Source organism: Oryza sativa, chromosome 11, assembly GCF_034140825.1.
Source record: "Oryza sativa Japonica Group chromosome 11, ASM3414082v1".
NCBI classification, from domain to species: Eukaryota; Viridiplantae; Streptophyta; class Magnoliopsida; order Poales; family Poaceae; genus Oryza; species Oryza sativa.
This window is the reverse complement of record NC_089045.1, coordinates 9,362,915-9,435,003: the sequence shown is the minus strand read 5'-3', so window position 1 is coordinate 9,435,003 and position 72,089 is coordinate 9,362,915. Positions and strand designations below refer to the sequence as shown.

Genomic DNA, 72,089 nt, shown 5'->3' with positions numbered 1-72,089 from the left:
CTCAAAAATATTATTTCCTACAAGGTATATGCAAACCATAAAGGCCATAAGTTTTAAAACTGGTAGATTGTCGAGGTATTTTGTTAAAGTTATAGTGCGGTTTATCTATCTTAAATTTTTAACACAGGGTTACATAGTATCGACTAGATTGTCGGGTAAGATACACCGGCATTTATAAGAGGTTCCCTAAAATGTTTATATTCTTCACATATGAAAACGTAAATGAGGGTATTAATAAAACTACTTAAGTCCAGTGTTTTAGTGCAAGCTACTTACGATAGAATCTAATATACAATTTTAAGATCTATTTGGCAAAGTTCTAACTTCTAAATCTAACTCTTTATATGAGTGGAGAGTACAGTCTATAGTACAACAATGGAACAACCCAAACCCCGCCACACCCTTCTATTTCAATTTTTGTATCAGATCACTCAAGTCTATCCCCCTTCATTGTGAAGGTAAAACCGTTTGATTGGGCTCCGCCTCTAGCTCCAAAAGAGATTGAGTAAGTTGAAGCCTTTCCAAACATGTCACACTTTACTTTTTATGCATGTAACAAGCTTGACCATTCACTAGGAGTAGGTGGGTCCTAGAAAAATAGTGCCCAACACGTCTCAAACAAGGTTCTTCAATAGTACAACTCTGACTTAGCTGGTGACTTAGCTCATACACAGAGTTATCTAACTATTAGTTATAGCATAAAGAAGGTTAAAAATGCTATTATCCTATCTTGATATAAGTTTTCCTCTCTATTGAAATGGTATGACATAGGAATCAAACCGTAACGTGGAGGGTGTGTGTGGGGATAATAAAAAGAGATAATCCATGAAATGCCATTGACAAGCGTCTGAGTCCCAGAAATGCCATCGACAAGTGTGAGTTCCAAGAAATGCCATCGTACAAACGATTTTGTCCCAAAAATACCATCGCCATTAGGGTTCCATCCATTCCGTGCCGTTAAATACAGTGTTCATCCTATAGAACTTAATGGCGTGGAATGGTCGGAACCCTAACGACGGTGGCATTTTTTGGACAAAATCGTTTATACGATGGCATTTCTTGGAACTTACTCTTGTCGGTGGTATTTCTGGGACTTAGACGCTTGTCAATGGTATTTCATGGATTATCTCTAATAAAAACGATATTCTACTACATATTTGTAGGATGAATGACCCTGTTATGCTACTCCCTCCGTCTCATAATATAAGGGATTTTGAGTTTTTACTTGCAACGTTTGACCACTCGTCCTATTCAAATTTTTTTGAAATTATTATTTATTTTATTTATGATTTACTTTATTATCTACGGTACTTTAAGCAAAACTTTTCGTTTTTATCTTTGGAAAAAAATTAAATAAGATGAGTGGTCAAACGTTGTAAGAAAAACTTAAAATCCCTTATATTATGGGATGGAGGAAGTACATTTTTTTAGATAATAGAATAAATCCCGACATTTGCTTCAAAGAAGCTACAACCACTTATTACAATATTCTCTCAGAGAGCAAACAATTAGGCAACATCGTAAAAACTGAATAATACCAAAAACCAACAAATAAGGAGAAAATAATTATTAAAGTCTATCTGAAATCTCAATCCAAAGTTAGCAAAAATCTGCATGATCATAACTTCTAAGCTTCAACATGTAGAAGCAACATCTTTGACTTTCGTTCCAATTCTTTCTTCCTAAATTATTCTTGGTTAGAATCGCTCCTTTGAAAAACTCCATATAAAAATCTTAATCTTAATTGACATCTTCAGTTTTCATATAAACTTGTTCCTCTCATTATGGCCATTATAAATCAAAGAATTTATCTATGTTGTTTTTTCTTTATAGTAGTAATCCTTTCAAATGAAAATGAAAACAATTGCCTCTTCGATCCATACTTCTGTGTATTTTTTTCTAATTAAGTTGATATCAACTTGTTCCTTAATATCTTTCCCTTCGTACCTTTTCAAAATGGAGCAGAACAAGCTTAGTTCACTATAGATGAAAATGGGCCAAGCTAGATTTGGTTTGTTTCGGTGTGCAGGCCTAGGGTGGGAGCATGCAATGGATAATCAGATATCACCTCTCAAGTCTCACCTCCCCTATTGGATAACATATTTAATTATTTTTCTTTCTCATGATATACGTCTGATGCATACGCACACACCACTGGACACCTTTTAACACGTGCGCAAAGAAATGAAAGTCAGTGATAAATATCAGGTTTCATTGAAATCTTATTGTGCACACTTTGATTATAATTATTAGAATTTAAAACTTTAGTATTAGTAAGAGATTGCCTCTACGACTTCACGGCTTGGAAATAGATGGAAACTAGTTTTATATATCATTTCCGTTTTCATATTAGTTTCGGAATCGAAAACCCTAGATACGAAAATATAATTCAATATTATTGAATAGGTATACAGAGCAAATATGGTAATGAATATTAATCGGAACATAAAAACAATCTATCTGAGCTTCTCAAATCAACAAAAAGATGTAGCTCATTATTTTTCTAAAACAACAAATCAACATTTATAATTAATACAACTAGTTGTACACCTTATTTTTCATGAAAACTACAATAAGAAAAACTATATTAATATGTTAACGGTAAGTAGTGTGGCATGGCATAATACAACAAAAAAGTAGACAATAGGAAAAAAAATGATACACGTAAAGAAATGAAAATCGGTGATAAATCTTTTTTAATTGTAAATCTCAGGTTTCACTGAAATCTTATTGTGAGAGCACACTTTAATTGTAAGCATTAGAATTTAAACCTTGACAGAGAAATTGACTACTCGACGGGTTCACTTCCACAGCCACATCCACACCCAGTCACCCACACGTGTCTTCCTAACTTGTTTAGTTCTTTCTCGTTGAATAATTCTCAAGGAAAAATCCCTTTTCCTGAAATAAAAAAGGAAAACCCCCTTGGTCCTTGAACCAATTATATTTCACTAATAAAAATAATAATCTCACATCTAAATTTCAATTTGGATTTGCAGTTCTCTTTTGACAGTGACACGGCACTAAGCAACTTGTTATTTTAAATGTAATGGCAGAAAAATTGTTGCGTTGAACTTAATTAACAAGGGGGATAAGATTTGGTAGTTTAACCAAAAGAATTGGACTGTACATAAAAAAGAACTTAGCAAGTCAAGTAGCAATCGAACTAGCGAAGAGCTTCATAAAGTTGAAGGTGTGTTGTGCAAAATGACTCAGGCAGGAAGCTGTCCTCATGTCAGGCCCTCTATCAGGTTGATATCATCAGGCTGTGTTCGAGAGACTGATATTGGACTGAAAAGTTCCTCCCTTTCAAAAATTATATAAAAGTTAATTCAAAAATCATATTAATTTATTTTTAAATTTAAAATAATTAATACTCAATTAATACACGATAATAGCTCACTTCGCTTTACGTATTTTTTCTAATTTTCTCCTTTTCAATTTATGTCGAACACAGACATATATAGTCCACATTTTCCCCGAAACATAAATAAAAAAGTTATAGTACATTAGTTATTGTTGTATATTCTATCAAGTATTAAATATGTACGTATATCACACGCATACTCGTGAGATCCTTTCAATTGGAGTCTATGACGAGCCATCTTCTCTGGTTTGGGGGTCAGAATATGAATATATAGTTGGTCACATACTCACATCCCTTACTATATACCTTTTGTTACTTCCTCTCCTAGTCAGTTTGTAATGCTTATCAACAAGCAGAGTTATCAACGCCCATATATTACAAGAAAATAGGCGCGCCAGCGTGTTTCTCTTTATAGGTTTTACCCAATTTTATTTATTTTATATAAGATTCATTGACATGGCCTTTTAAAAAATTGTGAGTACTACTCCCTCCCAGAACAAAATCATTTTTTGCACACCCATTTGTCCAAAAATAAGTTCATTCTTAAAGTAATAATTGCATCCGAGTTTTTAAAAATAGGGATACATGCATTTGGAGTAGATTTAGGGCCTGTTTGGGGAGCTTCTAGATGATGTATCTTCTCCCAGAATCTCCAGCTCCCCTAAATAGTCCAGATTGCCACCCAGAATATTCTGAGAATTTGTAGTTGTAGAATCCAGAAAATGAACTAGAACCCAAAAGCTGGAAAACCCAATTTCTCCAGATTCTCAGAAGTTGGCTACCAACCAGCAGATTCTCAGAATCTTAAGTTCCCCCAAACAGAGCCAAAGAGAGAAATTATTGCATTGGAATTCGATAAAGTGAGGATATTCTGGTCTTTTTGTTTTATATTGACGTGTGAGATGAGTGAAAAATAAACTTTTTTGGAACTAATGTAGTACTTAGTCCTCCACTCAGCATACAAATATTGTAGTTTTTTAGATGATTTTTTTAATTTTCTATAAGATTCTTTAAAATTTTATATTTGATAGGATAGCTTGAAATTTGTAGTTGTGTTTTTCATGAGGACGAGCAATGTAGGTCGGATGGTGAGTTCCAAGATGTCTGATTTTAAGAATGGTTGACGAAGGTATTATTAACAAACAATGAGCCTTTATAAAATCACTCGACTTTCTACAATTAAAATAACGTTTGATTTTTTTTAAAATCCGATGTCGAATATGTTTTTCTACAGTTCCAAAAACATGTTAAACACATTCTTGACAATAAAATTAAATGTGCTCAATCTGATTGCGGAGGAGACTATAAGAGGTTAAATAAATTCTTCCTACAATTAGTAATCATAGAGTTTCATGTCCTCATCCACAACAACAAAACAATTCCATAGAGAGAAAACATAGACACATCATAGAAACAAGCCATGCCTCATTACACAGTTCCATATAATTTTATGGGATAAAGGCGAAGTAAACGTAGCTCAACCAGCACACGCAATTTCAAATCTTAGACTTGATACATGTGCTTATATTTGCTGCTAATTTTTCTTTAAGTGATAGGCTTTCGGAGGTTCTTATAGAGGTAGGGCGTACATGTGTACCTTCATAGGGGTGAGTTTTCGCACGTTGTGACTTGTGAGCGCCTCCGTTTGTATTGTATTTCTAAAGAAAGTTCTTATATAAAGCTTTTCTCACTTCCACATACACCTCTTGAAATATAGTTTGGCACTAAACCAAATTATTCATGACAACAACACGAAACTTTCTTTTAGATCAAAAGAGTGTATTTTCTTGGGGTATTGCTCACACTATAAAGGATACAAGATGATTTGATGTATCCTCTTCTCGCATTTATTTTTTTACTTGGCCTTTGATAAACGGTTTTGCTATATATTTATTGATAATTTTTCTTCCAAAAATTTGTGAAAAGTAAATACAATATAATTATAATTTAATTACATTATAACTTGTATGTAAATTTTATGTAATTATATTTCATTATATTGTAACTTGTATGTAACTTAACTATTCCAGTATAACTTGTAAGTAACTTTCAAAATCCCACCGCAATATGTTATCTCCGTGAAGCGCAGGTCAAGAGACCAATCCCCTCACCCATGCATGCGCTGTGATTTTTTCCTTTCATGCTTACATGAATCATAAAGTAAATATAATGGTTTAAAATTCTCCCTCTCCCTCTGGCTCCCCTCATATTAATGCCAAAATTTGGTAAGATTCTTTAGTGGATTCGGTTAAGGAAAGAGCACAATCAGTCGATGGAAACTTATCCAAAAGAGATCGAGTTCAAGAAGGAATCATGAAAACCATGGCATGGTGACTTAATTCTATGTATTAATTAGTCAGGTTTAGTCATTTCCTTTTATGTTTAGGAGGTGTTTATTTAGTGTCCGATCAACTTGTATCTTTCCTTTTATCTTTAGGAAATACGTGTCATGTCCAATAAGGAGAATGTCTACCCATGGGTATAAATATGTACACTCGGAGTCACTGAAATTTATCTCTCGATCAATACAACTTCGGCCCATCGTCACCCTTTTTATTTTTGTCTTTCTCGACGAGTTCTTATTTCAAGTTGGACTGCATCGGCTTCGATCTCCAATGAGGGGTAAGGCTTGTTATGGAGGTTTGCATTGTTAGGATTAGTGCTTCTATCGCTTCGACACTCTAGTCTTGTCCATGTAAGATGTCGAGTTATCATATACATTATATAATCTAGATTGACAGTGTTTTCTACTTGCATCGACCGATATCTATCTAGGGTTTTGTCGATATTGGCTAGATTACTTTGTTGGCTTTGATCATATAATGTATCCACCACCCTGAAAATCAGTCAAAGGCTTAATTGTTGAGACTTTATACTTCTTTCCATACTTAGTGCTACATCAATTGGGTTTGACTTACTAAGTTGTGTTTAGAATCATAAAAGCTAACCTGCCTTTGATTGCCAATAAGAGGTTCATCGGGGTTTCAGCCGATGAGTTATCTGGACATTGCATCGGCTAATAAGGATTACATATAAGTTGGTTTTAGCCGATCGTAACAAAGTTTCACTGATTATCTAATCATTTGGATTTAACGACATTAGATCTTCAACCGATGTATACTTTAACCTTTGGATAAGTAGTTATTCTATCGTATCATTGTTAATTGACTGGTTTCTACTGGATTATATTATTGTTTTATTATATTATCATCATCCAATTATCTTTATATTGTTATTTACATCAAGTGTCAAAATCTACATTGAATATATAGCCGGTTACTCAAAACCCTATCGACATCGGCTGGTATCGACATTGGCTGGAATCGCTCCATCAGCTCGTCAGCCAATCAGCTCTGCAATCTTCAATTTATATATCTTATCAGTTGCAGGATCAAACTGTCTGACACGCCCGCATCTCATCAATATTTTGTACCCGCACTGGAGCTAAGCGGATCTCCCATACCGTTGTGTTTGTCATCACGGTTCGCGCTAATACAGATCTGGCACTATTGGCCGAGCGCGGATTTTTCGTCAACACCTCCCCCCCTTCCTCTTCCTTCCAGATCTGGCGGAGGGGAGGGGGAAGGGAGCCGGCAGCGCGTGGAGGAGGCGGCGTGGCCCTCCCTCCCCCAGATCCGGCTCCCCTCCCCTCCCCTTCCTTCCCTCCTAGATCTAGTGGATGAGAGGGGCGTCGAAGGTGGCGTGGCCAGAGGGGGGAGGGCAGCGGCGGCGGTGCGGCTCCCTTCCCCTCCCTCTCCCTCTCCCTCCCAGATCCGGCAGAGGGGAGGGGCATCGGCGGCAGCGCAGGCGGAGGGGAGGGCGGCGGCGCAGCTCCCCCCATCTCCCTCCCAAAACCCTAGCCCTAGATCAGGCCGGAGGGAGAGGGCGGCAGCGGGTAGGGGTGGTGGCGGCGGATTTTCTTTGTTCGCTGAAAGTATTTTTGTAGGTGGGTGGATCTAGCAGCCTGCAAAGATGCAGAGGCCACCTGTGAAAAATGGACGTATTTTCGTAGGTCTTGAAGTACAGGCGGGGTGAATGTCCGCCTACAAAAATTTATTTTGATCGCCTGCAAAAATTTTTTTTTAGCAGTGTATGTAAGTTACACTAGGATTGTACTTATATTTATTTCTGATAATAATTTTTTTTCTAGCAGTGTATGTAAGTTACACTAGAATTGTACTTATATTTACAGTCCCTGAAATGTGTTTTCCGTTCGCACGAAATTTCCATGTTCTAAGCCAGTGCACCCTGGTTGGCTAGCTCGTTTGGCTGAGCTGGGCAAGCCAGGCCGTCGGGCTGAAAGGGCCAGCGAAGAGGAGGGAATGGGCCGGCTAGCTTGATGGGCTGAAGGATAGATAACCTGGTATTGGGCCGAATTAATTAGTGTAAAAGGAAAGGAGAGAGCTGGGCTCTGTGGGAGGAATAAATTCACTTAAACCACGAGACCGGATGTCTCGACCCCCAAACTCCTTAAACCGGTGCAATTTGACTCCCCGGGCGGTTTTGGGAGACGGTTTTGCTGACATGGCGCCACGTGGCACCTACGTGGCAATATTGACCGAGTCTTCGTTCCACGTGGTGTTGACGTGGCACCTACGGGGCGGTAGAAACAAAAAATATGCGTGGGCCCATTAGTCATTAAAAAAAAAGAAATGTGGGCCCACTGACATGTGGGGCCCACATGTCATCCCTTCTTCCTCCTTCCTCTCTCCCTTCTCTCTCTTTCTCTCCCCTTCTTCCCCTTCAGCAGGCGGCAGGCGGCGAGAACGAGCGGTGGCGGCGCGCAAGTGAGGGCCGGAGTGACGACGACAGGACGGGAGAGGGCAGGAGCGGCGAGCCGTGCAGCCGCCGCCGCCGCCGTACTCCTCCTTCCTCCCTCTCTCCCTTCTCTCTATTTCTCTGCCCTTCTTCCCCCTTCGGCCGATGGCGCGCGGGGACAGCGAGAGCGAGCGGCGGCGGGCGGCGTTCGACAGCGTGGGACGGGGGCCAGCGGCGGCGGGAGGGCAGGCGTGGCAGGGATCGAACACGGCGGCTGCTGTCGCAGTCGCAGTTCCTAGCCGGACGCCGTTGCAGCTCCTAGCCGAACGCCGCCCACCCTTGGAGCGGTAGAACCGGGACAACGACCAACGCCGCCCATTGCTGAACGGCAGAGGAGGCGGCCTCCGCGTCACCGCGCTCCCGCCAGCCACTCCGAGCCCCACGACAAGCGCGCCTCCGTTCGCTGGAGGCAGCGTGGTCGCATCGTGCGATGCATCGCTGCAAGCCGCATCGTCGTCAGGCGAGGCGAGGAGGAGGAGGACGGATCAAAGAGCGCGCTAGGCCTCCCTCTAGCGCATGCGGCGGCGGCGGTGACAGCAGCAGGTGGACGGTGGATGGGTGCCGCGAGCGCCGGCGGCGCGACGGCGGGGAGAGGTGTCAGGGTGGTGGCGGCTGCGACGCCTCGGAAGGAGGAGTACAGCGGCGGCGGCACGGCTCGCCGCTCCTGCCCTCGCCCGTCCTGTCGTCGTCACCCCAGCCCTCACTTGCGCGCCGCCGCCGCTCGTTCTCGCCGCTTGCCGCCCGCTGAAGGGGAAGAAGGGGGAGAGAAAGAGAGAGAAGGGAGAGAGGGAGGAGGAAAAAGGGCTGACATGTGGGCCCCACATGTCAGTGGGCCCACATTTATTTTTGTGTGAATGACTAATGGGCCCCACACATATTTTTTATTTCTACCGCCACATAGGTGCCACGTCAATGCCACGTGGCACGAAGACTCGGTCAATATTGCCACGTAGGTGCCACGTGGCGCCATGTCAGCAAAACTGCCTCCTAAAACCGCCCGGGGAGTTAAATTGCACCGGTTTTAGGAGTTTGGGGGGTCGAGATATCCGGTTTTGTGGTTTAGGGTCGTGGATATGGATTAGATTTCGATCACAGTTGAGGGTCACGAAGTGAACTTATTCCTCTGTGGGAGGAGAGAAGAGAAGGAGGTGGGCCGTCTATGGATGAAAAGAAATGGGCGGCCCAGTTTTGCATAATAGAGTTTGAGAATTTTTCAGGATTTGGTTTAAGGAATGCTTTGATGATTGGAATAAATATTTGAGCTCAAATTTGAAGGTTGAGTACATAATATGTCTGGGAATTCGAGGTAAGGACATCTCTATTTGAAATTTTGATATTTGGGACGGATTTTGTATTTTAGTTAAACTTCGGAAGCCGTTAAAATGGGTGATTTCAAGGAGGGCCATTTAATTCAAATTTGAAATTTGAATTATCCAGAATATGGGGATACAGTGAAGTAATGTTCGATTTTCCTTAGGTGAAATAGGAAAACTTCGAACCATCTCCTAGGAGGAGTGATTTAGGGTGGAGAGATTGGATTTTTTTCCAGGGCCACAAAAGATTTGTTAATTGAGATATCTTGGCAGTAGACCTTATATACATACAAAGAACCAAACTTTATATCTTAATTTGTTTTATCAAAATAGTTTTTAACGTTTAAGCAAAATTTGGGGCGTTGAATTTGAAGACAGTCCCAATAGTAAAGATATATGATAATGATATATTTGTACAGTTAGCTACCATTATTCTACCAAGCACAAGTTCATTGTCAGTTACCTCAAGGTAGACGCCGTGAGTAGCACGGGCTTTGTTAGCTGATTGAACTTCCCAGTTACAGACTTATTGGCAGAGACAACAATAATGGTAACACAAAATTTGGTCGATCTCGGAGAGTTTTTGTTTGAAAAAACAATTACATTTCACCACGCATGACACATGCATCTTCCGAGCGAGAGAGGAAGCTGTCAATGATATTTGCTTGACCAATCAGCACAGTAGAAGATTATTACTGCGTGTTACATAGATAGGAGGAAGCTTACTCCTTAATTTAGCCATAAATTAATCAGATTCATGCAGCGTTTCTAGCTAACTAGTCTCACTTTGTCAGCTCTCACTACGTACATTAATTACTCTCTCCATACTCGTAAAAGAAGTCGTTTAGGACAGCGACACGGTCTCCAAAACACAACTTTGACTTCTTGTTTCTATAAAAATATTTATTGAAAAGTGATATATGTATACCTTTATGAAAGTATTTTTCAAGACAAATTTATACATATAATTTTTACATTTTTAAACTCAACAACTTGAGAGTTATTCATGATTTATATTTCCAAGGTTTGACTTAAATATTGTTCTAAACAACTTCTTTTATGAGTATGGAGGGAGTACAAAGTCAATTCGGGACAAGAAGATGGATACTGCCATACGTGCGTACTCTGTCTCTGTTCACTGTAATGGGACGAAAATGGTCGGGAACGGTCGAAATTGGTAGCATCCGTTCGAAAACAATTGTTGATCGGTTTAGAATAAACCATGCATATTTGTCAAGTTAGCTATTCAACGTCCGACAACGGCAACAGTACGATACTGAAAAATATAGAAAAAAAAAACAGATTTTATGGCTAGCCGGAAACGGTCGGGAATTCCAATGATCATTTTCATCCTAATCTGTGCATATTGATATGGAACTGAAGACTGATTGGTTTAACGTCCTCATAAGTTCAGGCAATTTTGTCATGTGCAACAAACTAATTTGACCGTCATTTGTTGAGGCCAAAATTTCGTCTTAATAGCTTCTGGTCGTTACCAATTCTATCCATGCATGTGCACATGCTACCGCAGCAAGAACTAAGGTCAATTTTTTTTCGCCTGGCCAAGGTAAAGGTTAATTAGTTTGACCAAAGTAAGTGATTGCGTCATTTTGACTTACGTTTGCTTAATAAATTAGGTGAAACCCCCGCGCGTTGCTGTGGGAGTTTACTATAATAATAAAAAATAAAAATAATGTGTAAGATAGCTTAAACAATATAGGGTTACATAAATATAAGTTTACATAAATTGATGTGATTTAAATTTAAATAGTATGTACAATGATAATTTAAATGTAAAAAGTAAGATGATGTGGCTTTATTAGAGAACAAAAGAAAGAATATAATTTAGACCATATTTCTAACGGCTAAAAAAATTGAGACGATATGGTTTAATAAGAGAAGAAAAGAAGAGAGATAATTTGAACCATAGATTAATCATCTAAGAACTAAAAGCAATTGATGTGATATGACTTAATGAGAGAAGAAAATAACATGAACTAAGTGAGGATGAACTATATATGTATATATGATATTATAAAAAAATGATGGAGAGATATATTGAAATATTATATGAATTATGTGAGATGATTTAACATGCTTACATTTTAAATCTCTAAAAATTAATAAATTATTAAATTGTAGATAATATAGCAATGCTTGCATGATGTTTAAATATAATAATTGTTAGTGGATGATGATGTGACATCTTTGTATATTAAGTTTTAGAAATTAGTGGCCTATAACTCTATAACTCTATAGTAAGAGAGGATTGTATAAATAACGTAGTCGATTATCCGCACGCAGTTTGGATATACCCACCCTGTTTTTTAATGTATGACGTAGTTGACTTTTAGACATATGTTTGCCCGCTTATCCAATTCAAAATCTTTTGCAAACATAAGAAACAAAAATAAGTTATGGTTAAAGAACATTTAATTACAAATCAAGTAAAACAAAATAAATAATAATTACACAATATTTTTCCAATGACACGACTGATCAAATGTGCATAAAATAATCAACGGTATCATATACTTTAAAAGAGAGGCAGTATATGATCATTTCATATTTTCTATTCCGAATGCGTGATATATATTCAGCAATATGACCTATTGATCAAATCCGTGTACCTAAACTACAGAATGAATTTAATTTAATTTATGGAGTCTCGTATTTCTTGATTTTGCGGTAAGTAGTTAAGGATGTGAAATGTCATGCATAGAGAATAACTACTTGATATGTGTCACCACAAGATTTACACAAACCACAATGCATTTGGTCATGTAATTATTTTTGTAGAGTAGTAATTCAGAAATCAAAGATCATGATTGGTACATTTTATTTTAGCTACTATCAACAGCTAATTAAGCACCCCGCAAAAAAAAACAGCTAATTAAGCAATAATTTTCTGCATGGTTTTTACATTGAGCTACCCTAGGATAGGACGAAAAAGTATGCTTGTTACTGAGTCAAAGATATGTCATGTCATTGGGTTGAAACTGTATCCGAGAAGAAGCCAATCTCATGGTTAACTGCACAATAGCAGAAAATAATTAAGACAGTATATATTACACCTATTTGTGAAAATACTTCCATAATTACAAAATCGGACATTTTACACTCTATACTACAAAAATCAGTGAAAATACCCCTAAAAGACAATACAACCTTTCAATGGTGGTTTTCTTATTTTGAAACTAAAATGTTATATTTTTTACTTTTATGTTGCCTAGTTAGAAAGAGATGTAAAAAGTAGTTTTTTTTTCCTTTTAAATTAAGGTATAAGGTATAGCCATATGCAAAGGCAGCCCATAGTTTTCATCTGCGGACAAACGGCCATTGGCTGGTCAACCATTGGAAATGGCCATCCTATTCGATCAGCAGATGTGTATTACTTCTGTGCCTGGGTGTTCATCAGCAGTTCAGCACAGACCACCTGATGCTCGTGTCTATAAATACGGCCCCAAACCTGTCCTGGGATCGAGAGAAGCAGCACTTTCACAAGTTCAGACGAATTTAACTGAGTTTGGTTTTGGCCGTAGCTGAAAAAGATAAGGTCACCATGGAGAAGCTCTCCACGGCGGCATCTCTCTTCTGCGTGGTCGTCGCCGCCACGGCTCTGGCCATGGCGGTGGTCGGCGGCGAGGCGGCTGTGGTGGAGCAGACTTTCATGGTACATGAGATGAACGTGACACACCTGTGCAACACGACCAAGATCTACGTGGTGAACGGGCGGTTTCCAGGGCCAACGGTTGATGTGACGGAGGGCGATACCGTGGTCGTCCACGTCATCAACAGGCTGCCACATGGGCTTACTATCCACTGGCACGGTGTCCGCCAGATGCGGAGCTGCTGGGCTGATGGGGCTGGCTACGTCACCGAGTGTCCTATCCATCCTGGTGGCGAGAAAACCTACCGCTTCAATGTTACTGGCCAGGTCGGCACGCTGTGGTGGCATGCCCACGTCACCTGCCTCCGTGCTACCATCAATGGTGCCTTCATCATCCGTCCCCGCAACGGAAAGTACCCTTTTCTGACACCTGCCAAGGACGTGCCGATCATCATAGGTAATGGACGGTCCAGGTCAATCGGTTAACTATTGATCGGTCTTGACCTTAGACAAATTATGCACTTGTTTGGTTGGATGTATGCCACTGATTGACTATGTATACCATATCATTAATTGCAGGTGAATGGTGGGAGCTTGATCTCATAGAGCTGGACAGGAGGATGCTAGATGGCAACTTCGACGACAACCCATTGTCGGCGACCATCAATGGTAAGCTCGGTGACCTTAGCAATTGCTCGAGCACGGTAGAGGAGAGCTTTGTGCTCGATGTGAAGCGCGGGGAGAGCTACCTCCTCCGGGTCATCAACACCGCGCTCTTCTCTGAATACTACTTCAAGGTCGCCGGCCACACGTTCACCGTGGTTGGCGCCGATGGCAACTACCTGACCCCGTACAAGACGGACATGGTCACCGTCGCACCGGGCGAGGCCATCGACGTGCTCATGTTCACCGACGCGCCGCCAGCGTACTACCACATGGTCGCATTGGCCAACCAGCCGCCGCCGCCGGACCTCCAGATCCCGCAGCTCACCTCCCGTGGCCTCATCCGCTATGCTGGTGCCGCCATGGACAGCAACAACCTCCCCATGCCAATGCCTGTCATGCCTGACCAACACAACACCATGCCGTCCTACTACTTCCGCCGCAACCTCACCGGTCTCGCACTGCCGGAGCAGCAGCAGCGCCACCGCGTGCCTGCCCACGTCGACGAGCGTCTCCTCATCACGCTCGGCCTTGGCTCCATTTGCCGTGGCGGCAACACAACAACGTGCAAGCGCGGGCGCAGCCCGGAGACGGTGGTGGTGGCCACCATGAACAACGTCTCGTTCCACCACACCAACGCCACCGCCCTGCTGGAGCACTACTACGATGGCAGGCCGGAGGGCGTGTATACGGAGGACTTCCCTGTCCGGCCGCCGCGGCCATTCAACTACACCGACCGGGAGCTTATCCCGGCAGGCCCGCTCGAGGCGGCGCTGGAGCCGACAGCGAAGGCGATGAGGCTTCGGCGGTTCAGGTACAACGCGTCGGTGGAGATCGTGTTCCAGAGCACCACGCTGCTGCAGAGCGACTCCAACCCGATGCACCTCCATGGCTATGACGTGTTCGTGCTCGCGCAAGGGCTCGGCAACTTCGATCCCAAGAGGGATGTCGAGAAGTTCAACTACCACAATCCCCAGTTGAGGAACACCGTGCAGGTTCCACGTGGTGGGTGGGCTGCCGTCCGCTTCCTCGCAGACAATCCAGGTAAACTTTCAGTGGCATATAAAGAAGTTTTACTTTTTGAAAAAGCATATAAAAAATAGTGACTATGTAATAAATTCATACTATTTGAGACCTACTACTATGTAAAAAAACGAATTCCTAGTTATGAACCTGGACACACATGTGTACAGGTTCGTAAGTAGGATTGGTTTTTTTTTTTGGGATGGTCGGGCAGATGTCTCATTGGTGGTTTTGTTCTGGTGGGCAGGGATGTGGTACCTGCACTGTCACTTCGAGTTCCACATAATTATGGGCATGGCGACGGCATTCATCGTGGAGGACGGACCGACGCCTGAGACCAGCCTGCCTCCGCCACCACCAGAATTCAAGAGATGTGGCACCAATGGCCTTAGTCAACCTTGAGAGTTTTGAATGGTTGCGAGACAGCGAAGTCCAAAATTTTTTACTACTATGGACAAGTAAAAAAATAAATAAAAGATGTGTGGATATATGTATGCTACACTGGATTATGGTCATGATTCTTAACTGTACGTAGAAGAGATTTACTATTCATTATTGTAAGATGCCAAATTGTAACTAAATCCATTTGGATTTAATTTATGAAGAAGTGAAATTATTTACAAGGACTAAGAATTGATTATTCTTTTTTATTTGAGATTTGCTCCAGTCTAACAAAAAGTACATCAAGGTACCGGTACCTCGCGGTACCAAATCGTTTCCGATTGTTCGATCTAGCTAGACAGGATGAGCATTGTTAGATCTAATGATTTGAATAGTAGTATATGATCGGAAACGATTTGATACCTTAAGGTACTGGTTTCTCGAGTTACTTTTTGTTGGACCGGAGCAAATATCTTTTTATTTGCAAAACAATTAAAAGTACTGTCGAACCTTAATTCTTATCAACTGCATAACTACTGCATAAATATTGAACTTTGGATAGTAGTATATGATGCATTTAATCTTGTAGCTGGTTCAATTTAGTTTCAGGTTTTTGAAACAAGCAAATTAACTTGACTTGTGCTGTGTTCACGAGGAGTTCGGATCGTAGAAGTAGTCTCTAACAGTTTCAATTTTTATCAGTCAAGTCTTAGTGGTAAGCTCGTGCGATATCAATCATGGGATGGCACGATTCAGTAGGATCTAGGCGAGTTTTATGGATCTATTTCTGTTGAAACAAACTGATGGAGTTTGGAGTATAAACAATAGAAGAGAACCGAGAAAATGCTGCAAGTTTCTACGTTGCGCCAAACTCTATCACTAGTTTTTCTGCTGTTTTCGGTTTTTGTTCAGTTTACTGTAGCAAACCTACAACCGTCAGAGATTCAGAGTAAGCTGCTCGTGAGTGATTTGAGTGATAGGATAGCCAATTTACAACAGTATAGTACTGCAATTTGATCCCTTCGTAAGTGCATGAGCTCACCCGTTTTTCAGACTACTATGCAACTGCAAGCACTTGAACCACTCAGGAAAGAAAGAGAGAAACCTCAACATCATCTTCTTCACCTTGTTCTTTATCCAAAGAAAGAAGAGGGCTGCTACCGCACGGGATTCCGTTGCAACACGGTAGTCACGGGATAAAAATAACACCTGACAGACTTCCTTTCTCTGACCAAGCCCCACATGTTGTCCACGCGATTCGCTCACCCACCACCTCTGTGTGCCGGCGACGCGCCGGCGGCGGCATGGAGCACCGCCGTAACTACCACGAGCAGGATCCCTTTCCCTTCCCCCAGGCAAGAGTGCTCGTTCCCTCAACCAGAACACTGCTCGGTGCGCGCGCGATACCTAGCCGGCTGCACCTGCAACTACTCTGAGCAGGAGTGCTCCTTCCCCCAAATCTGGCTCAGTATCACGCGCCGCCGCAACAACTACTCAGAGCAGGAGTGTGCTGTCGGCAGCAGCAGGGGGTCGAGCCGAGGGAAAGGAAGAAGAGGAGAGAAAACGTTGGTACTTGATACTTCGCAGGTATCGACCCTGGTACCTAAGGTATCAGGTATTATACCTACGGGTACCAGCCATGATACCGTTGGTACTAAGCTTGATACCTATGGTACCAGCCATGATACCTGCAGGTACCAGGTCTGATACCTAGGTAACAGGATAGTTTAAGTGACTCCTGCCCGCTTCCACGTGCACTCCATCCTGATACCTGGTACCTGGTACTTGGTATCGACTGATACCTTTGGTACCTGGTACCGGGCTGGTACCTAGTATCTGGTTCCGTGATACCTGGTACCTGATACAGTGATACCTGGTACCTGGTACCTGGTACCCGTGATACCTGGTACCTGGTAGCCTGGAGGAGGAGGAGGAGGAGGAGGAGAGAGAGGATAAGGCAGCCACATGGTGGAGCATGGAGGCAAGACGACGGTAGCGCGGCACCTGGACCATACCTTCGAGAAAGCTCGCGTCGGCACACCTCTCGCTCGTGGCGGCGGCGCCGCTGGTGGAGGCGCTGCGCGCATCGCTTGCCGAGCCGCTCGTGCTCCCCGACCTCGCCCGCCGCCTCCTGCTCTGGCTCCACCGGCGAGGCGTCATCGGAGCGCGGAGGCGAAGTCGTCGTCTGCTGGCGAGACGTGGAGAAGATGAACAGCTCGTGTGAGGCGTCGTCGGAGCGCGGAGGCGGAGTCGTTGTCCGCCGGCGCGGCAGCCTCGGCCGCCGCTGCCGCCCATGGAGCAGCGAGGCTGAAGCGGCTTCATCTGTGTGGAGGGGAAGGGATGGAAAGAAGAGAGAGAGTGTGTGTGGAAGGGAAGTGTAAAATCAAAGGTGTTTTTGATTATTATTCTGTGATGAACAATTGGGCATTGGAGATTATTGGTTTTGTTATTTGGAATTTATTCACGAAGTGGTTTTGGAGATGATTGGATTTCACGGGTGAATCGCAGATTTTATCATTTTATGTGGACCGGTCAGACCGGGCTCTGGTAGCCGGTCAGACCGGCGTGTAATGCGCGGTCAGACCGGCGCAGCCCGCGGTCTGACCGGCCGACACTGTGTCGGTTTCGGTTTCGGGTTGTTTATTTGGATATCCGAGTTTATTCCATGATTATGACTTCTAGATGGATACTATACGTATGTAATACTATTGTTTGTTGCTAATGAGTCAAGTTGGAGATAGCTTGATCTCGGAATATGGTTTCTTTGTTTGTTCCATGTGCAGGTGACTTGATGTCTCGATCGGGAGAGTATTTGCGGTGATGGACCGGGAGTCGGCTTGGGGATAAGACGACGTCCGTAGTGGTCAGAGATCATGCGGGATACTTAGGCTAGAGTTGATGCACGTGGTTAATGGAGTTTCCATATGGCATACGATGGTGTTATTGTGTGCGTATGGGATGTGGAGTCGAATTTGGAAGGAGTCCAAATTTGGTACGTTTGGTTATGTAAAGTTTCTTTTTTGTACTAGTGGGTTTCCTAAGGTGTTTAGGACTCCTAGTATGAGTTTGGTTCGTGGCTTTAGGCTGCCTACCTCATGTATAAATAGAGGGGGAGCGTGAGGCTTCCCGGTATCGCTTTAGAGAGCAATTGAGTTGAGTTTTGAGTTAGGGTTTCAAGTTTAGTCGAAATTTTTGTAAGGAGTGCTGTTGGTGCACTTTGTAAACACAGAGAGAAGTAATAAAGTTGTCATCCACTTTAAGAGTTCTTCGATTTGTGTTTCACCGGGTTTCGGCGGTCTAACCGGCGGCGCACCGGCGGTCAGACCGGCGACATCGTGGCGGTCAGACCGGCGGGCACACGATGGTCAGACCGGCGGCTACAGGAGTCGGCAGTTCGACCGATCGATCTACTTCGGTCAGACCGACGTTCATCAAGCGGTCAAACCGGCGCAACTACTTCGGTCAGATCGCAATCCATCGATTTCGAGGGTAACTTTTATTTCCGCTAAAAGTTTTCGGTTTTTGGGTATACCAACCATTCACCTCCCCTCTGGTTGGCTTAGTTCTTGTGATTCGATCCTACAGGAAGGGATGGAGATAAGAGGATAGCTTATCCCGTTGTGACGGAAGCCCGTTGTGTAGATTTTCTGAAGAAAGAATTATAAATTTCGATCTGCAGGGCACAGAGAGATCGACGGACTTGTCGAAATCCAGTTTATCTCTGAACTGTAGAAGATGTAGAGGCCGGGTTTCTAATCCATTATCTAAAAATCTCTGAACTGCAGAAGAGATCGTGATGACTATATAGCCCTCTTTGGTAGGAGTGACATGGCATGTTGCTCGGGCAGCTCATCAGATTGATCCGGAAGGTGACGAATACCAGGGCAGAAAATTTGCAGGTTCGCCATTGCCATTGTGCTTATCTTGCTCATGGTTCAAGGTGCTCGAGGATGACGAAAGCTGCCTGAACAGAAAGCTGAAAAATCCTCTACAAATTTTGAATTATTTCTCTAGAATATTTTTTTTTATCGACGCAGGCGAGCTACGTGTCATTATATTAATGAGGAAAAAAGAGAAGGGCAAGATCGAAGGTGCAAGTCCCTGACTAAACACGCTGTCACAAACCTCAAACAGAACAAACACCGCACAAGTCACCAACCTAACATTTCCCCTGGCTCTTTCTGTGAGTTATTAGCATAACTTGATATTGTTATTATGGTAATGGTTAAGCTCCATGAGTTACGGATGCTAGGGTTTGGGCGACGCCCAGGCGACTGGGCGACGACAGACTACGTGCCCAAGGGGCAATGGATTTGGATGGAGGTATACTCCGATCTGCTGTTAGTTTTCGTGGGAATTCCGTCCATGGCAGGGTTCTATGGCTGGAATTACATCCGGTTTATGAATCTCTTTACCCTCCTGCAATCGAAGTCAGGCTCCAAATCTCATACATGGAAGATTTATGGGGGTACAGATAAGGTTAAGGTAAACGCCTGGGCAATCCGCCTGGGCTTTCGATTCAATCTTGATGTATATTTGGTTGGTAACTGTTGGTGGTATGATCCTGGTCGGTTTCCTCTGAGGGAGATCGTGGAAGTCTCGGACTCGGTGACTACATGGTATAAAGGCGACGTACCACCAGGGCCAAAGGTGCAATTGGTGACTTCCACGGCTGCGGAGTTCTCAATCTACAATCTTCAGAGCGTCAAGTTCCAATTCATGGAGTCTTCCGATGGTGGGGGCGAACAAGGGGCTCTCGCTAAGATGGCTGCCCGCCCGAAGCCATTGGATGATCCTGGGGTTGGATCATTGCTCGGAAAATCAGCAGGAGAGTTGGCTGTGGAAAATCCAAAGAGGCTGGATCTGATTCTTGCAGACCGCAATGCGATGGGGGTTCAGGATGACACAGTTCATTAGAAAACCATAACTGAAGAGGAGGGCGGCAGCGGATCGCGAGGACCGGCGGCTTATACAGAAGGTGAGATTTATGACGAAGACAAAGATCTGGTTGAGGTTGACATTGAAGAAGAAGAGGTCAAAACGGCAGGGAAGTGGACAATCCTAGCACGGTACTATTCGTTGAAAACACCAATCCAGGCTGCTCTCTTTGATGACATGCGAAGAGCATGGAGGCTGAGGTCTAACATGAGTTACAAATCTCTAAGAGACAATCTGTTCATTGTAACCTTCACAGCGGAAGGTGATTACCAGTTCGTTGGTTAGGGAGGACCATGGATCCACAGGGGAGATGCCCTCTTGGTTGGTGAATTTGATGGTATTACTAGTCCATCAAGAGTACCTCTCGAAGTTGTTCCCATATGGGTCAGAATTTACGACCTGCCTTTGGTTTTGATGACGAAAGCGCGAGGGGAACTTTATGGTAGTAAACTGGGACGTGTGCGGGAGATAGATGTCGAGGAGGACGGTCGGAATAAACATGATTCTTTCCGCATCCGAGTGGAGTTGTCTGTTAAACGGCCTCTGAGATCCAAGCTAGCCATCAAGATTAATGTACAGGGCAATGAGGTTGTTCGGCGTTTTGATCTGCGATATGAACGGGTCCCTCACTTTTGCCTCATCTGTGGTTTCATCGGCCACTCTGATAAGGACTGCGAAAGGAAAGTTGTAGCGGGTGACCATCCGTTTCAGTTCTCTGCTGATCTGAGGTGCTCTCCCCTGAAACCTTTTGAGAGGAAGATTAGCAAGGTGGCACCAATGCAGGCTAGAGGGGCAGCACGCAAGTTAGTTTTCAGAGGTGCGGGCAGTGCTAATTCGTCTTCATCTCGGCATAGGCAGGGAGAACAATGGGATGAGGCTATTCCACAAAGGGTAGATGCTCATGATAACTTTGAGGTAAATGAGAAAGATGGTGATGGGAAGATAGACCAACAGCTCGCAGATGAGATCAGCAATGTTCAGGTATCTGTGCAAAAGAGAGATGAGATGCAGGCTGGACTGACAGGAGGGAGAAAGGATGATGCAGCTGCCCCCCAAAACCCTCAAGATGTGATGATTCCAGCGATGGTGAATCTCAATCAACCCGCTTCGTTTGGTGATACGTCCATGGAGGATACCGGCAGTCAGCACAAAAGGACTCTGGATCAGCCAGGTATCAAGCAACAAGGGAGAGTCCAGCAAGCTTTGTTGGAATATAACCGGCAAACAGAGGAACATAAACAGCTGCAGGTGGCACCGGGTAGCACAGTACGAGCTTTGAAGCGCTTCAGGAAGGATGCAGGCCGGGGAGGCCGCTAACGTGGATGACATGGAAGCAACCAGCCCTGGGGCTGCTGGTCAACTGACGGGTCCTGTGATAGGGTCCCGTCAGGAGAAATGAATTGTTTAGCGTGGAACTATCGCGGAGCAGGGAATGCTGCGACAGTTCGTGATCTATGTGCCTTAGCCAAAGAGGCACGTTCCCAGCTGGTTTTCCTATGTGAGACGAGACAGAGTGTGGAAAAGATCAGTGAGTTACGTAGGAGATTGGGGCTTAGTGGTTTTGTGGGAATAAGTAGTGAAGGGATGAGTAGTGGTCTTGCTTTGTTCTGGCATGAATCTATCTATGTTGATATTAAAGAGATAAATAAAAGATATATTGATGCGTATGTGCGATTGTCCCCTGATGATCTGTTGTGGCATGCTACCTTTGTGTACGGAGAACCTAGGGCAGAAAACAGACATAATATGTGGTCGTTGTTGAGGAAAATCAAACTGAACTCAGGGTTACCTTGGACTGTTATTGGTGATTTTAATGAAACCCTTTGGCAGTTTGAACACTTCTCCAAGAACCCGAGAAGTGAGCCACAGATGCAAGCTTTCAGAGATGTTTTGCATGATTGTGAGCTCCATGATCTTGGTTTTACAGGCCTACCCCACACTTATGATAATAAGAGGGATGGATGGCACAATGTCAAGGTTCGACTTGACCGTGTAGTTGCTGATGACAGATGGAGGGATATTTTTTCGACAGCTCAGGTAGTTCACCTAGTGTCCCCTTGTTCTGATCATGCCCCTATCCTGCTCAAACTGGTAGTTGAGGAGAACGCACAAGTGAGACAGAAGTGTCTGCACTATGAGATAGTTTGGGAAAGAGAACCGGAAGTGGTCCAAGTAATAGATGAGGCCTGGTCTAATGCAGGGGAGAAAACTAATCTTGGGGATATAAATAAAGCCCTTGGGAAGGTTATGTCTGCCTTAAAATCCTGGAGTAATTCCAAAGTTAAAAATATATGTAGAGAGTTGGAGAAAGCAAGGAAGAAGCTGGCAGATTTAATGCAATCAAATGCAGACAGAAACCAAATCCGCCAGGCTACTGACCATATGAATGAGATGCGTTATAGGGAGGAGATGCTGTGGCTACAACGATCCTGTGTTAACTGGTTGAAAGAGGGGGACAGAAACACACGCTTTTTCCATAGCCGGGCTGTCTGGTGAGCAAAGAAGAACAAAATCACTAAGTTGAGAGATGCAGGAGGTACTGTTCAGAAATCGACAAAGGTGCTGGAAGAAATGGCGACTGAATATTTTGAGAAGGTGTATATGGCTGATCCAAATCTGGACCCTGAACAGGTCACTCGGTTAATACAGGAGAAAGTCTTAGAGGAAATGAATGTCAAACTGTGTGCTGATTTCAATGATGAAGAGATTGCACAAGCGTTGTTCCAAATCGGTCCACTAAAATCTCCTGGCCCGGACGGTTTCCCGGCTAGGTTTTACCAGCGAAATTGGGGAACGCTTAAGACATATATAGTTCGAGCTGTGCGTGATTTCTTCCAGTCTGGTATAATGCCGGAAGGTGTTAACAATACTGCAATTGTTCTTATACCAAAAATTGAACAACCCTTAGAGTTGAAGGATTATAGGCCAATAAGTCTATGCAATGTGGTGTATAAAGTGGTTTCGAAATGTCTGGTTAATAGACTCCGTCCAGTCCTTGATGAGGTAGTTTCAGAGGAACAAAGTGCTTCTATTCAGGGTCGCATGATAACTGACAATGCATTGCTCGCGTTTGAATGCTTTCATGCAATTCAGAAAAACAAAGTGGCTGACAAGGCGGCGTGTGCCTATAAATTGGATCTCTCAAAGGCTTACGACAGAGTTGATTGGCGATTTTTGGAGATGGCAATGAACAGGCTGGGTTTTGCTCACCGATGGGTCAGGTGGATTATGTCATGTGTGACTTCAGTGAGATATTCTGTTAAATTCAATGGAACCCTTCTCCGTTCCTTCATTCCAAGCAGGGGCCTCAGGCAAGGGGACCCGTTGTCGCCATTTCTCTTTCTGTTCGTCGCTGATGGGTTATCACTCTTGTTAAAGGAAAAGGTGGAACAAAATATCCTAACACCTATCAAGATTTGCCGGAATGCCCCTAGCATTTCCCACTTACTGTATGCTGACGATACTCTTCTGTGTTAATGCAGAAGTCCATCAGGCTGAAGTGGTGAATGAAGTTCTTCAATGCTATGCTCGGGGCACGGGTCAGCTTGTCAACCCAGATAAATGCTCAATCATTCTTGGGGCGGCTACTCCTTTAGTGCAGAATCTATCCATCCGAAACACTCCGTGAATAGAGAAAGATAAATTTGAAGATAAATATTTAGGCTTCCCTACACCAGAAGGAAGAATGCATAAAGGACGATTTCAGACCTTGCAAGCAAAAATTTGCAAGAGAGTGATCCAGTGGGGTGAGAATTACCTTTCTAGTGGTGGCAAAGAAATTCTGATTAAAGCTGTCATGCAAGCTATTCCTGTTTATGTGATGGGGATTTTCAAACTTCCAGACTCGGTATGCGAAGACTTAACGAGGCTTACAAGAAATTTCTGGTGGGGTGCGGATAACGGTCGCCGGAAAACGCACTGGAGAGCCTGGGAATGCCTGACAAAGCCTAAACGGAATGGTGGGTTAGGGTTCAAGGACATTAGGCTTTTTAACCAAGCCCTGCTAGCGCGCCAAGCGTGGCGGTTGATTGAATTCCCAGACAGCCTTTGTGCGAAGGTGCTCAAAGCGAAGTACTATCCTCATGGTTCTCTGATTGACACAACTTTTGGTCCCAATGCCTCTCCTGCTTGGCGAGGGATTGAACATGGGTTGGATCTGTTGAAGAAGGGGATAATTTGGAGAATAGGGAATGGCAATGCAGTGTGAATATGGCGTAACCCTTGGTTGCCACGAGATCACTCCAGACGGCCAATTACCTTGAAAAGGAATTGTATGCTCAAATGGGTTTCTGATCTTCTAGATCAAGATGGATCCTGGAATGCTGAGAAGATTAACCTCTACTTCCTGAAAGTCGACGCAGATATCATTTTCAAGATCTGCACATCCCCCAGGATTGGATGTGATTTTCTAGCATGGCACCCAGACAAGACGGGTCAGTTCTCTGTTAGGAGTGCTTATGCACTAGCAGCCAACTTGGCAAATGTGGAAGCTGCCTCAAGCTCCTCAAATAACACTGTGGATAAAGCCTGGGATTTAATTTGGAAATGTAATGTTCCGCAGAAGGTGCGAATTTTCGCTTGGAAGGTTGCATCTAACAGTTTGCCGACTATGGTAAATAAGAAGAAAAGGAACCTGGAGAGAACGGATATGTGCTCCATCTGTGATAGAGAAAAGGAGGATGCTGGCCATGCACTTTGCCGTTGCATCCATGCTGAGCAGTTGTGGTCTTTGTTGCATAAATCAGGATCAATCTCCCTAGACATTCAGTCTACCCAATCTGACCGTTCTTGGCTGTTTAATTGCTTGGAAGGCTTGTCAGATTATGATAGAGCTTTGGCCCTGATGACTCTCTGGCGAAATTGGCATGTGAGAAATGAGATCACACATGGCAAGATGGCGCCACCAGTGGAGGCCTCTCAGCGCTTCATTCAGAGCTATGTGGATACTTTGTTTCAATTTCGTCAGGATCCTGTAGCAAATCTGGCAAAAGGCAAGATGGTGCTTAAAGTGGGCAATGCGAAACAATCTGTTCAGACCAAATGCAATCCTCAACCTCGCTGGGAAAGACCAAGCAACGGCTGGATGAAGCTCAATATAGATGGTTCTTTTGACAGCAATTCAGAGAATGGAGGAATCGGGGCAATCCTCAGAGACAGTTCCGGCAGACCCATTTTTGCTTGCTGCAGGCCTCTGCAAAAATGCTCTGGAGCGCTGGAAACAGAGCTCCGTGCTTGCGTTGATGGACTGGTGAAAGCGTTCCAGTGGACGATGCTACCGATCGTGGTAGAAACCGACTGTATGTCGGTTATCCAAATGCTGAATGAGAAAGGGAGAGATCGATCAGAACTAGCCAATCTTGTCCAGGAGGCAAAATTCATCATGAAAGGGGACAGAGAAATCTCCATTAAGAAAGCTCAGCGCAGTCAGAATCGGATTAGTCATTTTCTTGCTAATAAGGCTAGGGTTGAGTCCTTGTCGGGTTTCTGGTTGGAAGAGGATTGTAAGTCCATATTACAGCTAGGCTGTGATGACTTTTTAAATGAGTAATACATTCTCTTTCCCGCAAAAAAAAAGTTATTAGCATAACTTAAATGAAAGAAAAAGAAGTAATTTTAACCTATAGTCTAGCAAGTTGAATAACCTGAGTATTATCCAGCTAAGAAATGGACATCATAATTCATGTAAGGAATAATTCTTTTTTTTCACGAAAATACTTGAGGATGTTTATTAAATGTCAAGTTCTTTTTCACAGGCTGCAATGCAAGAACACATTTACAAACAAACTCCCGGTCCCTCCTAGTTATATGGTATCCCAGGTCGCATATGTCAATTCATGTTACTATGAAATTCCTATCGATAAGTACAAATATTTGTGAGCTAGAGAGTGACTTTGAAGAAACCATCATCTGTTGCAGGCCTCACTAACACAGAACGCTAGATAGGTGCCGGTTTCCCAACCAGCACCTAGATAGCGGCAGAGATGACTTCGGTCATCGGGGCCAGTTTTAGAACGAATCTTTGGCACCCTTAAATGTACCAGTTCTACCGTGGGTCCCATGCAACCGCTCCGATGGAACAGAAACGAAAAGTTGCCGGATTTTAGAGCAAAACCAACACCTTTCTCTGACAGGGGGAATATCTGACGGTTCTTTTTCAAAACCGGCACATATTAGGAGAGAAAGGTGCCGGCTTTTGACACTTCAGCGGGCTGGCGGGCGCGTGGGAGGAAAAACACTATAGGTGCCAGTTTTAGGTATTCCAGTATCTATATCGCCGACCTCTGTAGTACTGCCTTCAAGAAAGAAAGAGGACATGAACTTGTCTCTACATGTATATGTAGGAAAGGTGTAGTCGTATCATTTAGTTAGATCTCGGCCAATCCCTAATATCATTTAGTTAGATCTAAGTGGCAGTGCAAGTATAGCATGGTTAAGAATGTAATCCTTTGGTGGTTTAAGATTTTAGCTCCTGTGAACGGCCATGCATATGCAAAATCGGACTACCTATCATCTCTTATTTCAATGAGCAATAACATAGATTCAACCTAACTGGTCTATATCATTGTATTTTATGTTTGTGTTTATTTCCCTTTTTCACTGACCTATACGGTTCCATCAGTTTTTGTTAATTCTCACATATTTTATTTTACTGTTTCGCTAATCAACCCCTGAAATGAAGGTTTGTTAGTGGTGTTACCTTCTTACTTGTTGGTGCTAAGATCTTTAGATTATTTTCCCCACCCTTCAACAAATAATTAAAGCTCTTGCATTCCATTGAAAATTTGAAAAAAGAGAGAAAAACATTAGCTTTGAATTCAAATGTTAGTTTAGGGCCCGTTTATTTCGCGAACGAAAATTTTTGGCGTGTTACATCGGATATACGGACACACATTTGAAGTATTAAATATAGACTAATAACAAAACAAATTACATTTTCCGCCAGGAAACTGCGAGAAAAAATTATTAAGCCTAATTAATCCGTCATTAGCAAATGTTTACTGTAGCACCATATCGTCAAATCATGGCGCAATTAGAATTAAAAGATTCGTCTCGCAATTTACACGCAATCTGTGTAATTATTATTTTTTCTATATTTAATACTCCATGCATGTGTCCAAACATTCGATGTGAGTCATGTGACAGGGTAAAATTTTTTTATTTGGGAATAAGGCCTTATACAAATTATATATACTAGTCGCCAACCCGTGCGTTGCACAGGATTTTGTTATGGAGAAAATTGTTTTATAAATAGTAAAAATCTTAATCATAGCCTAAACATGCTTGTTAATTTGCAAATTACTTAACTCAGGACAAACTTTTTATACGTGGACATGTTATCTAAGCTGTACCATTATTGATTTTGGGTTAAATTAACAGATACCAAATTCATAATCCATTATATTTGAATTTGCTTGTTTTATTTAATATGAACTATGGTTATGATTTAATATTTAACTGCGATGATAGTACGATCTACCTAAGATATATAAACTGTCAAATCAAATAATGCCATGCTATTTTGACAAATGTGGCAATTTCGTTGTACACCTTAATTAATTTATGGGCAACTTTCATGGTATGTTCCTCGATTCAATTTATTATTTGAGATGCAATTTAGCTTCAAATTATGATAAAATGGTCGTGAAACATTATGGGGCAAAGATTACTGATTATTTGCATGCCTTCTAAATAACCATGAAGATTATGGAAAATGTTGAGAATATAAATTATGTCATCGTGTATCACCCATATATATAAAATCAAGGTATGCATAGAAATTTCAAACACTATAGATAATTTTATTTCTTCCAGTAAATAGATGAAACAATACTCTTTCTCGTGAATTAAAAAAAAACCAACTTTATCCCCTTCTTGTCACTGTCTCCATATATAGTGTGATTCGAATTGTTTCAACTATCCGTATGCTTAAAATTCAAATAAACTGCTGCCAACACTTATAAGGATTAAATGATATTAATTAAACTTACACAGTTTAGAGCATAATTTTGTGGATATTTCTCATTCCACCACTTTACTGTGTTTCTTCAATCAGTCCTAGCTATGTGAGATGCTAAGACAACGATATCTGCATGAGGAAAAGAGTGAGGTCAATATTAAGTTAATAAAGAAACTTGTATATGATAGAAATAAATTTTGTTGCGAATAAATAATGGTTGAAACTCCAAACCAACACCTTACCAAATAAATATACTTTCCTTGGAAACACTCCCAATGTTTCAAAATGTAAATGTTTAAGAAATTGACTGAATTGTCATTGGAACTTGGAAGTTGGACAATAAAATGCCACAGATGAAGCTTTCAAATCTATTATCCACTTGACCATCTGTTATTAATGGACCTAAAATTTCTTTACTACCATATATCATGGTGACGTGCAACAAAGAAAAAAATGATAAGAGATATAAATATGAATAATATCCGTACGTGGAAAGAATAACTAAGTATCATGTCAAGGCTAATAAGTATTCCTTCTATCCACAAACATATATAATGGATATGGGTTCAAAATTTATCCATAAATATAAGAGATTTTAGAGTACTACTTCTTATTTAATTTTCACCAAATCTTAAATCCAACCACCATCTTCCTCTCCAACTATCCATCCATTACTTAAAGAGGGACATCAGAGTCATTTTCGTTTATCTTTAATCTCTGGAAAAGACCTAGAATCACTTTTATCTGTGCATAGGTTGTTCTTAATTGGAACAATTTTAGCCATAGACATGCCACTGTGTTATACTCCAACTTTGATAATTAAAAAGAACAACTATGGATTAGGCTGATAAATTATATGTATCGTCATTCAAACAAATATATTTGGACGAAGTACGAGACAGATTTATTATTAATATAGGTATTATTACTTGTGATGAAAAAAATAATATAAGGACCAAAATCGAACGGTCAGTAATACTTAGGTTGTAGATTACATACATTGCATATGGACTTGTAGAGAGATTGGGCATAGGAAAATTAATCATTAGTTGCTAGTTTATATGCATAAGGGCATAGGAAAATTAATCATTAGTTGCTAGTTTATATGCATAAAAAAATTATGGATATATATATATTGGGGAGAAGTTTAATCATTAATTAGTTGCTAGTTTAATTCATGAAATTGGAGAGAAGTTTGGAGAAAGTTGGTAGTTTGAAAAAAAAGTTGGGAGTTTATGTGTGTAGGAAAGTTTTGGATGTGATGTGATGTGATGGAAAGTTGGGAGTTGGGGGAAGTTTGGTGTGACCTAAACACACCCCGAGTGTGAGCGAGATTGCAGGAGCATAATCGATGCAGATGCTCTTACCATCAAATACGTGCGGCTGGAGGATGACGACGTGTTGCCATGGCTGTGTTAGTCTACGTTTTTTTGTTTTGTTGTTAGTCTACGTTTAATATTTCAAATATGTATCCGTATACTTAAAAACTTTACACCCAAAGAACATCACACCCATAGTACGTTGTGGCGCAGACGAAGAACGACTTAAATTCAAAAATATACCGTTTATATTTTTTTTCTCAGAAATAGTCTTGATATAAACTTTTTTACACAAATATACTACCGGTATCGCTAAACCGTTGCGCGAAACTGACGGGGGCTGACGACACGGGTGGTGTCGCACGAAGAGGACGTGAGACCGCGCGGTGTCGCGCGGCAGAGGCGCGAGACCGAGCGGTCTCGCACGGAGAAGACGCGAGACCGAGCGGTCTCGCATGGTGAGTGTGCGAGAGCGTTCGGAAAATTAAATGAGTAACGATTAATTAATAATTATTAGTGAATACTTATCTTGATTAGCGATTAATTAATAATTAATTAATCACTAATTAAGATAATTAATCACTAATTAATCATTGATTAGCGGCAAAGGGTCGGTATCGCTACTTCACCCTGCGAGACCGCTGTCTCTCGCTGGTTGAGTCAGCGAGATCGCTCGCTCTCGCGAATTTGCCGTGCCACACCGAGCGGTCTCGCGTTTTCATTGTGCGAGATCGTAATATCAACGGTATATTTGTGCAAATAAAATTACAATCCGAATATTTCTGAGAGAAAAAAAATAGAGAAAAAAAAATAAACGGCATATTTTCAAAAAAATTTCGACGAAGCACAGCAACTAACATAGGTAGCTAGGCTCCAGAACTAGCCGACCGCAATTTCGGCTGTGTTTAGTTCAGCGCAAAGTTTGGATTTTGATTGAAATTGGAGATGATGTGACTGAAAAGTTGTGTGTGTATGACAGGTTGATGTGATAGAAAAGGACTGAAGTTTGGATCTAAACTTTGGATCTAAATGCAGCCTTCTGAGGTTTCAGAAGCCTAGCTACCTATCAAGTGGTTCATCTGAGGGTGCTTTTGTACGAACATAGCTAGCTATAGGCTTCTGAAACCTTCTCCTGCTTGGCTTTCTACAGATGAACCACTTGATACAAGCCTTCTGCTGGCTTTTCATGTTCCTACTTCCTAGTGGTCTCTCCATGACCGTTTCACTGCCTTCGTCGGCTCACCGATTCTCGAAACAGTTCACCAAATAATTCTTTTGCATGTTTGATGGATTAATTATGTGGTCGATATGCGAGAGGACTTGGCTGCTAGTTATGTGGAACCTTGTTCATTTTGTTCCTGATGTCTCATATCCCCACATGTTTTCAAGCCTTCCTTTTCTTGGGGCTCTTTTTTTCCCCCCTTTTGCATATGCATTTGCATTTGCAAAGCCTTTCACTAGTTTTGTTCACCGGAGAGAAGTAGTTCTATATATAAACTATAACCGCGGTTCATATTGCTGTATACCTGCATTGTTTACCATACAGGGTTGCCTGTTTGGTGGAGTGTTTACTGTACACTGAATAGTAGTGCTACATTTATTTCGTATATTTCATATAAATTATAGTTTGGTACGATATTTTCAACTCACTTCACATGAATAGTTAAACAATCTACGATCGCTCTTGGAAAAATGAACCATTTATATCACACAATAGAATAGAGAAGTGCAAGGTATATGTACATATTTTACCAGTGGAGAGAATATATCATATACCATTGAGTTTGCACGGATTCAACGAGTTACCATTGAATTTGCCGCTTTCTATAATATTTCATTGAGTTTATCAACTATTTTTGTAATGTGTTATTGTGCCAAATATTTCTCAAAAGATGTTCGAAATGCACTTACAAACATACAATAATATTCAAAAATTTATTTATCCCTGTTAGAAGATTCCAAAAGTTATGGGAAAATTTGTCCAGCCTCATAGCACATCATAGACTTTACGCTATTACATGATAGATTTTTCTGGATGCCACCCCCTTTTGTTTCCAAGCGGTTCGTATGTGGAACCGCACAGAAAAATAAGGGGACCGGTGTAGGACTATCGCCCGCACGGGAAAATCGATTTTTCCGTGCGGGCCTCCTAATCCGACCGCACGGGATAATCATCATTATCCCGTGTGGTCGATTTAAGTGGACTACACGGAAAAATCGATTTTCCCGTGTGGGATTTTAAAGTCAACCGCACAGGAAAATACCTCCCTCCTTTCCCTCCTATCCACTTCAAATTTTTCACATCCTCTCTCTCTTACTTTCTTCCCTTTTATTATCACTTTCCCCAGTCAATTCCCTCCACACCTTCCACTCCTCCTCCCTCTCCCTCCCTCCTCCCCGGCGGCGGGCCGGTGCGGCCAGCGGGCGAGGCGACGGCCGGGCGAGGCGGCGGCTGGTCGCGGCGGCAAGCCGGGTGCGGCGGCTGCCAGGCGAGGCGGCGGGCCGGGCGAGGCGACGGCCAGGCGAGGCGGTGAGGAAGCGGCGACGGCGTTTGGCGAAGGCGCGGCGGCCGCTCGCCCTCGCCGCTGTCTCGGGAGGCCCGCCTCGACGACGACGACGACGGCCTCGACGACGACGAACGACGACCTCAACGGCGGACCTCGGCGAGCTCGCGACAACGATGACGGGCTCGGGAGAGACGGATCCGTCATCAGTGGACGCGGTAGAAGTGGATCCGTCGCCGGCGAGCTCGGGGGAGGCGGGCGGGCTCGTCAGCTTGCGGTGGCGACGGCCGGATGCGGGCGGGTGGTGATTTTTGGTTTTTTTTTCCGTGCGGGTGGCATTTATCCCGTGCAGTCCACTTAACCCTATCGCACGGAAAAATGATTATCCCGTGCGGTCGGCCTGCCCGGACGCGAAAATAATGATTATCCCAGACGAGGAGCTGCGGGCGGGCCGGGCGACCGCACGGGATAATCATTCCAACCGCCCCGAAAAATGGGTATTGTAGTAGTGTTAGGGAGAAAAGATGTTAGTCGTTTTGCTCCGAGTGATAGTTTTGCTAATTTGGAGGTACTACCTCGAATTCCATATGTTAGTCGTTTACTAGCTAGTTTTTGGAGTTTCTCGCTCTTTGTAAATTTTAAACCGCTATATCACGTGTATTCTAGACACTTTTCTCCCATCTTTTGTTTTGATCCCTTTGCTAATTACAATTAATAACATTTTCAGTCTGTGTAACTGATAATCATTGTTCTCTCCCAATTAATTCCTAAAACAACAATCTGTCGTATGGTGGTTTTTTAGTGTTGTTGTTTTCTTAGTTTATTGGTACTTAAATTACTTAAGAGGAGGTGGCTGCTTGTTACATGGAGCGCCGTTCTTTTTTTTAAAACCCCGCGGGGTGTATTTGTATCATTGAAGAGGGAAAAACAATACTATAGCCCTTAGGCTAGGAGATTACAAAAGGATAAAAACAACGAAAAACGCGGGAGGGGGATGGTGGGGGGATGACTAGGGAAAAAAAGGTACATGATACGGGTTACATATCGCCGATTGTGCTTCCACGAGTGTCCGGGAGCAAGGATTGGATGCCTCTTGCACCGCTTGCACGCCATAACCGTATTTCATCAGTTGCCCGATTAAAGGTTATCTGCGGTGACGCCTCGATGTTCCGGAAGACCCTGCTGTTCCTTTCTTTCCAAATTTCCCAGGGGACTAGAATGAGGATTGACTTGACACCGCTTCTTTTCTCCTTAGTCATTGCACGGATGGTCTCGATCCACCAGTCCTCGAGGGATGTTGTGTGTGTCCAGTTTTGTAGCCGCAGCTGAGGGATCCCCAGCCTTGTCGCTACAGTATCCCAAATTTTCCTTGTGGCTGGGCATTCGTAGAAGAGGTGGTGGGCTGTCTCGAGGTTTCTGAAGCAAAGCTGGCAGAAATAATTATTTGGCCACTCTCTCTGTTGAAGCCTGACGGCCGTCCAAATCCTGTTTTGGAGTAGCCAGGTGAAGAATTTGCACTTGGACGGCACCCAACATTTCCAGACTGCGCTTGCTGAGGCTGATTGTGTGCTGCCCATGAACTGCATCTGTTAGCTGATTTGGTGGTGTACGTTCCTGACGGCGTCCACTTCCAGCTAGCAGATGCTATCTTCCACCCCCTAGGTTAGGGTGGTGTATAACGACCAGAGAAGTTCAAAGACTTGGAAGAATTCAGTTACGAGGAGTGTGGTCAGGTTATGCCTAATGTCATCGATCCACTTGTTGCCATCCAAAGCCTCAGCAACAGTCCTCTTCTTTCTCTTGGAGTGGCGGTAGAGGTTGGGAGCTATTGCCTTGAGTGTGGTATGAGATGCCCATGGGGATTCCCAGAAGGAGGCTTTCCTCCCATCTCCAATGGACACTGCTGTAGAGGCTGTGAAGAGTTCCTTGTCTTGGTCGTTGCAAGGCGTTGGTGTGCCAATCCATGGCTTGTCGGTGGAAGTTCATTCATACCAAAGCCACCGTAACCGGAGCGCCCTTCCCATTTTACGGAGGTTTGAGACTCCCAAACTCCCGTATTTTATCGGCCTGCAGACGCGCTTCCCGTTAACCTTGCACTTGCCCCCATGTATTTCATCGCCTCCATCCCAGAGGAATTTTCTCCTTGCTTTATCTATTTCCTAGATGATTTGTTTTGGGATTTTTAGCGCTGTCATGACATAGATCGGCATGGAGTTGAGTACTGAGATGACAAGCTCTCTTCTGCCTCCAACCGAGAGCAGTTTTATCTTCCATGTTGCTAACCGTGCCTTGATTCGATCGATGAGGTATCGGAGGTGGACCTTCTGGAATCTATTGATAGTGAGAGGCATTCTGAGGTATTGCATGGGGAAGCTTGCGTGCGGACCAGAGAAATTTTGGAGGACCTCATCTAGATCGATTGCGTCGCAGCTATATAAGAATCACGGAGCTCTTGTTCAGATTCACCTTTAGTCCAGTGGTGCCACCGAAGTTGTTTAGGATAGAGATCCAAGTTGTCCACATCTTGTCATGTTGGTTTGATGAAATATTGCAGCGTCATCGGCGTATATGGAGCATCTAAAGCGTGCGCTGCGGTCTGCGAGCTCACTGAGGTGGCCACTGTCGATTGTGATTTTTAGGAGCCTGTGGAGGGGTTCCATTGCCAAGATGAAGAGGTATGGGGATAGGCGGTCACCCTGCCGAAGGCCTCTTCGGTGATCTATCCTTTCCCTCTCGACTCCGTTCATGCTATTCCCAATGTCTCATATTCCCTCGTGTTTTTCAAGCCTTTCTTTCTTCGGGTGCTCCTTCTATTATTTTTTTTCTTTGTATTTGCAGTTGCATTTGCAAAGTCTTCCACAAGTTCTGTCGTCCATTGGAGACAAGTATTGCTGTATATATGGAGTGTAGAGCTAATTAATCATGGTTCTATACCTGCATTGTTTATTACAGGAGTACTGATTGGTGGGCATATTCACCGTACACAGAGTTGTAATGCTTTATTTATTTCATAATGATTTCATAGCATCTGTAGTCTGATACACATGATATTCTTAGTCGTGTGATTCATTTAAATATATAGGCAGTTGCGTTTATCACATGCTTTTGGGGAAAAAAATACTTTTTATTGCTCTATTTTCATATCCATTGGTTATATACTCCATCCGTTTTTAGATATTTAACGCCTTTGAATTTTTTAAATATGTTTGACAGTTTGTCTTATTTAAAAAATAAGTAATTATTAATTCTTTTACTATCATTTGATTCATTGTTAAATACATTTATATGTACACATATAGTTTTACATATTTCAATTTTTTTAAATAAAACGAACAGTTAAACATATGCTTAAAAAAATCAACGGTGTCAAATATTTAGAAATGGAGGGAGTATATGATATGAGCCGGGATGCGAGCGTGGCGGCGACGATGTTGCTCGAGGGGTGGCTGGAGTGGAGGGCTGCGGCTTCACTGTTCCGCTGTTGTGTTTCAATCCGTGTTCCATATCACGTGGAGGGCATCCGTTTGTCGATTCTTTCTGTGTGGCCCTACCATAAATGGAGATTACAGGATTATTCTTTCCGTCAGTCACCAGATTACGTAGTTAGCGATTAATCCTAATTAGCGTGGCCCTCCAGGGAAACAAAGGCGCCAAATAGAAGGCGCCAAATAAAAATTAAGGCGCCAAACCATCATACAGTTTTTCAGAAAATAGATTAAGCTTTACATATGGCACATTATTATCGGATCACAATCATCTTCTTCGCAACAACAATGGCCTCTCTATCTAATCTTCCAAGGTCAATCAAGGTCACCGATTCACTGCATGAACAAGTGACAACCATGTCGACGGAACCAGCTGCCTCTGCTGAAACGTCTGTACTGCATCATCCAGGGACAAGCTTTCATGGTAACCTGGAAGGGGAATTAGAGACGGTAAGACTTCATAATGTTTTCACTTTCTTTTATTAGTAATCATTGAGACTTGATCACTACAAGCACATCATATCTCCGTTCAGTAAATCTCATAGAAGTTTTGCTTCTTTTCTATTAGCCCTTTTTTTTTTGTTCTGTAAGTTTCATGAAAGTTTTTCTTCTTTTCTAATTTGTCTCAAATAAAAAACTGGTATATTAATCAGGATCCTAGTAAAATCGAAGCTACTCCACAAGCAGATCCCTCCAAAGGGAAGGCACCAATCATCGGTATGAAATTCAACAGTGAACAAGAGGCATATGATTTCTATAATGCCTATGCTCGGGACATGGGTTTTAGCATTCGAAGAAGCAGTTGCCATTATGTGAAAGATTCCACCATAATAAAGAATCGGACATTTTGTTGTTCTCGTGCAGGTACTAGTTCCAACTTATATTTACAAAGTTCAGTGTTCATATAGAATTCATATACTGAGTTAGTTTTATTTAACAATAGGTACTCATGGTCATGATAAAAGAGAAGACCAAATTTCAAATTACGGTCAGTGTTTTAGTAGGCCAGAAACACGATGTATGTGTCGAGCATGCATGAAGATAAGTCTTAGGGATGATGGATTGTATTGCATATAAGAATTCTTGCACGAGCATAACCACATTCTTGCTACTGGAAGTCAGGCCCTCTACTTAAGATCTCAAAGGAAAATAACTGAAGCACAGATGGCAAGTGTTGAAAATGCAAAATCAGTAGGCATTTCTAATAAGGCTACTATTGATTTAATGGCAAAAGAAGCAGGTGGATATGAGAATCTTGGATTTACTCGTGAAGACATGAAGAATAGATTATATTCAAAGAGGTCACTGAAGGTAAACGAAGGTGACACAGGGGGAGTCTTGGAATATATGGAGAAAAAATCATCGGAAGATGTTAATTTTTTCTATTCCATTCAGGTTGATGAGGATGACTTGATAACAAATATTTTCTGGACTGATTCTAAAATGATTGCTGATTATTAAGTTTTTGGTGATGTTCTTTGTTTTGACACAACATATAGAAAACTAAATGATGGTCGTCCATTTGGTTTGCTTGTTGGTGTGGATAATCATAAGAAAAGCGTTGTTTTTGGTGCTGCACTTTTGTATGATGAAACTGCTGATAGTTTTGTTTGGCTTTTCAAGACATTTTTAAAAGCCATGTCTGGAAAGAAGCCACAGACTATATTGACCGGTGAAGACGCAGCAATGGCCAAAGCAATCAAGTTAGTCATGCCAGAAAGTCATCATAGAATTTGTGTTTGGCATATGAACCAAAATGCCTGCAAACACCTTGCTGGAGTTGTGAAGGAGTACAAGAAATTCAATGCAGATTTTCAGAATTGTATTTATGACAAAGAGGAGGAAGATGAATTTATAAATGCATGGAATAGAATGCTTGAAAAGTATGATCTGCAGGAGAACAAATGGCTTGAGAGGCTATTTCAGAAAAAAGTGCAATGGGCATTAGTGTATGGGAGAAACACATTTTCTGCTGATATGAGTGGAACACAGAGAAGTGAGAGCATGAACAATGAATTGAAGGGCTATATCAGTGTGAAATATGACATACTTACCTTCTTGGAACACTTTGACAGGTTGTTGTCAGACAAAAGATATGAGGAAGTCAAAAATGACTTTAAGACAACACAAAGTACACCATGGCCAAAAGCAGATTTGACAATATTAAGGCAAGCAACAAGAATTTATACTCCAGCAATATTTAAAGTGTTTCAGGAACAAGTGTTGCAAACATTGAACTGTGACCTATACTACTGTGGTGATATTGATGCTAAAATGGTGTACAAATTAAAAGTTCACAGTAAGCACCATGAGCATATTGTAAAATTTTCTCCAACAGAAGATAAAGTCAGGTGCAGCTGCAAGAAGTTTGAATTTCTCGGAATCTTATGTTGCCATGCATTGAAGATACTTGATGTTAACAATATAAAAGAAATTCCTAAGCAATACATACTACAAAGATGGACCATTGATGCAAAATCTCTACATATAAAGAGCAACTGCAGTACTCAAGAAGATCCTAAAATAAAGTTATCAACACGCAGGAGAGACTTGTGCAGAATGTTTGTTAAAATAGCTTCTCGAGCTACAGAATCTGATGAAACATACTTAATGGCTGCCAACAATGCACAAAAGTTAGCAGAAAATGTGGAGAAATACTTGAGTATAAGGCCTGATCAAGATTTGGATAAATCAGGTTTGTATCATACTCTGAATTGAATAGTACTTATGCTAGTGACTACTATGTTATAATCTAAATTAGATATCTCAAAAATATTTTATCATAGGTATAGAGGAAAATGTTGGCCTGAGTAAAGCAAGAGGCATAAAGGTAAAGGAGAAAGCCATTCGTGGGTCGAGGAGACCAATTGGTGGTTTTGACAAGGCAACACAACGGAGTAAAAAGAAAAAGAGTGATTCAAACACATCAAAGTGTCCAGTACAAGCAGAGGTGGTAACACCATCACTGCCATACACCATGATGTAGGTCAGTAGATTCAAACTATATATATATATATATATATATATATATATATATATATATATATATATATATATATATATATATATATATATATATATATATATATATATATATATATATAGGACACTCATATGGGGCACCATGGTGCCCGGGCACCATGGTATCTAATGCACAAAATCACTCAAATTTTTCAAAATTTTCAAATTGTGAGTATATACCTAGTTATAATAATTTGATTCATACCTATACTTATCAACAAAACAACTCAAATTTAACTTTATTTCACAATACATGATTACATACCTAGTTAGGTATGTAATCATGTATTGTGAAATAAAGTTAAATTTGAGTTGTTTTGTTGATAAGTATAGGTATGAATCAAATTATTATAACTAGGTATATACTCACAATTTGAAAATTTTGAAAAATTTGAGTGATTTTGTGCATTAGATACCATGGTGCCCGGGCACCATGGTGCCCCATATGAGTGTCCTATATATATATATATATATATATATATATATATATATATATATATATATATATATATATATATATATATATATATATATACACTTGGCAAAAGAGACTCTCTTATTAGTGGTACTGATTATTATTTGCCTTATACAGATTCAGGGTCGTTCAGAGATAACTACAATCACATGCAAATGCCAGACTACTATCATATTGAAGGTGCTTCATTACTTCAGTCATCTGGTTATTTCAGAACTTCTGAACAAAGTCAAGGGATGCAGCAGGAAGAGACTGCACAGACATTTGATACATATCCCTATAGCATGTTTGCCCATATAAATTAAAATCCCCACCTTTTTTCATATTAATTAGCACCTTTACCAATTTCCAATCGCATTACAACTTGTAAGTTGGATCTTAATTTGAATTCCCATGTCGATTCAAGCTGTCAAATCGTACTAATACTTTCTCTTCTATTAGCATCAAATATATGGTTCCCCACCGTGTTGTTTGGCTCATGTGAAAAAAATCCTAATAATTTAGAAGCATCAAAACACAAGAGGTGTTGGCAAAAATGAACTTACCAAATAAAACTACCTTAATGCAGCTGTATTGGTGAAAAAAGTTTCGATCTTCAATTCTTCACTTCTTCACCATAGCAAACAGTAGTTGCCAGCAGCAAGGGAGTTCCACGTTTGGTACTGACCATTGAACTATACCAAGCCAACGAGTATGCGGAGTGCAGACCACGCCAAGCCGGCGAGCCCGGCCGCCGACAACGCGAGAGCAACCATGGTTGCGTGCGGCCAAGAGGAAGATGAGGAGAGCAGCAGAACTTCAGATGAACTCTCTGATTTGGGGACAAGCAGATAAGGAGCAGATAAGTTGTGTGGTGCAGAGTGAAAAGTACTAGTACCCGGTTTGTTTTGACGGAGTAGTGACGGCGTCATATTCTGCACGGTAGGAAGAAGCCGAGCCCACCACAAAAAAGAATCGACAAACCGATGGCCTCCACGTGGTACGGAATATGGATGGAAACACAACAACGGAACAGTGAAGTCGCAGCCGGAGTGGAGAGTGGGTGCTCGAGGGGTGGCCGGAATGGAGAGTGGGTGAATGGGCGGCTGTGGAGCGGATAACGGGAATGTTCGCAATCGACCTCCGGGGCCGGCGAGTATTCTTCCCCAGACAGCTTCGAGGCTCTGATCATGCCTATAACTCAGATTGTATTTCCTTGCTTAACTCAAACTGATTTCATCCTCCTTAAATTGCCAGGCTAGGTAGCTAACTTAAGGATAAAGCCGGTTAACTAACACAAATCAAGTCAATCTAACAAACTGATAACCAATTATTGAAAATAATATATTTCCTAACAATTTGGAAAGGATAACTTGATAGAGTTAAACGGAAGGTGCGCCACTTTTGTCGGACGCGTTGTGCACCGTCTATCGCCGACAACACCGTCACTGATAGACCCGTCGATGAATTTGTCTGTAACAAATTAGCGACCTTTCATACACTTAATATAGTAGGTATCATTCGCGTACTTAATATAGTTCTCTCCCCATTGATACTGTTTTTATAATATGATACATCTGTAATAAAGAATTAAAGATCGTCCTTCCATAGTTTCCACAGTTAATTACTTCCTCCGTTTTTATAAGTCGCTTTGACTTTGGTTAAACCACTCTAAGTTTTATCAAATTCAATTAAATCTATAATTGAATACATTTTTATAATATATTTGTCTTGGGTTAAAAATATTATTATTTTTTCTACAAACTTAGTCAAACTTAGAGCAGTTTGACTTTGACGAAAGTCAAAAACGACTAATAACCTGAAACAACATTTTCGCAGACGTGGGGTTTTTTTTTCCCACGCAGACATGATCCTTGGAGCCAACTAGCCGTCTACAAAAATGAAAACCGAGGTGGAGCTCGCCGTCCGCCTGCGAAAATCAATTCTTCCAGGCGGACCACTTAAGAGGTCCGCTTGCAAAAATACTTTTATTTTCGCAGGCAGACCTTTTAAGTGGTCCGTCTGGAAAATTTGATTTTTGCAAGCGGACCTTAAGTGGTCCGCCTGTAAAAATCATGGCAAAAAAAAAATCTAAGTCTCATCCTTATTCTCTCCACCACTCATTTCCCTCCCCCACCTCTCTCTCTCTCAACCTCCGCCACCTTATCCACTCCAGAAATCCTCCGCTGCCGGCTCCCCTCCTCCCCGCTTCTGCCGCTAGCTCCCTCCTCGCCGCAGGCTCAATCCTTGACGCGCAACCATGACGACGGCACTGACGGCCGCGACGACGACGACAACCGCGACGCCTCGGGTGCCGCCGGCTCCCCTCCTCGATCCGCGACGACGATGGAGCTAACTACCGTGACGACCCAGGCGCGCGGATCCGCCGCCTGCTCCTCTCCTCGCAGCCTCCAACGATGGCTACCCTCCTCGACGATGACGACGACCGTGAAGCTGTGGATCCGCCACCGGCCCCCCTCCTCGACGTGTGACGACGACAATGACCGAGACGCCCCAGTGCTACCGGCTCCCCTCCTCGATGCGCGACAACGACGGCGCCGATGGTCGCAACGACGATGATGACCGTGATGCCCCGGGTGAGCGGATCCGCCGTCGGCTCGCTCCGGGCATGTGGATCCGCCGCCGGCTGGTCTTCGAGAGGGGAGGGGAGGCGTCGGCGACAAGGAGGAGAGGTGGCGGCTCGGCTCATCCCTCTCTTGGCTATGACCGACAGCGCCGACGATGACTGCCGCGACCACGAAGAAACTGAAATGAACGTGTCTGTCTCTATAGATGTAGGAGGGAGGGGGGGGGGTAGTAATTGATTTCAATATTTCTATGTTTTAGATCTGTCTCTATTATTGGTAATTTATATGTTTTAGATTTAGTGAGGCGCAAGTACAGTATAACTCTATATATGTTTTATTTGTAATCATTTGGTAGTTTGAGACTTTACCTCCTGTGGACAACCATATGCAGAATAAGAGTAACTACAATCAGTTAAGAGAGTAATAATATAGAATCAGGCTATTTGGTCTTTATGCATATGTTAATTGCAATAAATTTCTTGTGGTGGTACTTGCCACCCGAGTTAAAGTGCTGACTCAACATGAATGCTTGCATAATATTTTGTCAGTGGTGCATGAGGAATCCATCAATAGCGAGATAGCGACGGTGACTTGGTCAATCTTAAGATATACCGACACAGTTTCTCGCTGAGGTGCTTATAGAGGTAGGATGTGTGTATACCTTTACTAGGGTGATTGTGCATGTGTGTATACGAGCTTATTCGTTTGTACTATATATGTTTTTAAAATAACTCTTAAATTCAATTAAAATTAAAAGAAAAAACTAACTGCCATGAATTTGATTCTCTGTTTTACTAAAATGTGTCGTGCTGGAGACAAAGCAAGGGATAGTAGAGTTGCACCAGCATTTTTTTCCCACTCTGGTTAAATCATGCAAACACTTCACTTCCAGCTAGCACAAAACCGTAGATGAACTCAGCCACTCAGGTTTCAGAGTCAGCCCATGCAGTGTAACAACAGTACGATGTTGAGTTTAATATTCTTGAGATTTTTCTATGGACGGCCTACACTAGCTCAAACCTCCTGCCGGCATTCTCCGCCCTTTCTCCACCATTATCATCACCATTAGATCTCTGACACATTCTTGATCGATGACGGCGTTTCATGGGTTCATGGGTTCTGTGCTATACATTGATCTTCAGATGGCTGCTAGTTCTGCAGAGCAAGCTCTGCTCATTTCACTCCTGATGTCTCATATTCCCTCATGCCACTTTTCAAGCCAGCTTCCTTTTTCTGGTCTTTATTTTCTTTGGCATTATGCAATGCCTTTCGCTGGTTTTGTTTTCTGAAGACAAACACTGCTATATATGAAGTGTAGGGCTAATGACTGCTCTCTATACTGTGTTACAACACACTGTTTACAGGAGTGCTTGTTGACGTATCGTATGATCGGGGTCACAAATGTCACTTCATGTAGCTATATGAATCGAATTCTTATCCTAATGCTTATCTCTAAAAAAAATTGTGAGATAGGGATAAGTACGTGCATTTGTAGAAACAACTATCCGAAGGCAGAAAGAAATGATCATTATTGTATTTGTGCTCTGATGTGATCAATTTCAATATTATCTCATGCCAATGCCTAATAAATGATAAGTTGTATCCTTTAGTTAGTTCTCTATGGAGGTGCAAGTACAGTGTTGTTGAGAATTAATGTAAACCTTTGGTGGTTTCGGACTTTAGCTCCTGCGGACGACCATATGCAAAATGAGAGTACCTATCATGGTTATTGAAGAGAGTAATAATATAGATTCAGGGACTCAACCTAATTTGTCTTAATGAATGTACTCTATGCGTGAGTATTTATTTTCCCCTTCACTGACTCTATAATTCCATCAGTTTGTGATATCATATATTTACATATTTCATCATATTGTTTTGCTAATCAACCCCTAATTGTGAACTAATAAAGATTCAGTAATAAATGGCGCCATAAATAAAATTGAAACTATTCCCAAGAACAGTTCGCCAATCTCGATATACTCCTTCGAATTCCGCATGCCAATTGTTTTGAAGTTTCTCTCTTTGTAAAATATTACTCAATCTATTCCATAATATAAGGCACAACTACTTTTTAGAGCTGTTCTAGAATATACAGCAGACATGCCATTAATTAACACATCTTCTCCACTAAAATATTATTATTTAAATTCTCCACCATAAAGATCTTTAATTTTATTGAGTGCATGCATTACATTTATTAGATTAATCCAAACTATGAGGTGATAATAATTATTTCTTAGTATTTGGACTAAGGGTGGTTGTGCCTTATATTTTGGAACGGAGAGAGTATATATATATATATATATATATATATATATATATATATATATATATATATATATATAGAGAGAGAGAGAGAGAGAGAGAGGATGGATGTTATATACTCTGGGAATATGTACTCCCTCTTCTCTATTGGATACTCCATTAGTGGTATTAAAAATGATCGGTGTTGAGTTTTTCTAATTTGTTGCATGGATGCACATTTTTTCAGAGTATTATATCAAGTGTCGTCTGTCTGCCATTTTCTTTCTTTTATTCCGTTGCTAATCAGTTGTTCTCACTGTTTTTCATTTTTCTTGGACAACTGTCAGCCCTCCAATCCTGAAACTTCATTGTGAGAACAGAATAAATGACCGATCTGCCTATAGTGGTTTGTACTTGCTTTTGTCAATATCTTACTTGTTGGTGTTTGCATCTTCAGATTGTTTCCCTCACTTCAACAAACAAACTAATGAAGCTTTTACGTTCTATTAAAAACTTAAAAGATGGAGAAACTTAACTGCCTTGAATTCGATTTCCGGATATACAAATGTGTAGACGAATTAGCATCTCCAGCACTGATCCACAAACGAACTCAGGTTTCAGAACGAGCAAGCACAGTGTGAGGATCATCTGATATGAATTTGCTGCCATGAATTTGCTGTTCCCCTGCTTTGCTTTGCGACCCTTCTTCCGGCTTCGCTGCTCCGTAGTACGTAGCCACTCCATGCCCGTTTCTCCAGTGTTGACATGCCATATACAAGGTTTGAAATATACTCCCTCCGTTTCGTTTTATGTGACGTTTCCGACATCTTCGTCAAAATTAAGGAAGCTGTGAAATTACATATTTTCCCCTATGTCTTCTCCTCATCAGTGCAGGAGAAATCCCCAAAAATTGACCGGCCTCCGATGCGCCGCCACGGTGAATGTCAACACTGAATTATAGAAGGAGTACCATTGATGCACCTACATCAAACAACAATGCAGCACTTGAGGGATTCATTGATCTATCTGCAAGAATATCTGGATGCTAATTTCATGGAGCACCGTTCATTTCGTTCCCGATGTCTCATATTCCCTCATTTTCTTTGGGCTCATTTTCTTTTCCTTGTTTTTGCATTTGAAAATTAAGTCTTCCATTCAGTAGTTCTCTTCGGTGCAGTGAAGCACTACTATATATGAATACTATATCGAGATGAAGAGTAGAGCTAATTAATCACTGCATTGTTTACTTCTGGATTGGTGGGCATATTTACCGTACATATAGTTTTAACGCTTTATTTATTTCATATTTTGATTTCGTAGCAACTGTAGTATGATATATAGGGTAATATATTGATATAAATATGTAGGCAGTAGTGTTGGTCACTTGCTTTTGGAAAGAAAAAAATCACTCAATTAAAGTGCGATATAAAGTAGCTATTTTCATTGGGTGACCTTTTCATACACTAAGTACCATTCTTCTCTCCCCTTTCATACTGTTTTTATACTGTGATGCATCCAAAATAAAGATCATCCTTGATTAGTTTCCACACTTAGTTATATTCATTGAGAGTTCCTTTCGTTGGTAGTCGATGTAATCCCGGGGTAGGGTCGCATGATATTCTTATCTGTACGGCCCAAGACTCGTGCCTCCGCACATTCGATGAGGATAGTACAATGCCCTTAGTCAAACTAAGCTTCAGATCAGTTTCTCCATGGCCTCTAATCAAATTGTTGGTTGTTAGCTAACTAACCTACGATGCAAAATTCGGAAATTGTTCGTTTGTAATATTCCATTGCTAATTAAAAGCAACTAATCTAACGTGCGAAGGCTTACAATTCCCGATGCCTCTTTCATTCTATCCTAGTATACCTGGAATGAATAGAAAAGAGAGATAATTTGAACCTATAACTAGCAACTTGTATGTATTATATTGCATCACCAGCTAAGAAATGAACAACATATATAGTTCATGTACATATTAAATCTTCTTTCGCACACAAAAAAACTTAAGAATAGACTAATGTCTAGGTTTTTTTTTTCTCAGGCTGCACGCACAAGAACATATTTAGCAATAAACTCTAGGTGTCTCCTAGTTGTATGGTTGGTACGTGTACGGGGTCACATTTTGATCATGCCAATGCCAAATTATGACAGTGTTAAGATCTTTAGATTATTTTGCTCACTTCAACAAATTTATTGTAGTGAAACTTGTTGGCCCATCTGAGTTCAGTGGTGGAGCCACCTCCGGGGCAGGGCAAACGACCGCCTGGGCTCCGACAATGTCGTCTCTACTCCTGATAGCCGTCAATAATCATAAAAATCAATCGATCACCAGAAAACACTATTAGTTGTCTGGGCTTGACAACGTCGCTGGCTCCATCACTGTCCGAGTTTGAGCTCCAACTCAGCATGAGTGCTCGTATTTACGGCATATATTTTTTCTCAGTGGTAGGCTAGTAACGGTTGATAGCTAGACGTCTATGGAGACTTACTCAATTTCAAGATATGCTGATAAAGTATTATAAGAAAGTATAGTTTTTTTTTTACAACCTATCATCTACTTGCAGCAGGCTACAAACCGAAATGAAACTGAGTAGATACACAAACTTGATCCATAGCATACTTTCCAAATAAGTATTAATTATTTTAAACATAAAAATAAATTAATATGATTTTTAAAGCAACTTTCTATATATATATTTTTTAAAAAAACGTACAGTTCGGGAATGGTGTGAGTGGCTTTCTCTCTTTTCTACAGTTCAAACGAACGACCAACAGAGCAAGGGAACAGGGAGGAAGTCAATCCAAAGCAAGGCCAGCCTCCATGCGGTCAGGTTCACTGGTGGAGAAATCGTTTGTAGTCCCGGTTGGTAACCCCCCTTTAGTCCCGGTTGTCCAACCGGGACTACGAATCTGGGACTAAAGATAGCTATCTTTAGTCCCGGGTGAAATAACCGGGACTAAAGATCGATCTTACCAACCGGGACTAAAGATCGAGCTGACCTTTTTTTTTTTTCATGGCCCTATTTGCTGCATGGTTGATTATATATATATATATATACACATACATATGTTACAATACATATATAGTCATATATATATATATATATATATGTGTGTGTGTATATGTATAAATCATATATTATATACACACACATATGTTTAATTAAAGCTACTTAACATTTTATGTGCTATATATATATATATATGTGTGTGTGTGTGTGTGTGTGTTACCAAAAAATATATATATTAACACAAAAGCAAATGTGTACATATATAAATATATATATACATGCATATATAGTACAATTCATTTTGCTCGGTAGCTATAGCTATACTACGACTTCGACTTCGACGCCGACGTTATGTTAGAAGAGGAAGGACCGACGTTATGTATTGTTGATCCGTTGTAGTAGAATTCACCGTCGGGATTAAGGACTTCTTCGTTGATGAATCCCATCAGTTGTTCTTGAACAGCCGTGATAAAATCCTTGTGTGGGAGATTATCCCTCATGTGAATACGCTATCATTCCAAAAATAATGACGTATCAATATATAAAATTAATAAACAACTTAACAAATCGATACGCAATGAACTTTTGAATGGTTTATGTATACGTACATCGAGCTCTCGTGTTGTGCATATTTGGTTTGATAGGCAGTGGGCATAGTCGCATACGTAGTAGCCGCATAAGTTAGTTCCCTGTTCCTGCTTTGCACACTACACGAGAAACGAAGAGAGATTTAATATACTCTTTATATTAACTGTAATTAGAGATTCAATTCAATATAATTTTGGATCATGCATGTACTCACTGGGAAATGAAACCTCCGTCCAAGTTTTTCTTTCCAAGTCCCCGGACCAATTGACGGAACCGATCCCAAGCCCTACATATGCAGTTGCAAGCAATGATTAATTAATTGTTACCTGAGATCAACATAATAGCAATAGATTCCCCGCGACTTTCGAATAGATGGCATTATATTACCTGTCTATCAGTTTGAAGACGTTGTCAAAAATCTTCTCCTCTTTATTCATTGAGTCGTACACAGTGACTCTGCATGCATCCAAGTCGAAGAATAACAGGACCCAGTGGAATCTAGAATATGCGTGAGATGAGATATATATGATCGAAAATGTACATGCTATATGTATGGGAATGAAATTTTTGACAACGACAATAAAAACTCACTCTGTGTTGTACGGCAGTAATATGTACGTCTTGAAATGCTGCTGCGTTAGGAGATGGACGAGATTGTCCTCTGTGCCTTTCTCGTACTTGTCGACCATTTCGGAGTTGATTTTCCGAGGGTCGATGAACCCAGTATCGTAGACCCTCCGCCGTCGGGCCCTTTGAATCTGCATATATGCCAGGAGCTAATTATTGAACGAAACAAATCGAACTCAAAGATACTCACAAAATCCATGCGCTCAGGAGAGAGACGTCGAGGGCGTCCAACTGGTACAGATCGAAGAGATCCTTGAAATGGATCCAGAGAACATCGTCTCCTTGCAAGAAGTCAGGGTTTCTGATCCTCGCCCCGAACATCTCTCTACCGTTGGCGCTCATTTCCATGTACCGTTCATGGAATTTGTACATCTGTGTCGGTAGGGACTCCAGCTGTTCAGGTTTGACAAGCGGTTTACTGAGTTCAAACTTGTATGCCACTTCCGCCTTCGGGATTGGTGCGGCTCCAACCAACTGATCCACAGATAGACCGGTGTCTGCAATGAAATCTGTTATGTCAAAATCTTCGCCGGTCACCAACGGCTCGACCTCTTGGTTTGGTTGTTCTCCAAGCTGAGGGACTGGTTTGGACTTCTTGTGATAGGCTCTCTGAAGTGTTCGGTCATAGTCCGATATCTGTAACGCCTCCTTGTTTGTTTTGGACATTGCCTTGAAGAAGTTCTTCATGCTCGGGTCAATAGGTATCTTCTTTTCAGGACTCCGAGGCTTGAGTTGCCTCTTCACCTCTCCTGCCACATAAGCATCGAGCTCCTCTTGACTGCAATCGTACGGTGGCTCCTTGTTTTTGGTGGCGTCAACTTTCGCCTTCTTTGTTGCCCTTGTGTGGGCAGGCGGTGGAGCTTGGCGAGACCTTGTCTTGGGAGGTGCAGGCGGACACGGTGGAGGCGGAGGAGGCGGAGGAGCCGAAGGAGATGGTGCAGCAGGAGGTGGCGGAGGAGCCGGAGGAGATGGTGCAGGAGGAGATGGCGGAGCCGGAGGAGATGGTGCAGCAGGAGGTGGCGGAGGAGCCGGAGGAGATGGTGCAAGAGGAGATGGCGGAGCCGGAGGAGATGGTGCACGAAATGCTGCTTGTCGCCCAGGAAGGATGATGTACCGCTTGCGCCATAGTATGATGGCGTGGCTTGTGTCTCGTAGATGCGTCTCACCGTCCCCTCCTAGGTAGTCCAACTCGAGGTCCTCGTACGCGGCTTCCACCAGCTCAACTTCGACCCTCGAGTATCCTGCTGGAATCGGCCTGCAGTGGTAAGTCCCGGAAGGGTTCGTTGGGATGGCCATTCCCGACGCCACCTTCACGTGATGAGAGGTTATCTATTAGTAATCAACCTAAGCAGCAACTTGTGGAATGTACAAGTAAAAAATCATCAAACTACGAGCATACCTTGATTGATAAGTTCTTGAAGGGAATATGCAGCTCACATGGTGTCCGCTGCGTGATCTCATCAACGGGGCAGGAGGTTTCGTCCTGGGTTTGCATGGCGTCCATGCTCTGTGATCTGACCTGCCCCGTTGAGGCGCAGCTGCTACGATTGCCTGATGGGCTAACCATTGCAGGATGAATGTACGGCTGGGGATCCTGGGACCGATGTGCGGCCATACGTTCATCCACCTTCCTTGCCACCTCCTCTTGCATGCTAAGCTCGTAGCTCGATACCCTGTACTCCAGATCTGCAATCTTCACCTCGGTATCTCTCTTGCTCCTCATCCAACTCCTGTACGTGTGGATGTCCTCCTTAAATCCAATCTTCCAGGGAATCACGCCTTTCCCTCGTGTTCGTCCTGGATGCTCGGGAGTCTGTAGGGCGAGTGACAGCTCATCCTTCTCTCTGTCGGGTCGGAATGTGCCCTGAGAAGAGGCTACCACTGCGTCCGTTAGTCGACTGGCAGCCCCGCGTATCTGATCACTGAAGACAAGGGAGCCATCAACTGGGTTAAGTGTTCCACCGTGAGCATAGTACCAGAACTTCAATCGATCCGGCCAATTAGCAGTGGCCGGTTCGATACCCCTCTCAAGCAAGCTAGCCTCCATCTTCTCCCACTTCAGCTTCGCGATGCTATATCCGCCTGACCCCAAGTGGTGATGGTACTTCTTCTTGGCGGCATTTTCTTTGTTTCTAGCCATCATCGCTTGCCCTTGTTGCCCTGTCTTGTAAGCAACGAACTCGTCCCAATGATCCCTTAGCTTTGGGAATACGTTGAAGTTCGGTGTTAGTCCCTTCAGGATGTATTTCTTGTAGAGATCTCCCTTGAAGCTCTGGAACTGTTCTGCCATTTTCTTCAGAGTCCACTGTTTCACTAAGTTTTCCGTACCCGCGGGTAGCGTGAACGTCTCGAGCATTGTGGTCCACAACATCTCTTTCTCTGAGTCCGGGACAAAGCTGTCATCATCCCCGCGTGCCCTTGTTCTGCGCCAGTACACCGTGCTGACAGGCACGTTGTCCCTCACAACCCAACCGCTATGGCGTACAAAATTCTTGGCTGCTTCTGCCGGTGCACTAGGTCAGCCGTCTTCGTCCACCTCAGTAATGATGTGCCGACCCTCTATCTTCTTCGCGGCACCTCGTTGTCCGCGTGCCCTCTTCTGTCCAGCAGAGGGCTGACTTCCACTAGCCTCCTCCGCATCGTTCCCCTCCTCGTTCCCCTCCGCATCCCTATGCACGTTCCCCTCCTCGTTCAAGTACTGGTTTGGATCCTCGTTCCCCTCTTCTTCGTTCCAGTACTGGCTGCTTCCCTCTGCGATTGTATCGTATAGTATCTGTTCCTCATCGCGATCAGCCATCTGTGCATACAAAAAATATTTGTTAGGTATATAGGATGTATTTGCTAACCGTAATATTGAAACTCTGCTAATCTTATATTAAATCTCTAATAATCTTATATTAAATGGCTACTAATCTCATATTAAAATTGTAATAATCATTTATATATGCTATGTCTAACAATCTTATATTAAATCTCCAACAATCTTATATTTAATCTCTAATAATCTTATATTAGAATTGTAGTAGTAATATATATATATATATATATATATATATATATATATATATATATATATATATATGCTAAGTCTAATAATCTTATATTAAATGGCTACTAATCTCATATTAAAATTGTAATAATCATTTATATATGATAAGTCTAACAATCTTATATTAAATCTCCAACAATCTTATATTTAATTACATCACTTGCCTGCGCGAATTCCTTCGATGGCCAGCTACCACTTCGGCTTGAGGGACGACGCCAACGTCTTCGCTGCAACATTACGAGGAAAATGTATTAGTCTAAACGGGCCAAGTTACATATATAATCATATATGTATTACCAGTAAATCGTATAAGTGGAAACGCGTTCGTTCTCACACTTTTAGTACAAGTGCATTCACGTTCGTTCGCATTTCGTGCATGTTCGTTCGCGTTTGTTCAAAGGTCGTCCACGTATCGTTCACGTTCTTCGCGTTCGTTCACGTTCGTTCGCGTTCGTTCAAAGGTCGTCCACATATCGTTCACGTTCTTCGCGTTCGTTCACGTTTGTTCGCGTTCGTTCAAAGGTCGTCCACGTATCGTTCACGTTCTTCGCGTTCGTTCACGTTCGTTCGCGTTTCGTGCATGTTCGTTCGCGTTCGTTCAAAGGTCGTCCACGTATCGTTCATGTTCTTCGCGTTCGTTCACGTTCGGGCGTGCGCGACAGTGGCGTGCAGTGGCGGCGGCGTCAGGGCGCCGTGGGCCGGCCCGGCGCAGTGCAGGCGCGGCGGCGGCGGCGGCGTCGGGGCCCGGCGACGTGGGGCGCGGCGGCGGCGTCGGGGCCAGCGGCGTGCGGGCGCGGCGCGCGGTGTCTTCGGGGGGCCCAGCGGCCGGCGTGCGGGCGCGGCGGCCGCGGCGTGTTGTAGCGGCGGCGTGGCGAGCTCGAGGCGGTGGCGGCCGAACAATGTAGCAGCTGCGTGGCGACCTCGAGGCGGTGGCGGCGGAGTACTGGTGCAGTGGCGACGGCCGGCGTGGCGTCGCGGAGGCGTGCCGTCGCGGCCCGACGGCGTGGCGCGGCGGCGTGGCGAGCTCGAGGGGGGGGGGGCGGCGTTCGTGGCAGTGGCGACGTCGTCGTCGGCGGCGGCGGCCGCGTCGATCGTCGGTCGTGGAGAGAGAGAGAGATCGAGATCGAGATCGATAGAGATCGAGAGAGAGAGGCAGCGGCGGCTCTCACCAAGAAGTGCGGCGGCGGCGTCTGCGGCAGAGGCGGCGAGGACCACCGAGCGACGGCGAGAGACGACGGTGGTGTCGGCGCGGGATTGCCCTAGGCGTGGCGCGGCGGCGAAGGAGGAGCCTATCGAGATCGAAAAACGGCTAAGTGTTGGTGGAGAAGACGAGGACGCGGCTGGAATATATATACCCCCGGATCTATAGTCCCGGTTGGTGAGAACAACCGGGAGTAAAGATATCTTTACTCCCGGTTGTTATCACCAACCGGGACTAAAGATCTTTTCCCGCTATTTCCAAATTCTTTTTAAACCCGGTTAGGGTTAGGAACCGGGAGTAAAGATACTAGCAGTTATGTCTTTATTTTCTTTGCATATGTGTTTCAATTATTTAAATTATTTATTTAAATAGTAAATAATGCATTACAATTATTTAAATTCGAACAATTAATGATAAAACCTTCCAAAAATTATTGACAATTATGAGTAAAGATAATAGTAAATAATGATAAATTATTGACAATTATGAGTAAAGATAATAGTAAATAATGCATTACAATTATTTCAATTCGAACAATTATTTAAATTCGAACAATTAATGATAATAAGCTCATGAATGATTTAAAATTGTTAAAAATTCTAATTAGCATATGAAAATAGCACATGCATGATTTAAAACCTTTAGAAATTCTAATAATCATATATATGTAGCATATGGATGATTTCAATTTGATTAAAATTCTAATAATCATACATAATTAACAAAAAAACTAATGATCATATATAACTAGCATATGGATGATTTCAATTTGATAAAAATTCTAATAATCATACCTATTTTACATATGCCATACAACAATTGATTAGTATAGATATTCGGTACATCCAACATAGTTTATATCGTGTACAGAACAATTACGGCAATACATCGGCGGTGACGGTTTACCGGACGTACTTTCTCCTCACTATTGTTCCTTCCTTGTGATCACTACGTGAGTAAGGGGTGTCTTCATTTGATAGGAGGATGCTAGGGTCAATTGTCACCGTGAAAGGGGGTTGCCCATCAAACTGATCGTAATCCTCGTCAGTCTTGTCCTCTACTCCGACGATTTTTCTTTTTCCAGGGAGAACCACGTGGCGCTTCGGCTCGTCAGTCACTTTGCCTTTTTTTTCCTTTGCTAGACATGTCCTTGACGTAAAAAACTTGGGTTACATCATTGGCAAGGACAAAAGGTTCGTCCGAGTATTCAACCTTGTTAAGGTCAACCGTTGTCATCCCACTGTCATCAATCGTTACGCCTCCACCAGTCAACCTAACCCATTGGCACCGGAACAGAGGGACCTTGAGAGGTCCATAGTCAAGTTCCCATATGTTCTCGATGGAACCGTAATACGTGCCAGTCGTACCATCGTGTCCCATGGCATCGATACGAACAGCACTGTTCTGGTTCGTGCTCTTCATGTCTTGGGCCCTCGTGTAGAATGTGTACCCATTGATTTCATATCCCTGGAATGTCGCGATCGAGCCAGATGGTCCCCTCGCCAGGAAGGCCAGTTGTTGGTTAATCGTCTCGTTACCCATGAGATGTTGTCGCAGCCACGTGGAGAAAGTATCAATGTGATGCCTTGTAATCCATGCATCGGACTTACCGATGTTTTTGGCGCGAACTAGAGCTAAGTGCTCTTCGATGTAGGGAGCCACCAATGAAGATTGTTGCAGAACCGTGAAATGGGCTTTACGGAATAAATTGTTGTCTACCGTCATTATTGCTTTCCTTCCGAGAGTCCCCTTTCCCCGTAGTCTCCATTCATGGCGTGATTCAGGTACCCCGATTGGGCGAAGGGCTTCGATAAATTCTACGCAGAATTCAATGACATCCTCTGTTCCATACCCCTTGGCGATGCTTGCCTCTGGACGAGCACGGTTACGAACATACTTCTTCAGAACGCCCATGTACCTCTCGAAAGGAAACATGTTGTGTAGGTACACAGGACCGAGAATACCGATCTCTTTGACAAGGTGACAAAGCAGATGCGTCACCTAATCTGACAAGACATTGCACCACATCATTCTGCAGGGCTTCTAATCTATCAGGATCGATGACCTTCTGCGAAATTGCGTTCATGAAAGCACATAGCTTTGTTATTGTTGCCCGGACATTGTCTGGGAGTATACCCCTTATTACAACTGGTAGCAGCTGTGTCATCAACATGTGACAGTCATGAGACTTTAGATTTGTGAACTTCTTCTCCTTCGTGCTTATTATTCGCTTTATATTCGTGGAGTATCCAGACGGTACCTTGATGCTCTCCAAGCATTCAAACATACTTTCCTTCTCTGCCTTGCTAAGAGTGTAGCTGGCTGGACTCAAGTAATAGCTTCCTTTCTCCTTTGGTTCCGGGTGAAGGTCACCGCGTTGTTCCATATGCTTCAAATCATTACGTGCTTCCAGTGTATCTTTCGACTTTCCATATACACCTAGGAAGCCAAGAAGGTTTACGCAAAGATTCTTAGTGAGGTGCATCACGTCGATTGCATGGCGGACATCCAAGAATTCCCAATAGGGTAACTCCCAAAATATAGAGTTCTTTTTCCACATCGCCGCGTGACCATCTTCGCTCTCTATAGGCTGGCTACCAGGCCCCTTTCCAAACACTACTTTAAGATCTTTAACCATAGCAAACACTGTTTTCTCGCTGCGATGTTTAGGCTTCGTGCGGTGGTCCGCCTTATGTTCAAAGTGCTTGCCTTTCTTCCGTACCAGGTGGTTTGCTGCAAGGAATCGACGATGACCCATGTACACAACCTTCCTACAGTGCTTAAGATACGTACTTTCTGTTTCATCCATACAGTGAGTGCAAGCCTTGTACCCCTTGTTGAACTGCCCGGATAGGTTGCTAAGTGCAGGCCAATCGTTGGTGGTTACGAACAGCAGTGCTCGTAGGTTAAACTCCTCCTGTTTGTCCTCATCCCACATGGGGACACATTCCTTCTTCCACAATAGTTTAAGATCTTCGACCAGTGGTCTTAGGTACACATCAATGTCGTTACCAGGTTGCTTGGGGCCTTGAATTATAATCGGCATCATTATGTACTTCCTCTTCATGCATAGCCACGGGGGGAGGTTGTAGATACACATCGTAACGGGCCAAGTGCTATGGCCGCTGCTCATCTCTCCAAAAGGATTCATGCCATCCGTACTTAAACCAAACTGTATGTTTCGTACGTCCTTTCCAAACTCTTTAAATTTTCTGTCGATGTTTCGCCACTGCGAACCATTGGCGGGGTGTCTTAGCATCCCGTCATGTTGACGCTCTTCAGCGTGCCACCGCATCATTCTAGCGTTCCCCTTGTTCCTAAACAAACGCCTTAGCTGTGGTATTATAGGGAAATACCACATCACCTTAGCAGGAATTCTCTTCTTCGTTAGTTGCCCGTCAACTTCTCCTGGATCATCTCGTCTAATCTTGTATCGTAGCGCTTTGCAAACAGGGCATGCTTCTAGGTTCTCGTACTCCTCACCGCGATATAGGATACAATCATTCGGACATGCGTGAATCTTCTGAACTTCCAGTCCTAGAGGGCACACTATCTTCTTAGCCTCGTACGTTGTCTCGGGCAACTTGTTTCCCTCCGGAAGAATGTTCTTGACGAGTTTCAATAAATCGCCAAATGCATTGTCACTAACACCATTTTTTGCCTTCCATTGCAAGAACTCCAGAGTGGTATCCAACTTTTTGTGCCCCTGCTCGCAACCTGGGTACAACGACATTCTGTGGTCCTCTAACATCTTGTCCAATTTATGGGCCCCCTTTTCACTTTCGCAATCCTCCTTGGCGTACTGCAACATCTGACTAAGATCATCCGCAACGTTGTTACCATCAGCATCCCTTTCCTCCTCACTCGTTTGATTTCCTTCAAATCCAGCGTATTGATCAAAGTCCGGAATATTGTCGTCTTCCACTTCATCTTCTTCCATTTCAACACCTTGCTCTCCGTGGGATGTCCAACAATTATAGCTTGGCATGAACCCCGACTCAAACAAGTGGAAATGAATAGTCCTGGATGCGGAATACTCCTTCTGATTCTTACACTTATTGCATAGACAACAAATAAAACCCTTTTACCTGTTAGCTTCGGCCACTCTCAAAAAATAATGCACGCCGTCAATAAACTCTTTGGACCGCCGGTCAGCGTACATCCATTGCCGATCCATCTACATGACATGAAAAAAAATCGTACACACATAATTATTCGTACAATAATGACAGCCATACAATAATTATAAAATAATTACAAACTCTTTCAACATTCACACAATAATGACATATCATTATTCATACAAATATTATGAAATATTACACCAAATAATTATATATTTACTATTTATAAAGTTTTAAACTAATATTAATGTGTTGTACTTATTTTAATTTTTCATTTTACTTTGTTTTGTATTATTCAAGATTAACTTTCACAATATTTTCCTTCTCAACTTTTTTATAAAACCTTATTTACCAAATAAACTAAATTTCTATATATTCTTTCTTCTCCACACAAATTTTCTCTCTCATCAACTAACAACAAAATTTTGGAGACAAAAAAGTGTGCAAAACATAGCTCCAAATGTAATATGAAAAAAAAACATTGGAGGATGAAGTTGCTAACCTTTTAGGCATCTCCGATTTGTATATAATCAACACAATAAATTCATTAGAAATTTTGGCATGACCTCCCCTCTTTTTTGAAGAAAATTTGAAGCATGCTCGGGCTGGAGGAGGAAGAAGACATATATATATAGGGGTGGGACTTTACTCCCGGTTGGTGTTATGAACCGGGGCTAAAAGATCGTCGGGATCTTTAGTCCCGGTTAATAACACCAACCGGGACTAAAGAATCTTTAGTCCCGGTTGGTGTTATTAACCGGGACTAAAGATCCCGGGGGGGGCCTGACAGGCCCTGACAGCATTTGAACCGGGACTAAAGATCAAATATGCCCGTTACCCTTTTTAACCTGGACTAAAGATCATCTTTAGTCCCGGTATCTTTAGTCCCGGTTTTTGTTGCAACCGGGACTATTGTGGAATTAGCCCGACCGACGAAAGATGGTTTCTCCACCAGTGGTTATAGCCTGCATGCGACTGAGAACACCATGGTCATGTTCCCCTGCTTGACAGCTTTCTATGTACGTTGCCGTAAACCATGCCGGCTGCATATTGCTTCGTGTCAGTCACTCCATGGTTGTTCCTCCAGCCATCTCAGGCATGTTAGATCTCTAGTATATATACCCTTGATGTATAGGTACGCCAAATAATTCTGGCATGTTTTATGGGTTATGTGGCGTACATGGGACTTCAGCCGGCTGCTAGTGCTGCAGAGCGTTGCTCATTTTGTTCCCGATGTCTCCAATTCCCATTCAAGCCTTTTTTTGGGGGAGGTTTTTTCTTTGGCATTTGGGATGCCTTTCACTGGTTTTGTTCAGTGGAGATAAGTAGCGCTATATATGAATTGTAGGGCAAATGACAGCTCTATATATATACTGCGGCAGAAGGCATTGTTTAATTTCCTGTCCCAATGCATATATATATGTCTTAAAAATGTGATTTACTCTATAGAAATTGCTGTTGCACGCCTTAAAGGCAGAAAGAAATGAACATGTCTCTAAAAATTTGTAGTGAAGGTGTATTAAGGCTCTGATCTAATCCATTGTAATATTATAGATCTCATATGGCAATGTCAAATAAGTGCTCTGATCTCATGTTTGTGTATTTCCCTTTCACTGACTGTACAGTACCGATCAGTCTGTTTAGTCTCATATATATATAATTTTTTCTTCAACACAGGTCTCGTACGTATATTTCATTTCAGTTTCGCCAATCAACACCTATAGCATCATGTGTCTCGCACTTTTGTCCCTTTATTTTGCTTGTATCCCCATGCTAATTATGATTAAGAAGATTTCCAATCATTACGACGGATCAGGTTACCTCTGACGGGTCCAAACCCTCACATTTGACGGGTTTGGCCCTAGTCAGATTTTAGTGGTCACTGATTACACCACTCACCTTTCACAGGCGGCGGCCTGTCAAAGGTGAGGGTCTCCATAAACCTAGGGGTGGTTGCAGCACATTAGAGGTGATATGCATGTGATCGGTCTGAAGGTTGACAGCCCGTCATAAGTGACCCATTCTCTCACGTATCTACCTTGGCGCCTGTCACACACGACTCATCTCTGACGGGTTGAAGTAGCAAAGTAGTCGTAGATGAGGTCATCTGTGATGGCATTTGCCCTTTCTTTATGACCCGTAAGTGATTACTCTGTTTGTTCACTTTGCTTTTGGGACTATCGTTCTTCTGTTTCTGTGAGAATAAAATAAACAAATGCCAACGGTGGTTTGTCGGTGTTGTTACTGTCTCATTGTTTTCAACAAAACAATAAAGCTCTTATATATGTTCCATTAGAAACAAAAAAGAACAAAATTAACTGCTTTGAGTTTGATTAATTTTCTGATTTTCAAATGGGCGGTGAATGTGGTGTACACCAAGCATATCTTCAACAACATTCCACAAATAAAACTCTGGTTTCAGAACCAACAAACCCAGTATCAGGATCTTAGGCTGCGTTTGCGTTTCCTCCTCTTGGCTTTCTACAGTATCAACAATTTTCAATATTCTACCGGATCCGGACTTAATTTTTTATCTGTAAAAAAAAACCGTTCTGCTATAATATGTGCGTGCTTGATTGAAAATCAACGATTTTTAATATTCAACCCGGTCCGGACGGTCGCGGACTTGATTTAATTATCTGTCCAAAAAAAAACCGTGTCGCTATAATATATGCACTCTCGACCGAAAATCAACGATTTTTAATATTCGACCTGGTCTGGACGGACGCGGACTTAATTTTTTATCTGTCAACAAAAAATGTTCGGCTATAATATATGCGTGCTCGACCGAAAATCAACGATTTTTAATATTCAACCCGGTCCGGACGATCGTAGACTTAATTTTTTATCTATCCAAAAAAACGTTCCGCTATAATATATGCTCACTCGACCGAAAATCAAGGATTTTTAATATTCGACCCGGTCCAGACTAACCCGAACTTAATTTTTTATATTAAAATAAACCGTTCCGCTATAATATGTGCGCGCTCGGCTGAAAATCATCGATTTTCAATATTCAACCCAGTCCGGATGGTCGCGGACTTAATTTTTTATCTGTCAAAAAAACCGTTCCACTATAATATATGCACGCTCGACCGAAAATCAACGATTTTTAATATTTGACCCAGTCCGGACTGACCCGGACTTAATTTTTTATCTGTAAAAATAAACCATTCTGCTATTATATATGTGCGCTCGACCGAAAATCAACGATTTTTAATATTCGACCCGGTCCATATGATCGCGGACTCAATATTTTATTTGTCCAAAATACACCGATGGGCTATATTCTATATACGCGGCGTCCAATTCAATCTGTTAAACGGTTATTACCTATTATAAATACGCGGTGAGGATTAGTTTGGATTAACATCGGTATCTTGTGAGGTTTCCCTACCACCGAATGATTCCATATATGGATTTTTTCATGAAATTAACATAAATAAAAAAAGAGAAAAATGCATCACTCCTAGTCAATACACAGCTGATAGGAACGGATGCGAAGAGGGGCACCTAAATCGGGCGACGAAGCGAAGTGCCTGAATCGGTCTAGCCTCTAGGGACAGAGATTGGAACACGAAAATACGGTAATACCCTTCCACCAAAAATAAGAGAAGGACAAATATACCCCCGAAAATCAACGGTCAGATGTGAATATGTGATCCTACTACACTGCTACACACTTAGAGGTGGGGTACTGTAAAACGCCCCAAGTTTAAAGCAGTAAAGCAGAGGTGCTTCTCTCTCTCGTAAAGCTAGCTTCTCCGTATACTACTCCTCGATATATCGATATATATATATACATGCCTAGTTTAGATTACAACTTTTTTCTTCAAACCTTCAACTTTTTCGTCACATTGAACTTTTCTATACACATAAATTTTCAACTTTTCCATCAGATCGTTTTAATTTCTTTAAACTTTCAATTTTGACGTCGAACTAAACACAGCCGTAATCTCGATGTCGTGTACGAATCAAGCAATTTGTCCGATCATAACATGTGTATACTAAGACCATGTAGGTGTAGTTGTGTGTGTCTCCTTTACTTCCTACCAGCTCTAGTTAAACTCTTCTAGACCTCTTCTCTGAACGAAGCTTTCCCTATATATACAGCTAACATGTTTGTTACTCAGTAGTTCTCTGACAGCTAACATGCGACCAGCAGGCCATTCGTCTTCTCTCTATATATACACGGCTGGTTCTAGAGGTCACTGAAACTGATCCATCAATACCTCGAGTGAGAGAACTAGAGAAGACGCTGTCACTTTGTACACTGATAGAGCAACAATGCAGTGTAGTGCTCGACTGCAGCTAGGGTGAGAAATGGCTTTGTTTTCAACTGGCCTCCTTAGGAATGCAAGGCATCTGGAGAATCTGTGAGAAAGGTACTTGATCAACTTGTCTGTACTAAATATTGGGTGTGTCATTGTCACCAAACTGCATTTAATTTGGAACTGCATTTTCATCATGTTGAAAATTTGAACTTTCATACATGGTGCAAAAAAACTCATTGGAGACTTCGATTTGGCACCTTTTAGGAAGAAAGTAATTTGGTTTTTGTATGGTGTATTGGTGCACACCATCATCTTCAAGGGCACTCGTAATTTTCAAGCACATTGACAGCATGCAAAAGGAAAAAAAAATCTTATTTTCCATGAGTGGTAATAGTAAGTAGAGCGACCGAAGCACCAAGATTCTAGTTTATCTTATGTTCATGTCTGATAATTTTACCGAACTTTTTTGCCTACGAACTGTTCGACTGACGATGTAATTACATCATTTTTCTTTTACGCAGGACCAACTAAATCCCTTACACAAGGGTATGGTTGATGGAGTTTAGGAATTTGGTTACCGACAATTCATGTCAGTACTAGGTGTTTTCAGTTTCCTAGGTCATGTTATGTAGGACGACGGCACCAATCGTCTCTCTAGATGATTTCATCGTCCGGGTTCTCCTCGCAGATTATATCCTCTGCATCATAGCGTTCAATGTCATCATCGTCGAGGCTCTCATCATCATCATCATCCAGGTCCTCCTCGTGGTCGATTTCCTCCTCGTCATCGAAGATCTCATCATCCGGGTTCTCCTCGCAGATTCTGTCCTCTTCACAATAGCGATCAATGTCATCATCGTCGAGGCTCTCATCATCATCATCATCCAATTCTTCCTCGCAGTCGATTTCCTTCTGGTCGTTGAAGATTTCATCATCGGGGTTCTCCTCGCAGATTCCGTCCTCCTCATCAAAGCATTCAATGTCAATGTCATCCTTGGCGGCGGTGATCTTGGACTCGACGTGGCCATAGTTGCTCTGTGCCGCGTCAGATATCTCGGCGTTCTCGTGCACCACCGCGAAGCTGCTCTCGCTGCCGTCGTGGAGCTCCACGCTATCCCCGTCGCTGTTGCTGAGAACGATCCAGTCCTCCATGGCCGGCGTGGCGCTCTCCTCCTCCTCGGCGGCGGCTGCTGCTGCGTGCGTAGATCGAAGTATCGAACCGATCGGGGTGAACTTTGGTTGGTGGGGGTGGTGATCAGATCGATTTCGCTGTGAGGTTCGAGGCGCGGCGAGGTGTGCTCCGTATATAGGGGTGGAATTATACGGGGGTAGGATTCGAACTCGGCGCTAGCTGTGTGTCGATGTCCGTTTCAGTTTCTGAAGAAATCCATAATCGGAAACGCGTTTTAGCTCCCCCGGGTGCAGGTGCACGCGCTATCAGTGGGGCGCGAATTGCTCACTCCCGTTCATCATGAGCAACCCGGGTGTGGATTGCAGTCTCGCGAGGCGTGTGCAGCGGTTGATCGATTTCTATCGGCTATGGACAAGCGAACACACACGCACGAAGCACTCGGACTCGGTAGATGCTAGCTGAATGGTTGTCATCAATGGCGTGCAAGAAAGTAAACTCATTGCCTTAACCACACTGGAAATTTGGCAGGGGCCTTCGATGCATGTGCTTCTGCGGTAGTTCATCAGTTCTTGGTCTTCTTGCTCGCTGGATGGTGAAATTGAAATATAGAATTAACTAGCAAAAATGCACGTGCGTTGCAACGGGAAAAAAGCTAATGTTGTGTGATAATGATTATAGTTATTTTATAGTTCCATGGGAGTTATATGAGATAGTTCTGGACATAAACAATGAATTAAATCTATACTAACCCTATATTCATTCCCCTTCTCTCCGACCGAGAGCGATGGTGTGGCGGCGCATTTCCCCACCCCCACAGTGAAATAATATGATATAGTTGGATTTAATTTTTATCAAATTAACCATGGTTAATAACACACATTGAAATTTTGTTGGAATTTTCGGAGCTTAATTGCTAATTTTGATAATAAAAACATCATTTTAGCATTTATTTAAATAGAAATTCCAATTTCTCTATGGGACATTTCATTTTCAGTCCATTTACTATCTCAGCCCGCAAATGAAGTCTATTTACCTCCCCCAACTCCTCTTTGATTGAGTTGTGTTGGATCCGATGGCCTGCCCTCAGCCCGTCAAGTGTGCGCGGCCCGGCGATGGAGGCAGCCCGATGCGGAGGCGATCTGAGCCGTCCGATTTGATGGATGGCTTGGATCGCCTCCGCGCCTTTGAAGATACCCTAACCCTAACCCTCATGTTCTCCCGTTCTCTCCTGATCATCTTTCCCGGCGATGAGCGAGCGGCAGCGGTGGCGCCTTCTCATTCCGTGTGCGATAGCGGCGGCGGCGCCCTCCCATTCCGCGTTCGACAGCAGCGGCGGTGCGCGAGCGGCGCGCGGGGCGCCCTTCCCCTACAGCGAGCGACGGTGTCAGTTTCCCCGAGAGGATCCGATGGCGTTGGTGGTTGCAAGCGGTGGCCCTCCCACCACCGCAAGCAGCGGCGGTGGCAACGCCCTCCCACCACTGCAAGCAACGGCGTCGGCTTCACCCAGGCAGATCTGGCGGCGACGGCAACTTCCCATGTCGGATTTTGATGTGACCATGGCCACCACGGATGCAACCATTGCTCACATCATGGATGAACAAGAAGATATCGAGATCAAGTACTCCAAGTGCTGGAATCCGATTCGGCCACCTGCAACAGTATCGACTTCAAACGGCCGCCAAATATGCATGTGAGCTCCGTTTTGGGTCCATTAGTATTTGATGGAAAGCTCTCGGAGTCATCTTTCCAATGGATCCAGCTTCATCACCAAATTCCATCCCAGTCAGCCGAAATCACAAAAAGAAGGTGCTGCATCACCTATAATAGGCCTATGGGCTTGTAAATTCGCCTGGGACCCCGGCCCAAGTAGGGCCCAAGTAGGGTGCGCCCCAACCAGGTGAAGCACGACCCTAGGGTTTCCTTAGGTCGTCCTCCCACCTCCTTAAATAGTTAGGTACCCCTTTAGAGTTTCTTGGGTTTTGTTTAGATGAAAGTTTAGCCATTGCTACTTCCTTGCAGCGCGCGTGTCGGCTAGACCGTCCGTCTGCTTGTATTCGAAACCCCAACTTATCTTGTGTATTCATTCCTATTTGCAATTCAGATTGCTTTTATCTTGTTCTTGCTTGTTTCTTCGATTTGCTTGCAGGAATAAGGTTGATCTGCACCGGCAAGATCAACAACCCATGGAGAGGTGTATCGATCGCTAAGGCGCAACACAACGTCTCGTACGGTTGTAGTCGGATCGTCAACGTTTCTCCCAAATCGTAGTTATCGCAACTCACCGAAAGATCGGGCCAATAACAGCCTTGAGTGTCGAGAGGAACTCAGGGTTCATCAGGTGGTATCAGAGCTTTCGTTGCTCGGTGAGTTTTCATTTACCTATAACCAGAAAATAGCCCGAAAAAAAAATTCATACATTACCTAGCCACATTTGTGCCATTGCATTGTTCTTTTCAGTTTTTGCTTTGTTGAATTTTGTGTTGCATCGTCACGTCGTGTTGCTGGTCATAGCGTTTAGTTCGTTTAGAGTTTCGAGTTCTGGTCACGTTTTGTACCACTGTCATCGTCGTCGTCGTGTGCTTTATTGTCGTCGGGACCTATGAAAACGGAATCGTCTTTCCGCCAAGGTTTCATTTTTCTAGTTTTCAGAAGTTTCTATCGGTCAGTTTTGTTGTTGCTGAGTTGCATCTAGTTTTTTGTGGTGTGATTCTGCGCTGTCCCGAGGCCGTGTTGCTTCCGTGTGTTCCTTTTGCCGTACATGTGTGTGCGAGGAAGAAGGAAGGAGGAGAGATCTGTCTAGATTAGATTGGATTGGTTTCTGTTTGGTGGCCAACGTAGAAAAGAAAAAGGAAGGGAGGGATTTGTCTCTGTTTTCACATGGAGCCTTTCCATAGATCGGGAATCAATCTCCACCCGTGACCGAGATCTCCAGCCACGGTTTCCTCTCGACATTGGTGAGTCCGACTCCCTCCATCCCCTCTCCTCACGGTATAGACAGCTTGGTGAAAAATTTTCGTGTATCGGATTGGAGATCCGTCTGCAAAAACAGAAGCTACGGGACGAGAGCATTCCATTTTTGTATAGTTTTAATTTTGAGTTTGGACATTTACAGTTGAGTCCCTATATTTTTTTATATTTACATTTGAGTCCCTATAAACTTGCTTTATAGTCCTTGAGGTTGTTTTTGTGAAAAAAAATCCAAAAAAAAAGAAAAAAAAGGCAGAAAGGTGCATAAAAAAAGAAAAGAAAAGCCGCACCAAAAAAAAGAAAAGAAAAAGAAAGAAAGAAGAAAAAAAAAGGAAAAGAGAAAAATCAGTTGTATGTTTGAATTTGCTTTCATATATCAGAGTTGTGCATAAGTTGTTCCTAGTGCTATCTTGTGGTACCGTTTGTGTCTAGGCTCGCGTCTCTAGTACGATCTAGCCTAGGACCAGCATGGTACTTGACTTTGAAGCATTATTCAACTTTGCATTCTCTGATTTGAACCATTGCTTTCCTTTGCTACATATATAAGCCTACCCAGAGCTCCACAGATTTGATTGCAGCCGTACAGCAAGTGTTTGCCGAGGCATCGATACATCCAACCTCTATTGGGGTGCTTGGTTGAGTCGGTGTACATCACCATTCCACTTGCATTGGTAAGATCTTATAAGAGCTTGGTTAAAAGCTTGAGTGTGTGTGAGATTTAAGCTGCCACTACCTAGTAGTTGATAGGAGCGTGTATATTCTTGTGTATGTTTCTTGTTTGCTGCTAACCATGGCAGGATTGCGCAACGGGAAACAAGATGGTCATGCTCAACGTCAACATCTTCACCATCAACGAGGTATAGTGACTTCTTCACGCATCACATATGAGGTACATGATAATGATCTTACAAGGGTAGAATCTAAATTGCCTAGTTTTGATGGTAAGTATGATTCCGCCGCTTATGTTAATTGGGAGCTAGCAGTAGAAAAACAATTTGATGAGTATGATTTTTCTAATGCTCAAATGATTAAGGCTGCTAGTAATAAGTGTACCGGTTCTGCATCTTTTTGGTGGTATACTATAGGAAATAATCTTGAAACTTGGGATGAATGCAAAATACTGATGAGAAAAAGATTTGTGTTTTCATACTATAGACGTGCTCTCCTTGAGAAATTTGAACATCTAAAACAAGGTGACAAAACTGTTAGGAGTACTTTCATGATTTTAAAATATGTATCACTTATAGTGATTTACAAGAATCTAATGAGAACACAATGACTAGATTTTTCAGAGGGCTTAATTCCAATATTCAGGCTGGGCTTGTTAATGTGACATATAATCATATAGGCCAATTGTTCATGCTTGCTTGCAATGTTGAGCGCAAAATTTTGGAGAACCCAACGGAGCAACAAGCTATGCTTGTGCCTCCTATCACTGATGTTTTGCAGGAAGTTCAGAACAGTCCCCAAAATAAGAAGAACGATATGTTTGAGATGTCACTTCCTTCACTCGCGAATGAGGAGAAGGCTGATGCACCTACATTATCTGAAAAGGGCATAAAAGGTAAATTAAATGGTGCAGAAATTACTCAAGGTGAGTATGCTTCTGATGAATTACATTTTTCCACTTTCCATGTTGACGTCGAGCAAACTTTAGTGGAACCTACTTCTGAATTGCCTTTGTCACAAGTTGATTTGCATTCTGTTCCTTGTGATAAAGAAGAGTTGTGCGATAGTGCTTCACTTATATCCATTCCACAACTAGTGAATGAACATGCTACTTTTAATCTTGATTCTCCATGTACTGAATTTAAGTATGTTATTCACACGTCAAGCGAGAATGATGAACTTCAATTGCAATCTTCTTTAAATACATTGGGCTATATTATGTTTGATGGTTCTTGTGAGCTCAATTGTTTGAAGGACAAAATATTTGCTCATTCTGATTTGCCATGTCCTCGTAATGTTATATTTCACATGTTTGGCGATTATAATGATCTTGGAATATATTTTGTGCATAGAGTTTACATCTGCTCAGATTTAGAACTTCCTGTACATGTGGATAAAATATGCAAGCTAGAGAAAAATGTTATTGCTGACCAAATTGTCTCGAGTTTGCCTTGTTTTGATTGGAAGAAACAGGTTGTTGTAAATGGACTACGCAAAGAGCACCATATGAAAAAACCGAGGACGGTTTTCCGTGAAGAAGGGCAGGATGATGTGACCATGGCTACCATGGGTGCAACCATTGCTCACGTCATGGATGAACAAGAAGATATCGAGATCAAGTACTCCAAGTGCTGGAATCCGATTCGGCCACCTGCAATAGTATCGACTTCAAACGGCCGCCAAATATGCATGCGAGCTCCGTTTTGGGTCCATGAGTACTTGATGAAAAGCTCTCGGAGTCATCTTTCCAATGGATCCAGCTTCATCACCAAATTCCATCCCAGTCGGCCGAAATCACAAAAAGAATGTGCTGCGTCACCTATAATGGGCCTATGGGCTTGTAACTTCGTCTGGGACCCCGGCCCAAGTGGGGACCAAGTGGGGTGCGCCCCAACCAGGTGGAGCACGACCCTAGGGTTCCCTTAGGTCGTCCTCCCACCTCCTTAAATAGTTAGGTACCCCTTTAGAGTTTCTTGGGTTTTGTTTAGATGAAAGTTTAGCCATTGCTACTTCCTTGCAGCGCGCGTGTCGGCTAGACCGTCCGTCTGCTTGTATTCGAAACCCCAACTTATCTTGTGTATTCATTCCTATTTGCAATTCAGATTGCTTTTATCTTGTTCTTGCTTGTTTCTTCGATTTGCTTGCAGGAATAAGGTTGATCTGCACCGGCAAGATCAACAACCCATGGAGAGGTGTATCGATCGCTAAGGCGCAACACAACGTCTCGTATGGTTGTAGTCGGATCGTCAACGTTTCTCCCAAATCGTAGTTATCGCAACTCACCGAAAGATCGGGCCAATAACAGCCTTGAGTGTCGAGAGGAACTCAGGGTTCATCAGATTTAGCGGCATCGGGAGATTGAGATAAGATTTGTGTGCTTTTTATTATTTTTCCCATTCCTTTTCTCTTTCTTTGGATTGTCGTATTGGATTTCAATCATGTTTATGGATGAAAAGTTGATGTTATGGACGAAAATTTTCACGGACGACGGAAGCAAATTGAATCGGACTTTTTTTCGCCTGATTTTTTTCACCCTTTCTTTTCAGGGACGGAATCGGATTCGGTTTTTTTACCACGTCACATATAATCGGATTCGATTTTTTTTGCCCGATTTTTTTGCCTTTGTTTCACGGACGGACGACAGAAACACTTTTAATTTTTTAAGTAGTAGAGATAAGTAGAGATAGAGAGGTATAGTTTTGAGGCGCTCTTTATATCAACCGTAAAAATGTCAACTTTCTCGTTTTTCGTTAGCACGTTTTTCAAACTGTTAAATGACGTGTTTTTTTAAAATAAATTCTATATAGAAGTTGTTTAAAAAAATTCAAATAAATCTATTTTTTAAGTTCATAATTATTTATGTGCTAATTACGTGCCTTAAAAATCTGACTTCAAGACTGCCGATCGAAGGCAACCTGAGTTGGAGGGCTTTCCTTCTTTCTTTTTTTTTTTTTCGGATGAGAAGTCTAGTCGGACGTTTTTTTTTTCTTTTTTTAGACTCGGACCTTTGTTTTCATTTTCATTTTTTAGGAGTGGGACCTTTGTTTTTCATTTTTTAAGTTTAATCAGGGGTTGTATCAATACAAATAAATATAATGAAAATCTCTGCTTGCTACATTTGCTGTTTCTGAAATTTTTTCCATCATTTCCTACCAACTCTGCTTACACTCTTCTTCCATTTCTGACAGCTAACATTGTTTTAATTATGGATTTTCATTAGTCCAACCTCTATATATATATATAAAGGATATACCCAGTTCGGGATGGTGGAAGAAACGCCGTCCCATTTTTTATTAAGAAGAAAGGGTACCTCAATTACATTTGTACAACAAATAAGGTTATTGCGACCTCTGACACATACACGAGTTCTCTGACAGCTTACACCCAACCAGCAGGCCATTCGTCTTCTCTCTATACATATACACGGCTGGTTCTAGAGGTCACTGAATTCAGGGGCGTCCTAGCCAAATCGGATCCCCGTGCGAAATATTAAAATAGACTCTAGTAGCCTACTAAATTTTTTATATAGTAAAAGTAAAAACGAGTGTGGCGATTAGCCGATCATCAGCGATGAAGCAGAAGCGGAGGCCGGAGGGAACTGGGGAGAGGAGACGAAGCGGCTGCGGTATCGGGACTTCGGCAATACGCGACGACGCGGAAGTACGATGGAAGATGGATTGATTCACCTTCTGCAGCGTTTTGGGCCTTGTGTTTGCTACTATTTAGACTGCAAATTAACAAATTTAAAGCTTTTAATATTATTATATATAGGGCATACTTAATATTTTAGAGGCCCTTAACATTTGGAGGCTCTGTTCGGTCGCACGGTCCCCATGGACTCCTGGGACGCCCCTGCTGAATTTGATCCATCAATACCAGAGAAGAAGACGCTGTCACGTTGTACACTGATAGAGCAACAATGCAGTGTAATGCTCGACTGCAGCGTTACTTGATCAATTTGTCTCTACTAAATATTGGGTGGACAATGATAGGCCAGTTGAGAAATGGTTTTAGGCTTGTTTGGTTTGGAACTAATTTTTGCCGTATCAAAATCATGTGTTCGACGCCATCAGCAACGCCAAGCACCTTATATTGCTAGAGCTAGGGCCTCTTCGGATTAAGAATTTTTTGGAGGTATACTGTTCACAGGGAACTTGTTCTTTCCTATCATTCGGAAGGCACAAACAAGTCATAGCAAAATCTTTGCTGCTGATTACAAAGGAAAAACACAGGAAAAATAACATCCACTCCGACCTCATTTTTTTTCCTTCGCGTAAGACTGAGGCGAGCAATAAACAAGAACTTTTATGAACACAAGCAAAGCAACTGAGCATGAACTCTGGTGGAGGATAGGAATAAAAAGCAATCCAATTAGAAAAAAACAAGTGGAAGAAGCAACTCGAGGTTGCCAGCTGCTCGAGCCTACGATGGCCACGGCGGCAGCTCGCTCCTGTCGCGCGGCCGTGCGAGCTCGTTGGCCAACCGCCGCCTCTCTTGCTCCGCCCGATACGCAGCTCGGCTGCACGCGTGAGCTTGCTCCGCCAACCATTGAGCTCGCCATCCCTGTTTGATTTTGTTTGTTTGCTGCTGCCCTGCCTCCGAAAGATTGGTAAAAGGATGATGCGGTGAATGAACTGATGAATATAGATGGCCAAAAGATCTAAGGCCTGACGGCCCGGCCCACGGCACGGCATTTTGGCCTGGCCCAAGCACGGCACGGCCCGACGGGGGTCGGGCCCGTACCAGCCTAGCCCGACCACCGGGTCGTGCCTGGCCCCCCACCGGCACGTTGGCCCGGCCTGGCACGATGGACTGTCAGGACAGACCCAACACACAAAGAATAGGGAGTAAAAATAGACATATTATATGCCACGGTCTAAAGAATAGGGACATAAAATACACTTATTTTAGCTATATAATATATGGAAAAAGTACAACGAGGGTCCCTCAACTTGTCATCCAATTATAAAATCGTCCCCCAACCGCAAAACCAGATATATATATATAACATCCGTTAACTTACAAAACCGTTCGTTTTACATCTTATCAGACCTTCCTTGTTTTTTTTCTTTTTCGGGGGCTTTTTCATGTGCAAAATCTTTGATGGACTCATGGTTCAGTATGGAGATGTGTCACACATATATATGAGGTAAAATGCTAATTACTTGGCTACTATGGTAAACTGCATTGTTTACATTGGTGCTGGTTGGTGCATGTGTATTTTACTGTACACTGAATCATACAAAGCTTTCTAATAATTTTGTATTATTTTCCTACTGTAAAATTTGGTAAGGTATACTACCATAGATAAATTAGGCCGAATGTTGGGCCATTTTCTCATGGAAAAACTAGTTGTTCTCCTCTCAATAGAGAAGTCAGAAGTGTAATGTATTAACAATATATGTTCACTCCCTTCTAAATGGTGCTTCCTCCATTTCATACTATAAGACTTTCTAGCATTGCCTATATTCATATGTGTCTAGATTCATTAACATCTATATGAAACGGACGAAGTACATAATTGTTGAGAAGGTCTAACTAATGGGTATACATGAAAATAGTTAATACTATCCACGCAATAGAAGTGTTAGGGCTGAGAAACAGCTGCGTACATAATTCTATGAGAAGAACCGGTGCTGTTACATTGAGATCTGACTTATGGATGATGGAATTTGTGCATTAAATTTTAACAAAAACAACCCCATCGTGCATGTCTTAGTAGATAGCTTATCCGAGGTGCTCAGCTCATCACATATGGTTTCGTAGTTGAACCACCTAAAATAAAATTCATTAATTATAGACATTTACATTAAACCATCTTTAATCAGGTGTTCCGAACAAGTTTTTTCCTTTTTGAAGTTGTGTGCTCATATGACAAAATCCAATATGAGATATATGAAACACAACGAGCAAATAGGACAGTTACGTACTGAAAGTTCCAAATAAAATGAAGGTAGTACTCATAGGTAGCCGGGTGCTCAGAGTCGATGTTGTGGTAAGGATGTAATCCGACCCTAGCAACTCTGTTATGTCGCTGATCTTGCTTATTACACAAATGCATTCACAGAAACTCACTGACTGTACCCAATCATAACGCTTTACATTGCTCACAAGAAAGTGTTGGGTACAATTCCCTTGACACAATTTTAATTAGGTATGAGGGATAAGTTGGATATGATAGCCTTGTGGGAATATAACCTCTGAGATGCGCAGTACATCACCTCCTTTGATCTCTTTCCATCTAATTGGAGTTATATAAGCCAATCAGTGACCTTCATGAACAATAAAAACACATTAACAGATTAAAAAAAAGAGTAGTTAAATTTGCACCTGTACTCAGTCACCAAGACGTGGATGAAAAGGGCAATAAAAAGCTTGCTAAACTCTGCCCCGAGACAGAGTCTTATGCCTCCTCCAAATGGCATGTAATTCCTTAGTAGCTCACTCTGCTTTGTCTTGTCCTGTATTTGCCATTTAACTTTGATACATGTTAGAGTTGAAATGATTATGGTATTCATGAGTATTGCTATAAACTTTATAATCAACAGCTTAGCTCCAATATAATTGAGTTTGTCACTGACCGTCCACCTCCATGGATTGAATTCGAGTGGGTCTTCAAACAATGTTGGGTTTAGATCAACTGCCATGGGGCTAATCATGACTAGCCACCCAGCTGGGATTGTATAGCCTGATGAAGAAGAAATAAATCATCCAATAACCATTTGCAAACCAATTGTACATACTATTTTTGTATG

At 42.5% G+C, this 72,089-nt stretch overlaps 3 protein-coding genes, 1 long non-coding RNA gene and 3 pseudogenes across 5 annotated transcripts in view; 3 read left to right on the top strand and 4 right to left on the bottom strand.

Moving 5' to 3' along the window:
- The first annotated feature begins 12,736 nt into the window (after positions 1 to 12,736).
- LOC4350236 (laccase-18) lies at positions 12,737 to 15,355 on the top strand. Its single transcript, NM_001423184.1, has 3 exons — positions 12,737 to 13,565; positions 13,688 to 14,815; positions 15,042 to 15,355. The coding sequence occupies exons 1-3, from the start codon at positions 13,061 to 13,063 to the stop codon at positions 15,194 to 15,196; spliced, it is 1,788 nt and encodes a 595-aa protein (NP_001410113.1). The 5' UTR covers positions 12,737 to 13,060; the 3' UTR covers positions 15,197 to 15,355.
- Positions 15,356 to 19,540: 4,185 nt separating this feature from the next.
- On the top strand, positions 19,541 to 25,661 carry LOC136354146 (uncharacterized; annotated as a pseudogene).
- Positions 25,662 to 35,564: 9,903 nt separating this feature from the next.
- On the bottom strand, positions 35,565 to 39,717 carry LOC136354117 (uncharacterized). Its single transcript, XR_010737875.1, has 2 exons — positions 39,420 to 39,717; positions 35,565 to 35,807 (listed from the first exon to the last, which is right to left on the bottom strand). It is a non-coding gene; the product is annotated as an uncharacterized lncRNA (long non-coding RNA).
- Positions 36,155 to 39,179, top strand: LOC112936951 (protein FAR1-RELATED SEQUENCE 5-like; annotated as a pseudogene).
- Positions 39,718 to 47,026: 7,309 nt separating the features above from the next.
- LOC136354145 (uncharacterized) lies at positions 47,027 to 50,715 on the bottom strand (annotated as a pseudogene).
- Positions 50,716 to 61,220: 10,505 nt separating this feature from the next.
- On the bottom strand, positions 61,221 to 61,718 carry LOC136354144 (uncharacterized). The gene has a single exon (XM_066305827.1). The coding sequence runs from the start codon at positions 61,716 to 61,718 to the stop codon at positions 61,221 to 61,223; it is 498 nt and encodes a 165-aa protein (XP_066161924.1).
- A 9,382-nt stretch (positions 61,719 to 71,100) lies between these two features.
- The window catches only part of LOC136353867 (cytochrome P450 87A3-like), a 3,756-nt gene continuing 2,767 nt past the window's right edge, over positions 71,101 to 72,089 (bottom strand). For both annotated transcript variants that reach the window (XM_066305152.1, XM_066305153.1), the window contains 3 exons: positions 71,916 to 72,022; positions 71,665 to 71,795; positions 71,101 to 71,575 (listed from right to left, as the gene is read on the bottom strand). In XM_066305152.1, coding sequence (XP_066161249.1) covers positions 71,485 to 71,575; positions 71,665 to 71,795; positions 71,916 to 72,022 — 329 coding nt within the window. In that variant the 3' untranslated portion in view covers positions 71,101 to 71,484. The remainder of the gene's footprint in view (positions 71,576 to 71,664; positions 71,796 to 71,915; positions 72,023 to 72,089) is intronic.

Excerpts from the sequence above, each read along its gene's own strand:
- LOC4350236 (NM_001423184.1), top strand. The coding sequence starts at position 13,061 with ATGGAGAAGCTCTCCACGGCGGCATCTCTCTTCTGCGTGGTCGTCGCC. Across the intron at positions 13,566-13,687 it reads GGACGTGCCGATCATCATAG|GTGAATGGTGGGAGCTTGAT; the intron begins GTAATGGACGGT and ends CATTAATTGCAG. Across the intron at positions 14,816-15,041 it reads CTTCCTCGCAGACAATCCAG|GGATGTGGTACCTGCACTGT; the intron begins GTAAACTTTCAG and ends TCTGGTGGGCAG.
- LOC136354144 (XM_066305827.1), bottom strand. The coding sequence starts at position 61,718 with ATGGAGGACTGGATCGTTCTCAGCAACAGCGACGGGGATAGCGTGGAG.